This window comes from Bos mutus, chromosome 10 (genome assembly GCF_027580195.1).
Source record: "Bos mutus isolate GX-2022 chromosome 10, NWIPB_WYAK_1.1, whole genome shotgun sequence".
Taxonomy (NCBI): domain Eukaryota; kingdom Metazoa; phylum Chordata; class Mammalia; order Artiodactyla; family Bovidae; genus Bos; species Bos mutus.
Genome location: NC_091626.1, coordinates 1,848,010 through 1,920,098, shown reverse-complemented (window position 1 = coordinate 1,920,098; position 72,089 = coordinate 1,848,010). Strand labels below are relative to the sequence as shown.

General features: G+C 40.8%; 2 long non-coding RNA genes across 2 annotated transcripts; both read right to left on the bottom strand.

Annotated features, from left to right (window-relative positions):
* Positions 1-17,088: 17,088 nt before the first annotated feature.
* On the bottom strand, positions 17,089-25,368 carry LOC138989354 (uncharacterized). Its single transcript, XR_011465536.1, has 3 exons — positions 24,407-25,368; positions 21,804-21,891; positions 17,089-20,725 (listed from the first exon to the last, which is right to left on the bottom strand). It is a non-coding gene; the product is annotated as an uncharacterized lncRNA (long non-coding RNA).
* Positions 25,369-46,278: 20,910 nt separating this feature from the next.
* LOC138989475 (uncharacterized) lies at positions 46,279-57,173 on the bottom strand. The gene is made up of 5 exons (XR_011465773.1): positions 56,993-57,173; positions 55,779-55,840; positions 51,249-51,415; positions 50,395-50,797; positions 46,279-46,480 (listed from the first exon to the last, which is right to left on the bottom strand). It is a non-coding gene; the product is annotated as an uncharacterized lncRNA (long non-coding RNA).
* Positions 57,174-72,089: the final 14,916 nt, after the last annotated feature.

The window sequence follows — 72,089 nt, the reverse complement described above, 5'->3', positions numbered from 1 at the left end:
TTATGCTCAAAGATTTGGGGGAATGACTAAATGTTTTCATTCTGTGCATCTGGGCAACTTAATTCCATTTTGTCCCCTGACATTTGAAGATAGCTGTAGGGATTTCTTTTCACTTTCCTTCTATTCATTCTTCTCCAACTCCCCTCTCTCTCTTCCCCTATCCTATCCACTACCGAATTGTTCATCTTTATTGGCTTGGAAACAGGGCTGCAATGTGATTTTCCACTTGGTTTCTAGTAGAATGGAATTTTTAGAAGTTGTTCTATCTACTGGTTGCATGTGGGTGATGAGGAAAACTGTTTTCATCAAGGCTCAGAAGGTCTAACAATATTTACCTACCAGGAATGGTTGAGGTCTAGAGTCGAGAGTGTCTAAACTAGTCTATAAAACAAGGCCAGCCCTAAAACAACTGAGCAAGTAAGGAACTGATGACAGGTCTTAAGGGTCTGGAGATGCTCTCTTTACTCCTTCCTAGTCTTTCTGTCCTGAGTCATGGAAATGAACCAGCAGTGTTTGGAATTCTGTGCAAGGCTCTGCCAATCCTGTTTTAGCACGTGTGTAGTGATAGCTTAGGTAAGACATAAGATAGTGAACACGATAGCTCTGGGGACAGTGCCAGATATATATTTTTTTCTGAAGTTGATAATTTTGAGAACCACCCAGGTCTACTCCCAGCTTCCGTACTGACTTGCTAAACATCCAGCAAATTGTGTCTTTGCTGACTCTACCTTGAAGTGAGATGAAGCAGCATCCCCATCACCACAGCACCAGGATGCTTTAGGCTGTGAGGGAAGTGGAAGCAGTTCTGTGTGCGAGTTAGCACCTATGATTTCCTGCCACTGCAGAATTTAAGGTCCTAGCAGCCATCTCCTGCCAGGGATCCCTATTGCAGGAGTACAGGGGGTCACTCTTCTCAATAAGTAACTCTCTAGCATTCCCTTTCAGCTAGAGAAGCATGAAGAATTCTGAGACAGCCAGGAACTCCCCTGCAGAGCTGGTAGATTCAAGGTGGCAACAGGGAGAGAAGTAAAACTTTCTGGAGACGAGAGGAGTGTGAGCCAGGGTAGGGGTGTCCAGTAGAAGATGCCAGGCTGCAGGACTTTCACCTTCACTGAATGAGAAGAGGGGAAGGGACCTATGTTTCCTGGGTAACTTGTCCATGACAAGCACAGTGCTAGCCAATTTTATGCAGATAATCTGGCTTGAGGACTGCTCAATAAGACAGATGCTACTATATAACTACTTATGATGAAACTGAGGCTCAGAAAGGTTGGAAGCTTTGCTGATAAACACCTGGTTAGGAAATGACAAGGATGGCATTTGAAACTGAATCTATTTGACTTCAAAGTCCACGTACACTTCCCTGATAGTCCGCTTCTGGCGCCTATTCCCCGTTCTGGCATTACAGGGAAAGGGGGTCATGGAGGGCCCTCCCCTGCTTTCTCCACACACTGGGGACAGAGGAGGCTGACCCTGATCTTCAGAGGTGAGCACACTACCATGGACTGGTGGGGAGACCACAGTCCTTCCTTGGTCATTATGATTACAGCAGCACAGTAAGGGTCAGGCAGGTGACACAAGTAAATCTAATGAGCTTCAACTCCTAGAGCTAGGGACAGGGTTCCTTCTTTCTTTGGGGGTTACTAAGCCTGTGGAACGGAGAAGGCAATGGCATCCCACTCCAGTACCCTTGCCTGGAAAACTCCATGGACGGAGGAGCCTGGTAGGCTGCAGTCCATGGGGTCTCGAAGAGTCGGACACGACTGAGTGACTTCACTTTCACTTTTCACTTTAATGCATTGGAGAAGGAAATGGCAACCCACTCCAGTGTTCTTGCCTGGAGAATCCCAGGGACGGGGGAGCCTGGTGGGCTGTCATCTGTGGGATCGCACAGAGTCAGACACGACTGAAGCAACTTAGCAGCAGCAGCAGCAAGCCTGTGGAAACAGTGTCAGACTTTATTTTTGGGGGCTCCAAAATCACCGCAGATGGTGATTGCAGCCATGAAATTAAAAGATGTTTACTCCTTGGAAGAAAAATTATGACCAACCTAGATAGCATATTGAAAAACAGAGACATTACTTTGCCTACAAAGGTCCATCTAGTCAAGGCTATGGTTTTTCCAGTGGTCATATATGGATGTGAGAGTTGGACTGTGAAGAAAGCTGAGTACCGAAGAATTCATGCTTTTGAGCTGTGGTGTAGGAGAAGACTCTTTAGAGTCCCCTAGACTGCAAGGAGATCCAACCAGTCCATTCTAAAGGAGATCAGCCCTGGGTGTTCATTGGAAGGACTGATGCTAAAGCTGAAATTCCAGTACTTTGGCTACCTCATGTCAAGAGTTGACTCATTGGAAAAGACTCGGATGCTAGGAGGGATTGGGGGCAAGAGGAGAAGGAGATGACAGAGGATGAGATGGCTGGATGGCATCACCAACTCGATGGATGTGAGTTTGAGTGAACTCCAGGAGATGGTGATGGACAGGGAGGCCTGACATGCTGCGATTCATGGGGTCACAAAGAGTCGGACATGACTGAGTGACTGAACTGAAGCCTGTGGAAGGTGAGCCTGGAGCTGCCTGCACTTAAGAACAGCATATCTGAGAAGAAAGAGAACAGAGAGGAAAGCATGGAAGAGAGGTGAATCTCTGACAAAGTCAGAATCATTTGACCATCTCTTCTGCTGTGTCTTAAGCTGGACCTACCCCAGAACTTTTAGTTGATGGACTGTTTTCCACATTAAGCAGATTTTTGCAGTTTTCTCTTACTTACAACCAAAAGAACCCTGGTTAATATAAGGATTAAAAGAGGGAATTTTAAAAGATATTTATACTGCTTCTAACCTTTGGGAATTAACAATTTATATTGGGGAAGAGAACACACATCTGTGAAAGACTTATGTCCCCATCAATTGCTCAGTTAGTTTTCTACAGCTACCATAACAGATTACCACAAACATTTAGGCCTTAAAACAAGACACCTTACAGTTCTGTAGTTCGAAAGTTCAATCAAGGTCTCATGAAGCTAAAATCAAGGTGCCAGCAGGGCTACATTCCTTCCTGGAGACTCTAGCGGAGGATCCATGACCTGGCCTTTTCTAGAAGTCACCTACAGGCTGCAGTCTGTGCCTCCCTTTCTCCACCTTCAAAGCTAACAACATAAGGTTCATCGTCATGTATCTTTCTCTGAGACTTCCCTTCTGTTACCTCGTCCACTTTTAAGTACCCTTGTGATTACACTGGGCTTACCTGGATAACCCAGGAAAACATTCCCATCTTAAGTCAACTGGTAGCAAACTTAATTTCATCTGCAATCTTAACTCCTCTTTTGCCATGCAAACTAGGGTATGGATATCTTGCAGGTTGGGGGGCACCATTACTCTGCCTACCACAACACCTTCTCCTATGATAGCAAGGATATGCTTTTTTTGTAATTTCATGTTAATTGCCTGCTTCTGCAGTAGACTGTGACCATCTCTTACTTCCAATTTTGTCCCAGTGCCTTCCATAGAACCCGTAACATAATGCCAAAATTAAAAATTTTGGATTTGTTTTCTATAGAAAATACAGGAAACAATGAGGCCAGAGATCAGAAAAGGCTTTCTGGAAAGTGTTTTGCTGTTGCTATATCTTCAGCACCTAACTGTAGATTTTCAAAGAATATTTGGGGAGGTGAATGAAAAAATGAAGATGTGATTTGAAATAGACCTCTTCAGGCAGGTATTATTTAAGGCTTAGAACAAAAAATGTGCCAGGTATGCCAGGACTCAGGGAGTAGGAGATGAAGGTAGTAACTATGTAGAGGGTTCACAAAAGGAAAGTCCAAGTTTTTGAACAGCCAGGTCAGGCTGGGCTATAGCCAGCCTTGGGGAGCAGCCAAAGGTGCAAAGGGCTTTCATTCTCTGTAGACAATGAAAAAATCCCCAGAGACACTGCACACCCTACACAATGCTCCCGACACTCACTCCCTTGCTATCTCATCCAGTTTCATCACTACCATCAGTATGATACCTCTCAAATATATGTATCCAGACATAGCCGCTCCTCTGATCTCCACATTCACACATCCAAGTGCTCACTTGACTTTGTCACACAGGTATCTAAAAAGCATTTCACACTTCACATGTCCAAAAACAAACTCCTGGTTTTCACTCATTCCCCAATACCAACTTTCTCTTCCCCCAGTCTTCCACATCTCAATAAATGGATGCTCCAGCCTTCCACTCACTTAGGTAGAGGATTCTGGAGTCTGCTGTCTCACCACACATTCAACATGTCAGCAAATTCTAACCACTCTACCTTCAAGCTATTTCCACAATTCAACTACTTCCTGGCACCCCTGCCACTAAGCCTTGGTTCAAGCCACCATCATTTCTCAACCAGTAAGAATGTAATGGCTTCCTAACTGGGCTTCATCATTTTACCATCTCCCCTTGGTTCTCCATAAAGTAGCCAGAGTATATCTTTTAAAATTCTAATGGGACTGCTGTTCAAACCCTACCCCCAATGGCTCTATGCCTCACTTAGAATAAAAGCTAAAGTCCTTACAATAACCCACAAGTCATTATACCAGCTGGCCTTGCCTCCTGCCCCCTTGCAACCCTCATAACCTACTACTCTTTCACATCGCATTCTGCTCCAGCCAACCTGGCTTCCTTAACTGCTTCTTGAGCACACCGAGCCTGCCTCTGACTCAGGACTTGGGCACTTAAAGCTCTTGCTCCGTTTGTTGTTCACTATCTAAGTCATGTCCAACTCTTTGCGACCCCATGGACTGCAACACGCCAGGCTTCCCTGTCCTTCACCATGGAGTTTGCTCAAACTTATGTCCATTGAGTCCCTGATGCCATCCAACCATCTCATCTTCTGCCTCCTTCTCCTCCTGCCTTCCATTTTTCCCAGCATCAGGGTCTTTTCTAATGAGTCAGCTCTTTGCATCACGTGGCCAAAGTATTGGAGCTTCAGCTTCAGCATCAGTCCTTCCAATGAATATTCAGGATTGATTTCCTTTAGGATTGACTGGCTTGATCTCCTTGCTGTCCAAGGGACTCTCAAGAGTCTTTTCCAACACCACAGTTCAAAGTCATCAATTCTTTGGTGCTCAGCTTTCTTTATGGTCCACCTCCCACATCTGTCATGACTACTGGAAAAACCATAGCTTTGGCTATACAGACCTTTGTTGGCAAAGTGATGTCTCTGCTTTTTAATACGTTGTCTAGATTTGTCATAGTTTTTCTTCCAAGGAGTAAGCATCTTTTAATTTCATGGCTGCTTCATGGATGGCTCTTTTCTCGGGTGTTCAAACAACTCATGCACTCATTTACTCACTTTTTCAGGTCTCTCTAAAATAGCACCTTCCCAAAAGCACCTCCTTCATCATCCTGCATATAACAATTCCCCCTCCCTAGCATTCCCTATGCCTCTTACTAAAGACTTTCCTTTCCCCCTACAGCATTCGCCCCCATCTGATTTACTATCTGTTTATCTTTTGTTTCTCTTCCACTAGAAATATGATCTCCAAAATAATAATGACTGTGCATATGCATATTTTTGCAATGTGTACTCAATGCCTAGAACAGTACCTAGCACATAATAGGAACTTAATATTTGTTGCTTGAATGATTTAACAATGGAAAGTAGATGAAGAGGAATTACTTGGGAGGGGGCTTTGAAGGTATGAGGCAGAGACAGACTGCAGACTACAGAATCATCCAGGAGACTGAGCTAGAAGCCCAGGTTCTTGGACTGGGGACTGTGGGAGAGGAGAGACAGCAGGAAAGCAGTCCATAGTGGGAACCTCTTAGATAAAGTAGAATGAATATTGGAAATGAAGGTAAAGAAGAGTCAGGTGATGTGATCATTTTTAGGGAAATGGGAATGTGAGTGCCACTAAGAGAAAGATGCTGGTGTAGAGGACCCCTCTGGAGGAGAATAAGGGCTCAGGGTTTGGTTAGACTGCATTTGATGTGTCTACAAAACACCCACTTGGAGGCTTCTCTTGGGGAAAGGTGAGAGACAAAGCCTGTAAGATGGGCAGGAGTCTTGCGTGTTCTCTGGGGCCAGTCTAACACTCAGGTGGGCTGAGCATCCAGCTTAGTTTCACGAACAATCAAATGTGGTATCCTGCTTGAAGCTTGGCGCACTGGGAGAGGGCAGATGTGGGTCCTTCTACTAAAATGCTGAGTGGAGCGGGAGGCAGAGACAACCAACCCAGCAAGGGAGGAGCAACAGCCTATGTTTTTTCATGTTGATGATAAAGTTCTGGACTTATCAGGCATTTCTGAAGACAGGAAAATGCCATTTTTATGGACATTCCAGTTCATGAGTGAGTGAGACAATCTGCAGCTTTAAGCTAACCAATAACTGGATGGCAGCAGAAACCTTGACTGCCCAGGAATGTGCTACCTCACAAATCTTGCTTAAATACTTACTGCTCTCATGGTAACTTAGTTAGGATTTCACTTCAGCAGTTTCACCAGTTAAAGATTGGCAGAGTCTTGTTTTCCCACCACTTATTAAAGGAGATTGGCTGCCTTCTCCAGAGGGCTGGTGATGTGAGAAGAACCTCTTTACATTCCTGGGTGAGGCCACGTGGCCCCTACTAGGAAGCCTGCAGTGAGTGAGGAGAAAGAGTTGACTCTCTAAACCAGCCCCTCACATGCCCTGGGAGGACAAACCATTGAATCATATGGAGCTGCGTCAATTGCCCAGTGAACTTCACTAAAAAGAAAACACCCAGGGTGCTGAATTCTCAACAGCTCATTAACTGACTCAGCCAATTCCCTCCAGGTTAACTTGGTAAAGTGGCAAAGATTTATCTTGAGCTGGGCACCTCTGAGGCAACAGCCAAGAAGACCAAATTACCCTCTTACTTAAAAATACACACCCGTCTGTCCTCGCGAGGTGTGCTCTGTAAAAGGCACTGGCTCTGATTTTCCCTGTAGGACGCCTCACTCCTTCTGCTCTCTCTCTCTCCTTCATGCCTGGAGCAGGTGTTTGCTTTGCCCTGAGTGGTTTGAATAGATTCTTAATGGACATGTCAGTTTGGTCAAATATTTACCCAAATGTGTGATCTTTTCTTCAGAGAAATGGATGATTTTCATTTTCACCTGATTTTTGCAACCTCAAGGGGAGATGACAGCATAGTTTACCAAATAAAGCTTTCTTATCCCTACACATCACGGGCACACTGGTATCATCACGACCTAAACCTAGTAAGCTCTTAATATTCAACTTTCTGCCCCTGTAACCTGCCCAGGGAGGTGAAGCTGTGCTGGATCAGGAAAGCCCCGGCCTTCTGAGTCACATTTGGGACCCATCCCTTTGAAGCCTTGATCTCTCCTGTCTTTGCAATACGCTGGACACATTTCTCCATGGCTCCAGGTCTCATCCTCGGTATGCTGGAATTTTCCTTTTCAGATCAGGTCTTGTCAAAGTCATGCCCCTTCTCCCCCACCATGCCAGCCCACCAGCATCAGCTCTTCAACTGGAAGAAATACAGGAAGGATACTCAAACACAGGAAGAGCAGCTGCCTTCAAACAACCCAGCTGCAACCTCTGAGACACGGAGATGCAAAACCTGGCAGAGTGGGAGACAGGAAATACACAGAGAATCACTAATTTGCTCTCCCAATACATTATCCTCACACAGAACAAAATTCACCTCTGCTTGCTAAGCAGTCTCTTATAGTCCACATCTCTACTTTTTCTTTTATAAAATGGGGACCCTCCCATTTATGGAGGTAAATATCATAGCTCCTCCAAATGAAGAAATTGGCAATTCATTTTTTCAGTATATACTATCAAGTGTCTAATACACAATAAGCCCCAAGGATAAATCAGTATCCTGTTACAAGATTGACATGCTAAGGAGAAGTTGAAGTTTGAGGAGAAAGAAGGAAGCCTCCAATTACAGAGAGTCAGGAGGAAGAGCATTCCTGGGAGAGGGCAGAGCTAATCAAAGGTTCTAAGCTGGAAACAAGTTTTGCAACTCAGGAAACCAGAAAATGGCCAGTGCTGCTGGACTTGTGAGTAAAAGAGAGTGGGAGGGAAGCAGAGTCAGCTATCAGGAAACTTGTAGGACAAGGTATTTAGATTTCTCGTTAAATAGGAAGATTTACATTTTAAAAGATCACACAGTCTTCTCTACTGGTGGATTGCAAGAGTGGAAGGAGGAAGAGTAGACTGGAATAAAAGACAGACATTTAGGAAAGAGAGAATCTGACTTGCACTCTGAACATAGGCCTTTGCACTTCCCAACAGTCAAGTTGAATCTTAACTGGTTTCCAGTAGTGTCTAAGTGCAGGCATTCAGAGTAAAGAATCTTTCCTTGTGGTCTACGTGAAGAGATCTTCATGACCCCTTTGAAAAGTCCCATTTCCTTTGGATCATATCTAAGTCTGATACCTCTGTGGGTCAAAGTCAGAGAATAATAATATTTAGAGCTGGTAAGAGGTCCTGTGGTACCTTCTTGGCCTCTACTTGGCTGCATACGGACCCTTTCACTTCAGATGAATGTCTATTCTTTGAAAAACTTTAGTAGCTTTAGTGAGATGAAATTTAAATGCCACACAATTTAACTAAGGTGTAGAAGTCAGTGATTTTTACTATATTCACTGAGTTGTGCAACCATCACCATGATCTATTTTTAAAGTATCTTTCCTCACTCCAGAGAGAAGGCTCATGCCCTTTAGTAGCCACTCTCCATTCCCCACCTCCCCCTGTCAACACCTAGGCAAGCACGAACCTATGTGGCTTTCCTGAATTTGCTTATCCTGTACATTTATGTAGGTGCAATCATAAAATATGTGCCCTTGGATGGCTGGCTTCTTTCATTTTGCATAAGGTTTTCAAGGTTGATTCATCTGTAGCATAGTCAATGCTTTATTTTTTTCCTACTGATGAATAACGTTCTATTGAATGGATATACCACATTTTGTTTATCCATTCATCAGCTGATATATATTTGGGTTATTTCTGTTATTTTTACTCTTAAGTCATTATGAGTAATGCTGCCATGAACATTCATGTATAAGTTTTTTGTGGATGGGTATATCCATTTCTCTTGGAAACATATCTAGGAATGGAATTGATGGATCATACAGTGAGTCTATATTAAATTTTTTGAGAAACTGCTGGACGGTTTTCCACATGAGTTTATACTTTTGAAAAATATTGTATGCATAGTTCAGGGTATTTCACCCTGCTTCCTGATTGCACATTTCTTAACTTACCTCTGTGACCAGAATTTTTTTTACAATGAATTAAAAAAAAACCCTTATTTTCTATATTTCTATATTGGAAAATTTCCTCCAAATAAAGCAACAATGAGTTCTTTAACTTATTTTCTTCCCTTTAGACAATTTCTTATTTCTCATACTCCTTTATACACTCTTTCTTCATTTAAAAATGAAAGGTCTAAAAAGGATCTGACCAATGCCAGCAATTAAAAAGACTGCTTTCACAGTGACAGTACATATTCCTTTCTTAGTTACAGCTACAGTCACTTTGACTATCAGATCTTTTATGTCATATTTGTGTGTAATAAGTGTTAGTTCTTCAGTCACGCCGGACTCTTTGCAACACCATAAACTGCAGCCCACCAGGCTCCTCTGTCCATGAGACTTTCCAGGAAAGTACTGGAGTGGGTTGCCATTTCCTTTTCCAGGGGATCTTTCCAACCCAGGGATTGAACCCGGGTCTCCTGCACTGCAGGCAGATTCTTTACTGACTGAGTAGGTTGGGTTAATCACTCTCCTATTTTTCCATATTTATACTCATCACTCTACATGCCAGTCCTTAAACCTGGTGCTTATCTGGCCCCTGGAATGGAGGCCTTCTTGCTCACCGTGCACCTCTTACTCATTTCTCCATTTTTGTTCCATAGAACTAGTATGTATTTTTCAGAGGTGAAGGGTCTGTTTCTTTGGACTGAGCCTCATCTTAAATTCTCAGCTCCTGTGGGGTTCTTTTCTTTGAGATGAATGAAGCTGACTCTTCCTTGCTCCATGTTCAGTGTAATAATTCTGCCTGAATCACAGTTCTTTATGAACAAATGCCTCCTGTTTATCCATTCGTTCATCCCTCATTCAACAAATTATCATTAATAGAAGTCAGGCCCTCTTCTAGGTTCTAAGGACCCTGTAGTCAACAGAACAGAGACCCTGTGTTCATAGCTTATATTTTAATACAGGTTATGTAATTAAAGCATCAACAAGCAGAAGCTTGGAGATCAGATTATTTGAAAGTCACTTTATATTTTCTGGTGAAGTCTACTCCTTCTCTGTTTTAAAAAATAAAATTTAGAATAGAAGCATCACTTTCCTTGCTCACAATCAGTCCCTGTGCGTGATAAGTCACTTCAGTCATGTCCAACTCTGCAACCCTATGGTCTGTAGCCCTGAAAGGCTCCTCTGTCCATGGGTTTCTCCAGGCAAGAATACTGGAGTGGGTTGCTGTGCCCTCCTGCAGAGGATTTTCCCGACCCGGGGACTGAGCCCGCATCTGTTCTGTCTCCTGCATCAGCAGGTGGGTACTTTACCACCAGCACCACCTGGGAAGCCCAGTGGTCCCTAGGAAAGCTAATACCCCAGGTCTAATACTCTCAACTTCATTTCCACTAAACCACGCTAACGGAAAAGTTTTCAGAAGTCCTTCAAATTGGCAAGCATGACAGGAATTAATGTAGCTTATCATATTTATGGAAACACTTTATGAGACACTGCTATCCATCTTGGAATAACAGAACACAAGGTATTTGTAAGAGAATGAAAAGCAAGAACAAGAAGGGGTATTTGAAACATCTTTTTTAAACCAGATCCTCTAACTTGAGTGAACAATTGAAGTCAGACTCCCAAGTTACAGTAAGCATTGTGAGCAAACATATACGACTTAGTGTATTTTTCACAGATTCCTTTTGTTTTCTACAAGGGAAGATGAAAGCAGCCTTCAGAGGGCAACTCATGTAGCGAATTTTCCTGTTATAATTTCAAAGTTCAGCACATTATCTTGTGTTCCTGATGGCTTCCTGTTTCTCTTTTCCCTCAGAGGTCAAGATTAACAGCAATCTCCATCCTGAAAACAATGCAAACATTTCACCCCTATGGATTACAAACAGGCTAGAGCCCTTGACCGTGGGTGCACATCTGGGCCTTTATGAGGTAACTTGTTTCTTCTCAAAAGCTTCCCTTAGACTGGACAAAGAAATGGATTTTTCTTCACTGGTGTGGGAAATAATTCCAAAATTGTACTTATTAGAAGCCCATGCTCAGAGTCATGCCCTTGAGACTTCTGGTTTTACAGCCTAGAAGATCACTCTTCATTTTTGGGGGGGGGGGTGCCACTGTAATGCAGTTCTGTTTTTTTTCATTTGGATTATAATTTACAATGTTGTGCTAGTTTCGGGTGTACAGCAAAGTGACTCATATAAGGCCCAATATATATACACGTATATTCTTTTCCAGATTATTTTCCCTTATAGGTCATTACAACACATTGAACATAGTTCCTTATACTATGCAGTAGGTCCTTGTTGATTATATACTTTATACATAGTGGTCGTTCAGTCGTGTTCAACTCTTTGCAACCCCGCAGGCTATACCCTACCAGGATCTTCCATCCATGGGATTATTCAGGCAAGAGTACTGGAGTGGCTCGCCATTTCCTTATCCAGGGGATCTTCCCAACCCAGGGATTGAACCCAGGTCTCCTTCATTGCAGGCAGATGCTTTACTGTCTGAGCCACCAGGGAAGCCCATATATAGTAGTGTGTATATGTTAATCCCAAACTCCTAATTTACCCCTTTAGTAGCCATGTTTGTTTTCTGTTTCTGTGGATCTATTTTTGCCTTCTTGAGGTTTGCACTCAGTTTTAATGGCTGAGCATCACAAACTTCCCTCCATCCCCAGCCCAGAGATGTCCATGATGATTCAGTACTATTGAACCTCTGCCTCTATCGCCATATCTTTTCCCTTCTAAAACTTCAGGGAAAGCAATGAGGAGCCAATGGAGACAGTAAAGGAGAATAAATATGTACCAAGATAAAGCAAGAGTTATCCTCTAAGAAAGAAATTAAAGAGGAAGCATCATGGTGGCTTAAAAGCGAAATATTTACAAATTAGAGTCAAATTTGGAACTGTTAAAGACTCTTTAGAAAGAGAGAAGACAAAAATCTGTAGGCAGTCTCTACCCTTCCACCCTTCCCTATAATGCTCTGTTCCTGAATCACCTCCCCTTTCCTTCTCCCCACATACACACACCTCAACTCGCCAACAAATGCAATCTGGTGGCAGCAAAGAATTTAATAATTTCCCAAGTGAAGCAAGGGATGATCTTGTCCTTTGTCTCTAATATTTATGATTCATAAGGTGTCAAACAACCTTACACGCTGTAATGGGAACAATCATGTTTCTTGACAGAAACACCTCTGTCTGCATTTGTTTACTTAGAGATGAGGCTCGTTACATCCATCAGTCCTATGAATCAAAACCTTCTGGTTTGCAGCTGTCACTCTGCCACCCATGGCTTTTAGCTAGTTCTTCAAACCATCTTCATCTTTCTGTGGTCATTGAAATAAAGTGAGATTTCTTGCATTTTCCATTAGTATTTATTAAATACTTACTGTTGTTATTTTTGTTTTGGAAAGTGGCAAGTTGAAAGAAAATGAGTACTCTATTTCCTAGTTTCAAGTCACTCATATTCTTTGGAAAATGAGCAGAAATAGGGTGAGTATCATGACCTTATACTCATGATCTCTACCAAAGCCCACTAACTGGTTAGCACATGGAGTTGTCAAAGAGGAGTTGTGTCTTTCACCTGGGACCAAGGGTCACCTCTGATAACTGCTGGATGCCTACAGACCCGGATGGGTTGACTGGCAAGCCACATACGACTTTGATGTCTTAGGAACTTCTCAGGAAGGATAGTGACTATGTTTTGCTTAGACTTGGAGGAACCAGGTGTGTTAGAGTAACTTTGACTGTTATATCACAGTAACTATATGACCAACACATGGTAAGATAATTAATCTGCAAGAACCAAGTTATATCCATTCTGAATCACCAAAGTCCACAAAACGTGGATGATAATAGTGACGGCTGCCTCAGAGTGCGTGTGCGTGCTAAGTTGCTTCCATCGTGTCCAACTCTTTGTGACCCTATGGATCACAGCCCACCAGGCTCCTTTGTCCATGGGATTCTCTAGGCAAGAACACTGTAGTAGGTTGCCGTTCTCTCCTCCAGGGGATCTTCCCAACCAAGGGATTGAACCCACATCTCTTATGTCTACCTGCAGTGGCAGTTGGGTTCTTTACCCCTAGCACCACCTGGGTAGCCCCACCTCAGAGTGTAATGAGGGTTAAATGAATCAATATTTTGAAGTTTCTTTAATAATGTCAAGGCCATAGTAAGGGCTCGATAAATATTAGATCTTGTTATTATATTAACTACTTTAAACAGTAGGTTAATTCAGAACAAACTCATGTAACGATAGCCATGTTGAGAACTCAGAGCACACACATATTAATGAAATCTGAGCTGGTTTTATGGAGGTGGTGACACTCAGCCCAGTTTTGTACACACGTGAGATATATCGGATATATAAGTTGAGCATTACACTTTAGGAGGAGACTGAGGAATATGTGCTACAAGAGTCAAAGGTACAAGATCCTCAGGTGAAAACTAAAGAGAACAAACACTGTTTAAAATTCCATGCAAACTGAGTGATAGTGAAGCAACGTGATAGAATGAATACATTACACAAGGTGACAGAAAACAATTTTAAAGATCGAACTAATTTACACTCGTACAAGAAAATGAGCACCTTTATTGAACATAAATTGAGAGGCATTATTGTATTGTCAGGAGGACAAAGTATAAATCAGACTTCAAGTTTCCGACAACAGACTTCACTCTATTTTAAGCAGAAAAAATTTCTGAAGGAATATTAACCACAGCCCAGGATAGGGAAGGAAAAGTGAAAGTGAAAGTCATTCAGTCGTGTCTGACTCTTTGTGACCTCATGGACTATATAGTCCATGGGATTCTGCAGGCCAGAATACTGGAGTGGGTAGCCTTTCCCTTCTCCAGGGGATCTTCCCAACCCAGGGATCAAACCCAGGTCTCCCGCATTACAGGTGGATTCTTTACCAGCTGAGCCACCAGGGAAGCCCTTAGTAGAGTCAAATTATAGAGTTGCTTCTGCTGTTAAGTCGCTTCAGTCATGTCCGACTCTGTGCGACCCCATAGATGGCAGCCCACCAGGCTTCCCCGTCCCTGGGATTCTCCAGGCAAGAATACTGGAGTGGGTTGCCATTTCCTTCTCCAATGCATGAAAGTGAAAAGTGAAAGTGAAGTCGCTCAGTCGTGTCCAACCCCTAGCGACCCCATGGACTGCAGCCTACCAGTCTCCTCCGTCCACGGATTTTCCAGGCAAGAGTACTGGAGTGGGGTGCCATTGCCTTCTCTGCAAATTATAGAGTTAGCATTGTTAGCAAACAATGCCCAATTATGTTGGGGCTTCTCTAGCTGAAATTTGCTTTCACCACTGCTCAGCACCTTATCACACTCAGGACTAGTTAACAGAAGAACCACCACTGCCATCTTTGCAGTCACAGTCTAAATCAGGGGCTGTCAAACTTGTAGGCTGGCCCTCAATTTTGTAATGTTTGATTGGAATGCAGTCATGCCCCCTAGTTTACACAGTGTCTGTAGCTGTGTTTGTGCTACAACCACAGAATTTAATTATGGAGACAGAGTCCATGTGGCCCACAAAGCTGAAATATTTATTATCTGTTCTTTTATAGAATTAGCTTGCCAGTCCCTGGACTAAAACTAATTTAGCCCTGAGAAGGGAAAAGAAGCCGGCCCTAGAACCAAAAATGAAACCACAACATCTGCCACCAGTCAGCACATTCTTCTCTCTCACCAGACACGGGTTTCAGGAGCAGATTCCATAGAAACACAAATAAAGGTCTCGAGGGAAAGATGAGGGTGTTACTAATAATCACAAAGCATTGGAAGAAAATGAAGTTCAAAAGATACGTAGCAGATAAAATAACACATTAAATAATTATCAGAGCAAACACATGAATATCTCAAAGTTAACATAACTAACATCTATGGAAGCTTAAGAGAAGAAGGTATTGCATTCAGAAAACAAGAAGAGTTATTACTCTATTAAACCATGGAAATTTTTTAAAATGTGATCTTAAAAAGCAAGAAATGAATATACACTGGTGAAAGAGAGTGAGTAAAAATAAGAAAACACTTCAAAATGCCAAATATTGGGGAAGTATGAAAAAAAATTTAAGTGGTATGAAGGATAGATTAAAAGTTCACATTTCCATCCCAAAAGAGAATATAAAGAATAATACAAAGATGGGAGCCAGGGAAAATCCAAGGGGAAAAGAATTTTTACATTCAATGGTGAGCAGGTTGAGTACTAAGTACGATAAATAGCGAGAGTGTCTTCTTTCTATACATTCTGGTGAAATGCAAGAATGATAGAAATGATACATGATAGAAAATCTTAAAACTCACAGAGGAGAATCTTATAATTTTCTTAGAGTTAGAGCTAGAGTTACCTCAAAGAAATAGGAATCAATTTGGCATAAGATGTTCCACTGACACATTGGATCCTAGAATAACAAAGCAGAAATGAGAAAAAAGATATAATTATAATTGTGGATAAAATTTTTAAATTACAAGAAAATGCTTATGAAAGTTTTATGGGAAAGCATTTTCCAGATTGGCTAAAGAACAGAAAAATACACAAACCTGTGAAAAATAGAAAAGACACTCTAAGATCTATACCATAAAAGGAGACAGTTTCTGCTATCCCATAGATTATAGGTGCCAAATTTCTCAAGAACACATAATTTGTACACTTTTGCAAAGATAGAAAAAATGGAAGGTTTCTTAATTTGGGCTAAAGCTAGCAAAACCCTTATGTCCAAAGCACAAAAAAATGACATGGAGAAAAGAAGAAGTAAGCAAATCTCATCTTGAACAAAGATTCAGAAGTCCTAAATAATATATTAATAAGTCAATTCCAAGCATATGTGAAATGAATAATAACTCATGTTGTTTTATCACTCCATTTCCCCTCCTTCATTAGTTTGGAAGTTCTATTCTCTTCTACTCAACACTTAGCTGTTTGGTGCTTTTAAGACTATAACATTTTACTCTAGCTTTTAGTTATTCTCAGTAGGAAGGTTGGTCAGATTATGTAGTCTAGAAATAGAGACTCTGGAACCTACAGTTTTGGGGAAAAAAAAATTCAGCACCCTCAAATATCATACACAAACATACATTATAAATGAAATATACATTAGAGGGAAATAGGAATAATTTTTATATCATTATCCTGGCCAATGGTACTGGTTAGGATGAAAGGAGGAGAATTTTTCTTTAAGCAAGATACAAAACCCAGATGCTATAAAGAAAAAAGATTAATATACTTGACCACATACCAATTTAAACTTTTAAAATTTAAATTAAACTCATAACAAATTTACGATTGCAAATTTAAATTGACTTGACAAAGAACATCATAAAGAATGTTAAGAAATAGGAGACAACTTGAGAGAAGATATTTAGGGCCCAAACAACAAAAAATAATATCCGTAATATGAAGGGAGGACTTACTAATCAAGAAGAAAATGACAAGGAACTGGACCCCTCTCAACTGAGCCAACCCAAACTTATTAACAAGCAATTCATAGAACAAAATATGCAAGTGATTAATAAAGTTAAGAAGATAATCAACTTCTATAATAATTCAGGAGGCGAAACCAGACTACAGATTAACTAGTACTAGCCTATGCTCTCAGTGAGAGCAAGACACATAAATACTTTCAGCCAGAATTTTACCTGATTCAGTTCAGCTCAGTTGCTCAGTCGTGTCCAACTCCTTGCAACCCCATGAACCGCAGCGCACCAGGCCTCCCTGTCTATCACCAACTCCCAGAGTTCACCCAAACTCATGTCCATTGAGTCGGTGATGCCATACAACCGTTTCACCCTCTGTCATCCCCTTCTCCTCCCACCCTCAATCTTTCCCAGCATCAGGGTTTTTTTCAATGAGTCAGCTCTTCGCATCAGGTGGCCAAAGTATTGGAGTTTCAGCTTTTGCATCAGTCCTTCCAATGAACAGCCGGGACTGAACTCCTTTAGGATGGACTGGTTGGGTCTCCTTGTAGTCCAAGGGACTCTCAAGAGTCTTCTCCAACACCACAATTCAAAAGCATCAATTCTTCAGCACTCAGCTTTCTTTATAGTCCAACTCTTACATCCATATATGACTACTGGAAAAACCATAGCCTCGACTAGACAGACCTTTGTTGACAAAGTAATGTCTCTGCTTTTTAATATGCTATCTAGGTTGGTCATAACTTTCCTTCTAAGGAGTAAGCGTCTTTTAATTTCATGGCTGCAATCACCATCTGCAGTGATTTTGGAGCTCAAAAAAATAAAGTCAGCCACTGTTTCCACTGTTTCCCCATCTATCTGCCATGAAGTGATGGGACTGGATGCCATGATCTTCGTTTTCTGAATGTTGAGCTTGAGGCCAACTTTTTCAATCTCCTCTTTCACTTTCATCAAGAGGCTCTTTAGTTCTTCTTCACTTTCTGCCATAAGGTGGTGTCATCTGCATATCTGAGGTTATTGATATATCTCCAAGCCAGCAATCTTGATTCCAGCTTGTGCTTCTTCCAGCCCAGTGTTTCTCACGACGTACTCTGCATGTAAGTTAAATAAGCAGGGTGACAATATACAGCCTTGACGTACTCCTTTTCCTATTTGGATATCTACCTTAAAAGATTCACATATGTTTATAAAGACACTTATTTGAAAATCCCCAATGTTCCTCAGCGACCAAATAAAGGTTAAACATCCAAACTATGAAATGCCATGTAAGTATTATAAACACTGGGATAAAGTTATACACACTTTAGGAATATATCACCATGAAAGGGTATTAGGTAAAAGAAGTTTGAGAACTTTTTTCATTTATGTAAAAAAAAAAATCCAATTGTGTATTTGTGCATACATATTTATAAACGCTAAAACAAAACTAGAAAGATGAACACCAAATTGTTAGCAATGTTTCCAAGTGGGAGGCATTTGAGATTTCCATGTGGGCGAGTGGGGACTTTCACATGTTTTCCTACAAAATAATATATTTCTTAACTGTTTTATAATGAGCTGTATTCATTCATTACTTATATATTGAAAGAAAGAAGTATGGTACACAGGCTGTGAGATACAATTAAAGGACCCTGAGTTTTGGAATTAAGCAAACTTGGCTTCTATAATCCTGGCTTTTTCTTGCTGGCTCTGTGAATTTAGGCAAGTTGCTGAGGCTCTCAATCTTCATCTGAATGTAGACACCTTTCAAATGAGGGTAATTAAGTAAAAATGTAAATGTCAACCAATCCTTTGCGTGTAGTGGATTTTTAACACAGCTTTTTGTGTTCCTTCTCTCCAGGAGGAGTGAGAAATAAGTAAGGCAGAGACTGGACTGAGACCTCTTCTTCACAACTTTGAAAGTAAGACTCAGAATGACCTAGGTTTCATTTAGTAAGCAGACGAGTCACTGTAAAATCTCGAACTGGAGAGTGACTTGATCCAAAAGATGTTTTAGGAAGATTAGTTTGACAATTCTAGAGAGAAAAACGAGTCCTTTTCTGCATAAATGGTGATACTGTAGAATTAGAAATTTTATGACAAAGCTGAAACTCCCAATACTTTGGCCACCTGATGTGAAGAACGGACTCACTAGAAAAGACCCTGATGCTGGGAAAGATTGAAGACAGGAGGAGAAGGGGACGACAGAGGATGAGACGGTTGGATGGCATCACCTACGCGATGGATATGAGTTTGAGCAGGCTCCGGGAGTTGGTGATGGACAGGGAAGCCTGGCGTGCTGCAGTCCATGGGGTGTCAAAGAGTCGGATATGACTGAGTGACTGAACTGAACTGAATGATGCATCATCTGTCTCTCATTTTCAGACATGACCAAGCTGAGAATCTGGGCAAAAGGAAGGTCCCCAGGGAATCCCTTAACTCCGTAGTTTTATTTGATCCTCTCGAAATCAGCATCATGGCTATGCTCAAACAGAATCACTTTCTCTCACTGCTTTTTGCCAGGAGGGTCTATTTTTCTTTCACCTTTCTAAGCTACCACTGCATAACCAATGGGTTCTTAGTAAGCTAAAGGGTACTTTGAAGACTTGGTTTTCTCACAGTACAAAACTTTGTCATTATAAATAACTCCAAAAAAAGATTTCTCAACGTGAGGATAGATGCTCTGTGTTTCCCTGGGAGGTGATATTCTGGCAGGATATTCTCAGACAGTCTGCCCATACCAGCCTTGCTGAACACCAGGTCTCCCAGCCTGGTCACTCAGGGTAACCCTCATGTCCCAACACATGTCTCCTAGAGGGCAACATTTGTCCGTGGTCCACTTAATGATAATAGTAACAATAATGAATAAATCTGCATAGTAACATGGAGTTTAAAAATCCTACAAATATCTACCAGTGAGTAAAAGATCATGCTTCTTAACAATCTTCTGTCTAGGAATCTCTTGCCCTTTGTTTTTGTCTTCATTTTCTCTATACACCATCCTGGCTGAATCTCTAGATTTTGGTGGTAATAACTGCACTCAATCCTTCTGAAGGTTGGGGATAGATAATAAACTTTTTGATGTTCGGTGTGTTATCAAGTCATGCCACTGCCAATATTAGTTTCCAAAGATTTAGAAATAAAAATATTTGCCATGGATTGGCTGATTTGGATCAAATGTTACAACAGCAACTATTATGCCTCTGGGTGCACTTTGCAAGTCATTCAACAATCTGCTCTGAGAACACCTCTGCGTGTGCCTTTATATACGTTCCATATTGTTGCATGAACACTGAATTTACAGAATGATCACAATGGGATGGCCTTAGGTTCTTACCGAGAAGGCAAAGAAGTCAAGATAAGCTTCCAGAGGCTTTGGAAGGAGAAAAGACAGAGTAGAAAAACAAAATGCATAACCCAAGGTTGAGGTCTCTGCCATTGCTTTCATCTTTCTTTTATCTCCCCTAGGATTCATTCTAACCATTACATCCTTATCTTCCAGTTCTCATTTAATTCTCCTGAAAGACTCAAGTGAAATGTGTGACGCTATTTCCAAGTTCACACTTTGTAGGAGAAAGTACTTGGGGATACTTTTCTGGGTAAGAATCTTGTCTTACAGTTTCCCTCTTTAACTGGCCTGTGTGGTTTGAGGTCTGTTTTTTGCCTTCTCTGTTTCTCAGCAGCTCATCCCATAAAGCTGACTTTAAAAATTTGTATAGAAGTTTAGTTTCTGATCAAGATAGTATAGCAAGGCAGGGATTTATCCTCCTGTTTTGAACAATTCAAAAAATGGGCAGAATATGCGAAAAATGTCTCTTTAGGCATTGAACACAGAGCAACAAAGAACAATGATGCCCAAGGAACAAAATCAAATGAAATGAGCTCCATAGTTGCCCAAATTACTGCCTGGAGAAAGTCTGGGCTGCAGTTCAGCAAGGGCGAACCCGGGCTAGAGGTTAGTGGTCTTAGCTGTGGAGATGGAGTTGGGTGTTTGAAGGAGCCAATGACTCCAAGCTGGAGTTAATTCAGTTCAGTTCAGTTCAGTTGCTCAGTCGTGTCCGACTCTTTGCGAACCCATGAACCGCAGCACGCCAGGCCTCCCTGTCGGTAGGGTACAAAAGCAGAGAGAGATAATCAGAGAGAGAAATGCAAGATCGTGAGAGAGTCCCCTTTGAGGATTCAGTTAAGTACTGATCAAATCATCTAAGGAAGAAACCTACCTGAGCCCAGGGAAAGAAGCACTAACATGATTCAAGGAAACAATGTCTGGAGCTCATAGAGGGCTACAAATAGTGTTGATTCCCATCAGTCAAAATGGAAAACCTCATAATTCATGGGGCACTGGATATATCACTAGTGAAGGTCTTGTCTGAGTAGTGAAACATAACTATACTTTGACTAAGTGTTGCTTGGGTCCCACTAAAAAAGCTTAAAAGCAAGACCTAAATAAACAAAGTGTTTCCAGTTAAAGTAATTGTGTCCTAGAACAAAGCTCATGAATATTTTTAGGAAACTAAAGAAAAATTAACAATGTCTGGCATCCAGTCTAATGTTACCAGGCATCTTTAGAGGCAGGAAAATACAACCCATAAAGAGGGGGAAAAAAAAAATTAGTCCACTGAAACTAACTCAGAAATGATGGAGATGATGGAATTAGTAGTCAAGGACATTAATAGAGCTACTAAAACACTGTTCCACATGGTCAACAGCTAGAGGAACGTTTGAAGATACTGAGAGAGATATAGTATATATAAAAATAAAAATTCTAGAGATGAAAACTTAAAGGATTGAAGCTAAGAATATACTAGATAAAATTGATTACATTTAACATTGCAGAAGAAAAGGGTAATTAAAGAGAGAAATATAAACTTTCTAAAATGAAAAAGGGATGAAAGGATTTACAAAAAAGAGCATCAGTGAACTGAAGGACAACCTGAACTAGCCAAAGATAAGTATAATCAGAGTCTGAAGGAGAAAATGTGGAAGGGGACAGAAAAAATTTGAAGTAATAATGGCTAAGAGTTCATAAATTTGATGAAAACTATAACCCACAGATCTGAGAAGCTCAATAAACTCAAGCACAAGAAACACAAAGAAAACTACAGCATGGCAAATGACAGTCAAATGTCTCAACAGCAGTGATATAAAAGTGTGGTTAGAGGGGGAAATATATACACACCGAGGAACAACGGCAAGGATGATAGCAGATTTCTTCTTTCAAATCTTATTTGACTTTTTGTCTTTAAGGTAGAAATCAATGGAGCAACCTTTACAGTACAGAAAGAAAAACAGTCAGTCTAGAATTCTTTATTCCACTAAAATATCTTGTAAAGGCAAAATAAAAGATTTTCATACATCCAAAAGCTGAAATAATTCATTGCCAATAGATAGTACCTGTAAGAAATGTACAGATAAGTCTTTCAAGCAGAAGTAAAATTATACCACATAAAAGCATAAGCATAAAATAATAAAATGCACTGAATATGTTTACGGGAAATGAAGGGGATACAGGAATAAATTAAACTACACCATGAGAAGCAATCAGTCAAACACAGAACATTTTTCAGATCTCTTCAATTAATTTCTTTAAGAAACAAAACAAATGAAAAAATAATGGCTAGAATGTGAACTGATGATTTGAAAAGTTAGTGATAACCTCTATTCACCCCAGAATGGCTAAAATTTTTAAAAACTGAAAATGCAAAATTGTGACAAGAATGTGATTCAACCAAAACTCTCATGCACTGCTGATGAGAATGTAAAAGGTACAAATCCTTTGGAAAATGCCTTAATAATTTTATATAATGTACATTTTACCATATTATGAACCAGAAATTTCAATGCCAGGTATTTATTTTAGAAAAATGAAAACTTATATCCTTAAAAGGACTTAAAAGAGAATGTTTATAGCACTTTTATTCATATTAATCTCAAACTAGAAACAACCTAATCAATAGGTAAATGGATAAGCAAACCATGATATTCCATGCAGTGCAATAATTTTAAAAAAAAATAGCAATAAAAAGCAATATATAACTAATAGAAGCAAAAATATGGGTGAATCACAAAAATATTAAGCTGAGCCAAAAAAAAAAGCCAGACACAAAGCGGTATATATTCTATAATAACATTCATATGAAATGCTAGTACTCTTGCCTGGAAAATCCCATGGATGGAGGAGCCTAGAAGGCTGCAGTCCATGGGGTCGCTGAGGGTCGGACATGACTGAGCGACCTCACTTTCACTTTTCACTTGCATGCATTGGAGAAGGAAATGGCAACCCACTCCAGTGTTCTTGCCTGGAGAATCCCAGGGACGGGGCATCCTGGTGGGCTGCTGTCTATGGGGTCACACAGAGTTGGATACGACTGAAGTGACTCAGCAGCAGCACAGTTAAAGCCGATTACAAACGGTGAATGCCTCGGGGGTGAAGAAGTGAAGTGAAGTCGCTCAGTCGTGTCCGACTCTTTGCAACCCCATGGACAGTAGCCTACCAGGCTCCGCCATCCATTGGATTTTCCAGGCCAGAATACTGGAATGGGCTGCCATTTCCTTCTCCAGGGGATCTTCCCAACCCAGGGATCAAACCTGTGTCTCCTGCATTACAGACAGACACTTTACCGTCTGAGAAACCTCGGGGGTAGCGGGTAGGAATTGACTGGGAGGGGACTTAAGAAAACTCTTTGAAGTGATGGAAATGTTCTGTATCTTGATCAGGGTATGAGTCACACAAATGTATGCATTTGTCAAAAATTAAACTGTACCCTCAAGATTTGTGCTTTTCATTGTACATAAATTATGCCTCAATTTAAAAGAATGGAGATGAGTGAAATACATTATCATCAAATATGTGGACCCTATTTAGACCCTAATACAAACCAAAATATGGCTGTACAACATTTTTAGACAGAGAAATATAAAAATGGACCGATAGATGATATAAAAAATTATTGATAATTTTGTCTGGGTAACAAACCTGTCCTGGTTATATAAGAAAATATCTTTATTTTTATTCCTACCTGGAAAATATTTGGGCAACCTTGCTCAAACATGATGTTAGGATTTGCTTTAAAATGCTAGCAATCAAAAACTCAAAGAAGAGGGAAAGAAGGGCTAGATGAAGTATAGCAAAATGTTAATATTTGTTGTATCTAGGTAATAGATAAGTAGGAATCCATTAAACTCTCTTTTACATACATGTACATATACAAGAAAATATAATAAATGCAAAATGTGTGCCCCATAAAAACTTCATAAGAATGTTTTCAAAAGTGATTTATATCAAATAGAAACTAAAATTTTCTTCACCAGAGATTTTCATGAATTGATATTTGAGTCTCGGCTGGTGCCTCCACAAACAGAGATTTTCTTTGGCCCTGGTGTTGCTGGCATGAAGGCTCACTTCAGCCTCTAGGGTCCTCATCTGGAGCTCAGGAGGAGAGACCCCCTCCCAGCTCTGGTCTTGTTAATAACATGAGTCACCTTCCCACATATGCTATATTTTAGATAGCGGGTATAACTCAAGCTGATGTGAACTGACCTCAAGGGTAATTTCCATAATACATTAGCTACCTTTACACTGTTTGATTACTCACTCTTAGAGCTAAAACATGAAGGGTGAGCATTTCATATATATAAGTATATATAAACACACACACATATATATACACATATTTATATATTTCACATACCCATGCACACCAGTGTTCTAGTATGTTTTGCACATGATAAAACATTGTAAAATTGAAATAAAAATATGAGATAAAGGTGAAAAAATATTACTTTGAAATTTCTTTCTAATCTTGATAGCTTCCTGATATCATTCATCTTGAAAAGATAGCACGAATCTAGGAAAAAAACAATCAATTAGGGCAAGGGTCTTCCTGAATGATAGTATATATGATTTATCTCAGAGTCAGGAAGTTACCTGAACACTTGCATTTGAGGAAAGCAGGGGCTCTGTGGAGCCACCAGCGGTCAAAAGGAGAGCAGGCTGCCCTCTGACACTGAGTATGATGAGACTCTTTCATCTGTACAGACTCCTTCCGTCTCACTGCCCCAGCTTGATGTGCATTCATACTCTTTGTCTTCAGGTGCCCCAGTCTGCAGTGGAATGGATGGCACAGTGCGCTCCAGTTCTCTCAAGGTTCCGTCTGTTCCTTGACACCTTTGTTGCCTGGTCTTTGCCTGGAATCCTAGCTTGTCTCTCTGTTTCCTCCTTGAATCTTGCTGCCTTGTACTGTCAGATACAACTTTCCAAGATTCCATGTTACCCATAGAAAAAATCTCACATGTTTCTACCTGGCAGGCTACCCTCAGACTCAACTTTATTTCTCATTGCTTCCTTCTACAATCATTACCTTTCCTGGTCCCTTCACTGTTTCCAAATAATCAAGTCGCATCCCTGAATTCTAGTTTTGTTTAGGCTTTTTCCTCTCTCTGAATTGTTCTCTCCCCCCTACCTTCCTTAAGAATCCTGTTTTAAGTACCAGTTTAGGTTTCACCTCTCCACAAAACATTGTTGGGCCATTCTGGTCCCTTTAAAATTCTTTCCTTTTCTAAAAGCCAAACAAAGACCAAAAAAACAAAAAACTCTCATATAGTAGTTACTGATGATCTGTCTCATGTTGTTATTAGATCACAATTTATACTTCTTTTATTTTTGGTCTAATATAGAAACAATGTAGATGCTGAATCAACAAGTGAATGAATGAATGACTTTTTGATCTACTATCCTCTCTGGAATGCCATCTTATTCTGCTGTCTTTCTCTAAAAGGACACTTTGCAACTAAACTGCACACATTAGGAAAATCTGCAAGGGTCATCATATTGCCTGAACTATGAGTATTATAGCCCAGACTTCGTGGCAACTGATTCCCAGCCTCTCCTTGACCTCGTTCCTTCTGCCAGGCTGTCTTGCCCCATCTGACCCTCCTAGCAGCACAGCTGATGATGGCTTTCCTCTCACTCCCCCTGTCTGCTTTCTATGCCAGGGTCAGGAAAGCAGGGCACCTTGGAGGCAGCACTTGCCCACCATTTCAGGGTACATCCCCAGAAGAAGGAGGCAGGACCGGAGTTGGTTGAAAAATCAATTCTAAAAGATCCAGGATTCAGGATATTGAGGGTAGGAGCAGGGTTACAGAAAAAAATCAGACGCTGACATGGGAGGAATTATGTCAGGCAAGGTGTGCTTTGGACATTATGCGGAGGGGAAATCGTGAGAGCCATCATGTCACCTGCTGTCCCTCACCTTCCTTCTAGGCACTGAGAAATGGATCGTTTCCTGCTGGATAGTTTTGCTGCAAACTGGATAGTGATCAATATGGGTGTTGGGGGGCCAAGTAACCGAGTAGGTTTCTTCTAGGTAGGGGAGGAGTAACAACGAGAATAAAAGGTCTATCCAATAACTTGCATTTCCATTAAAAACTAAGCTATTTAAAATAAGAGTATTCATATAAAACACTAAATAATAAATAACCAATAAATGTGTTAGGCAGATTTAGTGCCCAACTTAGTGCCCCTAGATTCCAGTTGGTATTGTCTCTGTTTGGACAATGTATGCTGTGTGCGCTCAGTCATGTCCAACTCTTTGCGACCCCATGAACTGTAGCCCAGCAGGCTCCTCTGTCCACAGAATTTTCCAGGCAAGAATACTGGAGTGGGTTGCCATTTCTTTCTCCAGGGGATCTTCCTGAACCAGGAATCAAACCTGTGTCTCCTGCACTGAAGGTAGATTCCTTACTGCTGAGCCATCAGGGAAACATTAACTTACCTTACATACTTCATCTGATGCTGAATTTCCTAAATACTTATTTTAAATGTTTATTAAGCATAAAACCTTGTGTTTACATTGGTAATATAAAGAATTACTCTTTTGCTAATTATTTTGTTAATTCTTCTTCAATGTTTCTAAATGTAGACCCAAACATGTTCTGGTAAATAGGTAAATATGTATTTGAAATCTGCTATTTTAAAGTGAATAGGCACATGAGGGTAAGATAAGGCTGCAAGATGGGAATATATTCCCTAAATCAATATTTTGGCCTGGTGATCTAGAAAGAGGGACAAATTGGAAGAAAGAAGAGGAAGCATTTGAGTGACTGTATCACGAAGCAGAGTAGCTGGAAATTTATCCACCAACTGGAAAAAATGCAACTTGGCTACAAACTCTTGAAGCAGGAAAGAAGTTGTGACTTGAGGGAAAGAGGCACTGCAAGCAGGAAAGGCCTGAGGACTGTTTATGATAAAGACTTGGGGAGAATGGGCACAAGTAGCTGATGAAACTTTTAAAGAAGAAGAAGAGAGTTACCATCTTGTGGCATGCCTGACTGATATGGAAGCTAGAACGGTGTCAAACAAAGTCACTGTATATTTACAGCCTGCCTATCTGTGCTCCCACATACGTAAAATATTTGTTTTTACTCTGTTTAAGTATTTAATGTATTCAGTTTCTTTTTCCAGTAAAAATAGTGTTTGCCCTCTAAATGTCTTGACCACGGTAATAGGAAACATAGAAACTGCAGAGAATGTGAAAGAAGAGAGAGATTATACACCAAAAAGAGTGCATGAAGCATCTATATGCAGTTTAAAGAATAATTACAAAGTACACAACCACAGAGCCATCTCTCAAGTGAAGAATGTGAACTTTGCTGGGACCCAGAAATTCCCTCAATGTCCTTGCTTCTCATCATACTCACTCCTGCGCTCAAGAAGGTATTATCTTACATTATTCTAAAAGCTTTACAATTTTGCCTTTTACGTTTAGAATTATAATCACTGCTGAACAGAGTTTTGTGTATGAAATGAGGTACACAGCCAACCTTTTTTTTGTTGTTCTCACTTGGATCCTCAATTGCCCCACATTCACAGTCTACTAAAAAGCCTTATCTCCAGTGTGCTGCATAAATCAGTTGTCTGTCCCTAGGTCCTGAATTTATTATATTTATCTGGCTTTCAAAAGACACTTAACGAATTTCTTAACTGAATTCTCTAATTGTTCTACCTCCCCATTCTTGAGCCTTTCCTATGTCTGAGACTCTATTTAACAGCCAATTTTCCTTTAGTCCCCATAATAACCCTATGAGGGTGCTCTCATTGCTATCGAGGCGGTTCAGAGATCAAGTAACTTGCTCAAGGTCACCTAGCTGGTTTGTCACAAAGCCAACATTCCAAAGTCCACCCTGCATTCTCCTCTGGAGCCCAAACACCTTCCAGAGTGATGGCCAGAATCCTGTCTTTGACCATTTTGGCCACAGGCTTAAAGATATCCACCCGAAACCTGCCCTGATGCACCCTGCTCCTAGACATGCAGCTTGCTCTGTCTGTCTGTCTGGAGAGTGTCTGCTGATTGGATTTGAATTCTTTGTCTATTTAAAGAATCAAATATCAGTCAGCCTTCAGGCGGCCCCAGCCTCAGGCTCTCTGCCCTGTGCTCTTGCCAAGGGATCTTGTCCTCGTCTGGGCTTTTCCCAATAGGGCTTGATACTTGATATTCATTCTTCAGCCTAATTTGCAACCTCTGATGCTTTCCTGAGCCAATACAGGTAGTCGATTGCACAGCTTTTCCTTTTGTGTGCAAGGACTGTTTCATCATCAGCCCAGGTTTACTCTTCTCAAAGGTATCAGTGAGAGATGGCAGCCTGTGGGAATGGGAGAGCTGATTGGAGGGTTGGAAATGGGTCCTTGCATTGACGTGAGTTGCTTGAGTTGCCAAGCAGGGCTGCATTTTCAAAAGGGATAATTATCCAAGGTCTGTTTCAGAGTTGAAATCTGGTTTATAAAAAAGAAAGGGCTAAGGGAATGCCACTCAGTGAATTTGCCAAATCCTTGATCATGAAATATTCTCAGAATGTTGGCAATCACTTCTGGGTAACCCCACTTACACAATAGTTCCCAAAGCTGCCAGACACACTGGTATGAAACGCTTAAGTAAGGTCAATAAACAATGTAGGAGTTCATTGCCTTTCTCTGAAATGTCTTACTGACTCTGAATATGAAAAATTTGGATAATCTTTCCTGCTATGGAGACACAGGTCAGAGCATGGATGTTGATACCTTGTCCCTTCCCTGTGACACTGGCGCAGCTTGACACAGCCTGGTGAGGTTGGATACAACGTAAGTCTGTTGTTTAAATGCTTTACACTTCTTTTTCTTAAGGCTCCTCACTTGAGATATGGTGGCTAAGTAGCACTTTGGAAAGAATAGTTCCAGTTTCATTGGAGTCTATTCCATGCCTGATGGGCCTTTACCACACAAACTTAGGTTTCCTGGCCACCCATCAACAATAAGATGACTTCAGCTCTTGGCGCAAGTGGTACCTTCTGTTAAGAAATGAGGTGGATGATTTGAAGCCACTGCTTAGGGGTGTAGTGACTTTTCCTTTTTCTAAGACTCAGAAAGATCCTTGTTTTCTTGAGGCATGGAATGTGCCTATACTTACTGACTTTTTGTATTACCAGATTCTATACTACTGGCCTCTGACATGAGGATGCTTTCGATACATCTCTCACCTTTTCATCCCCACTTTTTAAAAAAAACTTGTTTCATCGGCTGTTGTCACCACCATCTGTATGGGCTCTAAGAATGATCTCAGATGATTGTGCAAGTATTGATTTACTTATAAGAAAGAATGATATAGACTTCCTCATGGCAAAACCCTGAATTGCAGTGATGTCTCCTCTTCAAAATCAGCATCAAGCTAAATGTTTATGTCAGAATCTGCTGGCACTGGAGAAAGCTGGAGAATGGGAAAGATTAGTCAGTCAGTTTAACAGGTCCTTAACTTACTTACAACTAGTTCCATGCAGAGATGTTTCTCAAAGTCTGAATTTTTGCTGAGTACCCAAAACTGCTGACACAAATTGGTTCTACTATAAATTGGGCTGAAGAAAATAAGTGAAAACCTGTAATATTGCATTTTAGAAGTGATCCTTCAACATATAGTGCCTAAATGTATAGAGACCATGTTGGCAGCCAGGAAACTGGTATTGATTAAAAAATCTAGGGGGATGCACATTATAGACAGATAGCTACTAAGTTGTTTTTATCTCGTTTGCTGTTTTGGGAGATGAGAGGCCTGCTTTTATGCTCACACTTCCAAATAAAAATCTTTCAGGGACCATCAGGAATGGAGAGAAAGACTCTCTGAGGTATTCTAAGATAAACCAAAAGGCAGCGTCTGGGAAGCAGATTGCGGTGGTTAGGATGGCTGCTGCTGATTCCCGCACCCCGAGTCTGTGCCAGCTGAGACATGCAGCAAGGTGGGACCCCGAGGACAGCGCACGAGGCCAGGGCCAGGCCGGCCGAGACGCAGAGCCAGACGGCAGCTCCCACCACCTCAGCCCACCCCACACCACGCTCATTTGCAAGCACTCTGGGAAGCCTCTCAGCCTTTTCAGAGTAGACGTGGGGTTGGTACCCTCTGTATACGTTCTCGCCTCTGTTTCTGCATCTTCATTCTTCTGGTCAAACATGTACTGGGGCTCTAAGGTATATCGTGAGTGCTTCAGTCAAGTCTGTCATGGAACCTAAGGTTTTAATCAATAACCCTGATGAGGCAAGGAAATTCTAGGAAGTGAAATTTGTACAGAATAATAATGGCATGCTGCTTTCCAGGTGACAAATGGTTTCCATATCTGAGATGGCAATGACTCGTCTGTTTGGTCACAACTGGTTACGCCCAACTTAGCCACATCTTGACACTGAATAGGTGCCAATATTTGTTTAATGATGAACAAAGAAATCTATGATTTCACTTGACATCATAATCATCCACTGAAGTAGCTAAGGCTGTAATCATTCACTCTCATTCAAAGATGAGGAAACTGAGTCTCAATAAAAATGAACTGTTTCCCCTAGAACTCAGGCTGCTAGATCACTGTACTGGAATGATATGATTTCAAACCCAGTGTTTCTCCTACAATGCCAAGAAAGAGAAACAGAGAAGAAGGAAGCTAATTTGAGCCAGACTTGTAGGGAAATGGATGAAATTCTAATTTGCTATACTGGTCATAACAAACACCCTCTTCCAACCACACAAGAGAAGACTCTATACATGGACATCACCAGATGGTCAACACCGAAATCAGATTGATTATATTCTTTGCAGCCAAAGATGGAGAAGCTCTATACAGTCAGCAAAAACAAGACCAGGAGCTGATTGTGGCTCAGATCATGAACTCCTTATTGCCAAATTCAGACTTAAATTGAAGAAAGTAGGGAAAACCACTAGACCATTCAGGTATGATGCAAATCAAATCCCTTAGGATTATACAGTGGAAGTGAGAAATAGATTTAAGGGCCTAGATCTGATAGATAGAAGTGCCTGATGAACTATGGAATGAGGTTCGTGACATTGTACAGGAGACAGGGATCAAGACCATTCCCATAGAAAAGAAATGCAAAAAAGCAAAATGGCTGTCTGGGGAGGCCTTACAAATAGCTGTGAAAAGAAGAGAAGTGAAAAGCAAAGGAGAAAAGGAAAGATATAAACATCTGAATGCAGAGTTCCAAAGAATAGCAAGAAGAGATAAGAAAGCCTTCTTCAGCGATCAATGCAAAGAAATAGAGTAAAAAAAACAGAATGGGAAAGACTAGGGATCTCTTCAAGAAAGTCAGAGACACCAAAGGAACATTTCATGCAAAGATGAGCTCGATAAAGGACAAATGGTATGGACCTAACAGAAGCAGAAGATATTAAGACGAGATGGCAAGAATACACAGAAGAACTGTACAAAAAAGATCTTCACGACCCAGATAATCACGATGGTGTGATCACGGACCTAGAGCCAGACATCCTGGAATGTGAAGTCAAGTGGGCCTTAGAAAGCATCACTACGAACAAAGCTAGTGGAGGTGATGGAATTCCAGTTGAGCTATTCCAAATCCTGAAAGATGATGCTGTGAAAGTGCTGCACTCAATATGCCAGCAAATTTGGAAAACTCAGCAGTGGCCACAGGACTGGAAAAGGTCAGTTTTCATTCCAATCCCAAAGAAAGGCAAGGCCAAAGAATGCTCAAACGACCGCACAATTGCACTCATCTCACACGCTAGTAAAGTAATGCTCAAAATTCTCCAAGCCAGGCTTCAGCAATATGTGAACCGTGAACTTCCTTATGTTCAAGCTGGTTTTAGAAAAGGCAGAGGAACCAGAGATCAAATTGCCAACATCTGCTGGATCATAGAAAAAGCAAGAGAGTTCCAGAAAAACATCTATTTCTGCTTTATTGACTATGCCAAAGCCTTTGACTGTGTGGATAACAATAAACTGTGGAAAATTCTGAAAGAGATGGGAATACCAGACCACCTGATCTGCCTCTTGAGAAATTTGTATGCAGGTCAGGAAGCAACAGTTAGACTGGACATGGAACAATAGACTGGTTCCAAATAGGAAAAGGAGTTCGTCAAGGCTGTATATTGTCACCCTGTTTATTTAACTTTTATGCAGATTCAATCATGAGAAACGCTGGACTGGAAGAAACACAAGCTGGAATCAAGATTGCCAGGAGAAATATCAATAACCTCAAATATGCAGATGACACCACCCTTATGGCAGAAAGTGAAGAGGAACTCAAAAGCCTCTTGAAGAAAGTGAAAGTGGAGAGTGAAAAGTTGACTTAAAGCTCAACATTCAGAAAACGAAGATCATGGCATCTGGTCCCACCACTTTATGGGAAATAGATGGGGAAACAGTGTCAGACTTTATTTTTCTGAGCTCCAAAATCACTATAGATGGTGACTGCAGGCATGAAATTAAAAGACGCTTACTCCTTGGAAGGAAAGTTATGACCGACCTAGATAGCATATTCAAAAGCAGAGACATTACTTTGCCAGCAAAGGTCTGTCTACTCAAGGCTATGGTTTTTCCAGTGGTCATGTATGGATGTGAGAGTTGGACTGTGAAGAAGGCTGAGCGCCAAAGAATTGATGCTTTTGAACTGTGGTGTTGGAGAAGACTCTTGAGAGTCCCTTGGACTGCAAGGAGATCCAACCAGTCCATTCTGAAGGTGATCAACCCTGGGATTTCTTTGGAAGGAATGATGCTAAAGCTGAAACTCCAGTACTTTGTCCACCTCATGCGAAGAGTTGATTCATTGGAAAAGACCCTGATGCTGGGAGGGATTGGGGGCAGGAGGAGAAGGGGACGACAGAGGATGAGATGGCTGGATGGCATCACTGACTCGATGGACGTGAGTCTGGGTGAACTCCGGGAGTTGGTGATGGACAGGGAGGCCTCGCGTGCTGCAATTCATGGGGTCGCAAAGAGTCGGACACGACTGAGCGACTGATCTGATCTGATTGTTGCATAAGTTGGGGTTTCATTCACAGCAAGAATCCAGTAAGGGTCTAGAGAGGACAGTTGGAGAATGTCAGAGGCTACAAGGACAGGGCCTTCTTTCTTTCTACAGAAAACCAGTTATTGGTTTGGAAGTGATGATGCTAAGAAATAGACTAGCTGTAAAAACTGAAAGCAAATTTGGGAAGAAAGGACTCACAAGGTGAAGGATGGAGGTAGGGCCTGGGGATTAATAATATGCAAGGAGGATGGGCCCTGGGACTGGGGGAATTTTAGGAGTTAGAAGCTTGGATGCTTTGAGAAGAGCTATAGCTAAGCTAGAACAAAAACTGCAAACCAAAAACTAGAACACAATGGGGACTTGCAGAGAAAAGGTAGCATCTTTAATCAATGTGTCTAAGCAGCAGAACCATGATGCACAGTAACATGCTCTGTATTCCCACACATCCCACATTCTCCTGGGAATTCTAGAAAACGTAAAGTAGAAGAGCCTACAGCTGCTCTTGAGAGTAGGTTAGTGAACACTCATCTTAGCTCCTGAAAGTTGAGCTTGAGGCTGAGCCAGAGCATGTGACACTCTCCTAGTCTTCATCTCACCCTACACACCCCTTGAGGATTTCAGACGAGGCCTTTTCTATAAACTAAACTAACCCAGAGAGACAAGGAAATGGAAAGACGATTGGAAGAAAGCTAAGAGGCAGAGTCTGAATCCTAGCTTTGCCAATAACTGCGGAATCTTAGATCACTCATACTTACTGGTTTTTACTATCCTCATTTGGAAACGTAAAGGTTAACATAGATTCTATGTTGTAGAAGGTCTCTGAGTCTTACAATCTATGAAACGAAGGATAGACACAGACGCAGTGTTTATAAGGCATTTTGCTTCTTCATAGGTAGGGTTTTCAGAGGCTGTATTTAACGCATGTCGGTTAAGTCAGGCTGGTTTCCAGGACCGGATTCATTACGCTGGTGACTTACTAAACTTACCTAATTACTATTTTTAAATAAAATCAAATGAACCATTTTTTGGTTAATTTAGCCCTCCTAGGAAAAAAGCTGAGTTTTAATCATTTATAAAGTATCACACAGAGTGGTTCCAAATAGGAAAAGGAGTATGTCAAGGCTATATATTGTCACCCTGCTTATTTAACTTATATGCAGAGTACATCATGAGAAACACTGGACTGGATGAAGCACAAACTGGAATCAAGATTGCCATGAGAAATATCAATAACATCAGATATGCAGATGACACCATGCTTATGGCAGAAAGTGAAGAAGAACTAAAGAGCTTCTTGATAAAAGTGAAAGAGGGGAGTCAAAAAGTTGGCTTAAAGCTCAACATTCAGAAAACAAAGATCATGGCATCTGGTTCCATCACTTATGGCAAATAGAGGAGAAACAGTAGAAACAGTGTCAGACTTTATTTTTCTGGGCTCCAAAATCACTGCACATGGTGACTGCAGCCATGAAATTAAAAGATGCTTACTCCTTGGAAGGAAAGTTATGCCCAACCTAGACAGCATATTCAAAAGCAGAGACATTACTTTGCCAACAAAGGTCCATCTAGTTAAGGCCATGGTTTTTCCAGTAGTCATGTATGGATGTGAGAGTTGGAGTATAAAGAAAGCTCAGCGCTGAAGAATTGATTCTTTTGAACTGTGGCATTGGAGAAGACTCTTGAGAGTCCCTTGGATGGCAAGGAGATCCAACCAGTCCAACCTAAAGGAAATCAGTCCTGAATATTCATTGGAAGGGCTGATGTTGAAGATGAAACTCCAATACTTTGGCCACCTGATGTGAAGAGCTGACTCATCTGAAAAGACCCTGATGCTGGGAAGGATTCAAGGTGGGAGGAGAAGGGGACGACAGAGGATGCAATGGTTGGATGGCATTACTAACTCAACGGACATGCATTTGAGTAAACTCCAGCAATTGGTAATGGACAGGGAGGCCTGGCGTGCTGCAGTCCATGGGGTCACAAAGAGTCGGGCACGACTAAGTGACTAAAAACTGACTGAAACTATCACACTAAGAACAGGAGATTGAAAAAAGCAGAGTCAAAGACATTTTATTTTCCTTTGAGAAAAATGATAGAATATTTCAAGTTATTAGCATACAGTGTATAGGAAATTCATTTAAAGAGCAGATAAATGCATTTGGCATGTTCATGCAGCAATACTTGGAGAGGATGGGAGCATTTTCAGAGAATGATAAACACTAACATTCCTTCAAAGGGCTGAACCTGGAGCAGAGGGGAGGCTGGAGAGAGATACTCATTTGAGGATGACATAATTCTCAATGCATGACTCATACTTGCTTTCACTAAGCAAAGTTCCTAAGTGGAATACATGGCCAAAGGGGTTTGCTAATATTCCCTTTAAGAATTATCACCTAAGAGCAACTGTTAATCAGATACTAACACTTCTGCAACTTGAGAAGAGAGAGGCTCCATGCAGGATGAGGTCAGGTTTTACTAGAATGTTATCCAACATGCTTTCCTTGTTTTATTTGCTTTACCAGAGAGAGTGTATGCAATGGTTAGGACCACAGGATCTGAAGTCAGACTACTGGTGATGTATCATTTAGTAGCTGAGTGACCTTGAGCAAGTTATTTAATCTCTTGCCTCAGTGATGTTATTCTATTCTAGAATAGAATCTCAGAGAGTTATTGTAAAGAATAAATGAGTGAATACAGTGTGTGCATGCTCAGTCACTCAGTCATGTCTGACTCTTTGTAACCCCATGCACTATATAGCCCACCAGGCTCTGCTGTTCATGGAATTTTCCAGGCAAGAATAGTGGAGTGGTTTGCCATTTCCTTCTCCAGGAGATCTGCCTGACCCAGGGATCTTACCCACATCACCTGCATCTCCTGCACTGGCAGGCAGACTCTACCACTGAGCCACCTGGGAAGCTCCAAGTGAATACAGTACATGGCTTTAAAGATGCCTGTTGAGTGCTAGTGAATAGCCTACTATGTTACCTAGGATGATTGCTGCACCCAGGAGGAGGTGAGGAGTGGGTATCTGATCGGGGTGATGACTGGGTACTGACTGAGTAATGATGACTGTTGACATGCCTGGAATGAAAAGATCAAAGCTTAGACATAAAGGCTCTTCTTAACCACAGTTAAGTCATCACACATAATCAATAGTTGACTATACCTTGGCTTTCATTCTAATTGGAAACTATCTTTGTCCCCTTTCTCTCTAATATTATAATGATCAATTAAGTGGCCTGAGTCATAAAGGTTACATGTGTTCTGCCAATTCATTCAGAGATATCAGGAATTGGGCTAGAAGTGAATGATCGTGAAACAAGCAGCTATTATAATTCAGATGCAGTTCACTCTAGAAAAAGGATATTCCAAGCTCTTTCCATACTTACTTAGTTCTTTATAGGCTTTTGACTCTAACAAAATAATCTTTGCCAATAATATGGCACCACCATATTCTTGCAATGAGAGAAACACTATTTGGGGACAAATGGACTCAAGAGAATTAACATATTTCAAAGCCTGTCAATATTACCAAGAGGGAGTCAGACTTTCTTTATATAGTGTCATCGTCTTATACTTTTTAGATAAAATAGATCCACTAATCTACAGAATGCTTCTAATTTCAACTCTATGTAAATAGAAAAGGAGAATTGAGTTGGGCCTCTTAAAGAAACAGAGCGTACTTAAGCGAACATATGACTCTTTCTTTATTCACCTTTTTGAAAAGGTGAAATAGCCTCTGTTCTCTGTCTTTTCCTTTCTGACATACTGTTCAGTTCAGTTCAGTTGCTCAGTCGTGTCTGACTCTTTGCAACCCCATGGACTGCAGCACACCAGGCTTCCCTGTCCATCGCAATCCCCGGAACTTGCTCAAACTCATGTCCATCGAGTCAGTGATGCCACCCAATCATCTCATCTTCTGTTGTTCCCTTCTCCTCCTGCCTTTAGTCTTTCCCAGTATCAGGGTCTTTTCCAATGAGTCAGTTCTTCACATCAGGTGGCCAAAGTTTTGGAGCTTCAGCATCAGTCCTTCTAATGAATATTCAGGATTGATTTCCTTTAGGATGGACTGGTTGGATCTCCTTGAAGTCCAAGGGACTCTCAGGAGTCTTCTTCAACACCATAGTTCAAAAGCATCAGCTTTCTTTATGGTTCAACTCTCACATTCATACGTAACTACTGAAAAAACCATAGCTTTGACTAGACGGACCTTTGTTGGCAAAGTAATGTCCCTGCTTTTTAATACACTGTCTAGGTAGGTCATAGCTTTTCTTCCAAGGAGCAAGTGTCTTTTAATTTCATGGCTGCAGTCACCATCTGCAGTGATTTTGGAGCCCGAGAAAATAAAGTCTGCCACTGTTTCCATTTTTTTCCCCATCTATCTGCCATGAAGTGATGGGACCAGATGCCATGATCTTAGTTTTCTGAATGTTGACATGCTGGTGACTTTAATATTCACAATTCAAACAACCATAACTAAGAACAAAGTTTAAAATTTGTTGTATGTGGTTGAAAAACAAGGAAGGGCTCTGCTGTCATTCTTATAATAAACTTTGAATCTGTTGTAATAAACTTTTGGCATTTTGTTTCATGAATTGATTTCTTATTTGAACAAATATTCCTTTCTAGAACCCATTAATTATGCACAAAATCATTAATTCATTTCTTTAGTCCAAGCCCAGGAAACAAACTTTGCAAAAGTTCTCTAATCTTGACTGAGTAGCAAACCATTTAATTTTGCATGTGCTAATAAGAGAAGTAGGATGGTGTAAGATGGAAATGAGGGATATAAAGCTACAGAGCCTATGTAACCATGGACCTTTCTCTTGGGTTATGACTTGAATAATCTTACACTTGACAGAAAGGGCAAGAAAGAAAATAAGGGTGATGGTTCTGAGGTCTACTTTTTTCTGACTATTAGAAATTACTGTACAACTTAATCTTAAAATTGGAGTCATGACACTCACTTTTGCCATTTTATCCTTAAAGTCATAGACTGAAAATTATTATTAAAATTATTATTATACTTGTCCATGGATCCCTGAATCAATGGTATTAAGTGGATGGGAGATGTTTCTGAGTTAAGATTAGGATCAGCAGTGTATAACAGAAAATCTTAAAATGACAGTGATTTAAACAATATAGATATGTCTTATTTCTCTCACACACAAAAGAAGTACAAAGATCTAGGGCTGACGAGATGACTCTACAGAGTCATCAGGAACCCACAATCTTCCCAGGCCTCTGTGTTGTCATCCCTATGATGTGATCTTTGTTTGTAAAAACCCCTACAATCTTCTAATTACATCTACCAGACAGCAAATAGAGGAGACTCTCTTAAGGGAACTCTATCACCAAACTTGACTTAAGAATTACATTTATATCTCATTGGCTGAAACTTAATGACACAGCCAAAGTCAGTGGCAAAGGAAAGGCTGAGAAATGTGTCTTTAGCTGTGCAGCAACACACCCAACTAAAAATGTGATTTCCTATGGTCAAGAAGCAGAACATATGTAATGGGAAGTGGCTCACAGTTTCGGTGAAAAATATTGCAGTAAGTTAATTCTAGAAGGAAATGTTAGAGAGCTGAAAAGATTCTGTGAAATAATCCCTAACCTTTGAGGAACCTGTGCTTGTGTTCTCTAAGTTTTCTATTTCTACGGGTAATGCATGTAATATACACAGGTTATATTATCAAATCCATGTTTTGATAATGCAGGACTTGCAAAAACTGATCACAGAAGGGGAAGGACATATGAGAATTAAGACAAGATGCCAGACCTACTACTGTTGCCAGACCACTTATCTGCTGACACTCTAGAAGTTACACGTCATTACTGTGGGCATTATGCACATATAATATTTCATATTCCACTACATATTCTACTTTCACATCCCACTACAAACAAAAGACAAGGTTACATGCAAGGGCAAGGTAATTCCAGGTGCAGGGGAGACCCATCCATCTAACACAACCAGAAAGATGGCTCTAGACCTGCAGTTCAGTTCATGGAAAAACCTATTTCCTAGATAGCTTAAGAGAAAACTTATGTTTAGAATAACACATCTGTGAAACACAACTTTGCCAAATACCATGATAAAAGTCAAAGAATGCTGAAGAAGCACTGAGAAAAGTCATAAATGAAGGCAGAACTCAGGAGGAAAGACCTGTGGATTGACAATACTGAGAGTGTGGTTGAGAAAAGTTTCCAGCCCAGATGCCAAGTGGAGGATTCACACTGGCTGAGGGCTCTGCTAGTTCCTTCTCTTCTCACAAGGTTAGTTTTGAACCTGTCTCAAGGTTTAGCAGAAAAGGTATGCAATCTATTCACCTGTTGCTCCAGAAAAAGTTTAAAGCAAGGATCAGATTCATGTCTGTCCATTCATAAAGGCCAAATGATGAAAATTTAAATGGAAACAAAGGGAAGAATCACAGACACCCACTTGTAGATCTCAGAAAGGACAGCTCCTTCATGGTCTTTTGTTCTTTGCTCCAGCTGTAAGGGAATCCCAGGTCAGGTCCGTACCACATGATGCTGACAGTGGTTCAGTGGCCCTGAATTCCCTGAGTCTTCTCAGGGATCGCTGTGAAAACTGCAACCTTTTTGACTTTACAGTTTTATTTAGTCTCACTCCAAGGAGTGGATCCCTTTTTCTCACTGACCTGAAACAACCCCTCTGCAGCTGTGGTCTTGAGAAAAATCCTCCGTAAAGTTTCTGACAAAGACAGAAATGGAATCATGAAAGAATCTGAGACGTTCCCTTGTCTGAGATCCCAAAGTCTCCTCAGATGGTTGAGTGAGAGCCAAGAGTGGAGAATGAGGGGTCAGTGTTTGTTCTCAGATCTGAGCCACCCTGCAGCCCCACCCAATGGCTTTACTCCCAATGTACAAAGAGAAGAGTACAGAGATTCAGACCATGTATATCACTAACACTTTTGTAAGATGCTGGCCCCTCCCCCAACTTTACCTCTGTATCTCAAACCTTTCCCATATGATTTCTAGTTTCCTAGGCTTTGTCCTACTCTAATAACAAATCTAGGCACAATTAAAGAGGACTGATATGTGATAGCTCTTAAACCACCTGCCTGTGGCAGGCCAAAGACAATACTTACCCATCCTCTTATGGATTCCATCAAGCTGTACTGGGAATGCTCACAGGTAGCCACTTACAGCAAGCTGCAGCAGAGACTAGTGAGTGGAGATGGGCTTGGCTGTGAGAGCAAACTAAGAAATCAAGCCAACCTTCTGCTGCTGCTGCTGCTGCTGCTGCTGCTGCTAAGTCACATCAGTCGTGTCCGACTCTGTGCGACCCCATACATGGCAGCCCACCAGGCTCCCCCAGACCTTGGAATTCTCCAGGCAAGAACACTGGAGTGGGTTGCCATTTCCTTCTCCCTTATTTGAATGACTTCAAAGCAAATATGCTCAGAAATACAAAAACTAATATTTTCATCTGATTGAATACATCTATAATTTGGCCTTGGCACTTGAACTCAGTTATCTCTAAAACATGCAGGTATTTCAACCTCCTGTATTATATGAACTCATAGCTTTCTAAGGAAGGCAACAAATACACACCAATTTTGAGTAGTGAAAGGAAAACATGTTTTCCTAAATCCAGAAATATACTTATTAGCCATTAATGGAAAAGTAAAGCATCCTCCTTTGCTATACAATTGGATATCAAGCTTCACCTGTTGGAAGAGATGGAATCCATTTACAGCTATGAGCATAATATAAAAAGAGAATGTACCTAGAGACAAAGACTTTCAGCTATGAATTTATTTAAAAGTTTCTCAATCTGTTCATCAAAATGTAAGCAACTGAGACTTAGAGTTTGTACCTTTTTTTCCAACTTCTATTTATCCAGAATGTTTAGAAGGTAAGGTTACTTAGCTTACGATAACACTATATTATAAGGTTCTTGTATTGCATTATACAATACAATAATCTCCAAACAAAGTTCCTCCTCCTCCTCCTGGTACAATCTGCCTACATTCCCAGCCACTGTGAAGTGAGTTCACCAGAAGTTTAATGGAAGTACTATAGGCTATTTGTAGGTCTGATCCATAAAACTCCAACAGACCATCCTCTGTGCTCTTATCCTTCATCAGCTTAATGAAAATAAATACAGTGACTTTGAAAATTACATGGTAAAGATGGTAGAGCCATAAGACACAGAGAGCCTGGGTCTCTGCATCAAGGCTCTTAGGAAAGCAGTCAATCAGCTATGCACAGGTCTGACGGGGTTCACTCTTCATTCCTGGCATGTGGCAGTTTTCCTTTTCTGGGCTCTGCTGTGATATAAAAGTTCTGAACTCTACTTCATTCAGCATTTCTATATAACTGCATTAAGAGAACATTACACATTAGTTAGCTCAATCTACCATGTCCCTGGAATGAGAACTATATTAATATGTGTGTATTATTAGTGCTCTGGTAAGTATGGAATCAAGATTGCCGGGAGAAATATCAATAACCTCAGATATGCAGATGACACCACCCTTATGGCAGAAAGTGAAGAGGAACTCAAAAGTCTCTTGATGAAGGTGAAAGAGGAGCATGAAAAAGTTGGCTTAAAACTCAACATTCAGAAAACGAAGATCATGGCATCTGGTCCCATCACTTCACGGGAAATAGATGGGGAAACAGTGGAAACAGTGTCAGACTTTATTTTTTGGGCTCCAAAATCACTGCAGATGGTGACTGCAGCCATGAAATTAAAAGACGCTTACTCCTTGGAAGGAAAGTTATGACCAACCTAGACAGCATATTAAAAAGCAAAGACATTACTTTGCCAACAAAAGTTCATCTAGTCAAGGCTATGGTTTTTCCTGTGGTCATGTATGGATGTGAGAGTTGGACTGTGAAGAAGGCTGAGAGCTGAAGAATTGATGCTTTTGAACTGTGGTGTTGGAGAAGACTCTTGAGAGTCCCTTGGACTGCAAGGAGATCCAACCAGTCCATTCTGAAGGAGATCAGCCCTGGGATTTCTTTGGAAGGAATGATGCTAAAGCTGAAACTCCAGTACTTTGGCCACCTCATGCGAAGAGTTGACTCATTGGAAAAGACCCTGATGCTGGGAGGGATTGGGGGCAGGAGGAGAAGGGGACGACAGAGGATGAGATGGCTGGATGGCATCACTGACTAGATGGACGTGGGTTTGGGTGAACTCCGGGAGTTGGTGATGGACAGGGAGGCCTGGCGTGCTGCAATTCATGGGGTCACAATGAATCGGACATGACTGAGTGACTGAACTGAACTGAACTGAATTGAAGTAGCAAGACTGATAATTGAGGTAGTTTGGGATCTTGCAGTGCCTCTTGTCATAATGATAACATATCATATTTCACTGCATCTATTACAATTGACTCTGCTTGATTGTTGGATGACTTGGGTTTCCTACCCTCACAAACATCTGGGGATTGGCCTGATCACAAAAAGAGTTTACACTTTGTGTGCCCCTCTTGGGGGAAGGGGATATCTCTAACTGGAGCACAATATATTCAAGTGATCTGACCAAACTCTCTGAGTAGGATGCAATCTTTAAAAATTGTACTATTACTTGTTAACCTGCAAGAGAGAGGGAAATTGCATAAGAAATAGCGTAGACACATAGAAGAAAGGAGAGAATGCATAGTGGTAGAGCAAAAGAATTGTTCTTAGAGGTAGCTGCAATCATAGTATAGCTGGAAGGTAGACATTGTAGATTCACCATCTACTAGCTGGGTAACCTTCGGCAAGTTACCAAACTTCTCTAAATATCAGTTTTCATATCAGTGAATACAGAATGATAATATTAGCTACCTTGTAAATTGTTATTTGGGTGAGACAACACAGGTAAATTACTTTAAATGCAGCCTGGAAGAAAATAAGTACTAAATATATGCTAAATATTATTATTTAAAATTATGCTAGAAGTGAAGGGGAGCAAAATGGCAAAAGTGGCTGGTTGCTGGAAGCACCTGAAAAGGCATCTTTCCAGCCCTCTTTGGCACTCAAGCCTGTTATTATCTAATCATTCACCAACTCTGACTTAGCTGACTCTGGACTCTCAAGTCCAGTCCTTGCTGTGAAGTTGAGAGCCATGAAAACCCACAGGTCATGGGGCAGACCTGGGCCAACTCTCCCCTCTGAGGTCCTCCATACCACAATGGTCACCAGGGCTCACTATCAACCAGCCGCCACCACCACTTTTTGATAGACTCAAAACCCTTATGATTCCATCTCCAATGCCAGTATCAAGGCTCAGATACACACAAATGTGCTCCTGAGTTCCTTAGATAACTTACAGAAGCCACTTTGAAAAGATCCAGCCGTTGGCTTTGAAGACCATCTTTTTATCTTTTAATAGATGCTGTTCTAAAGGAAATGGCAACCCACTCCAGTATTCTTGCCTGGAGAATCCCAGGGACGGGGGAGCCTGGTGGGCTGCCATCTATGGGGTCACACAGAGTTGGACATGACTGAAGTGACTTAGCAGCAGCAGTTCTAATGAAACTTGGTCACTGGTACCTTTAAGTACATAGTTGGTCCTCAATAAGTGAGAGCTATTACTGGCACCAGTTTCTTTAGTCACTATGCTATTTACTTAAGGTCTTTATCTACATTTTCATATGATTTCAAACATCCTGACATTTTGTGTTTGGCCCAAACTCCATGAGGTTTTAAATTTTTAACACAAATGAGATTTATGAGTCACTTTCCAGCAGAATCTGCAGCCTTTAGCATCTCTAGTGTAAGAGAAATGACCCATAACAAGATACAAAATTGAAAAGGAACAAGCAATCAGTTTCAGAAGAAGCTGCAGAAGTATAATAAATGAAGGAGAAGAGAGTTTCTGGTATTACAAGAAATGGGGTATTTGGAGAAATGAGATCCTGGGAGTAGCATTACTTATGTCTCAGTAGACATTCTCTGCAATATTATCCTGTGGCCTTGGCTGGCTTCTGTCCTTCCGTTAATCCACTGGGTGGTCTTGGCTTGACAGAGATCATGACCATCTCCCATACACACTTCTTTGTTCTCGTCTCTCTTGGGCAGGCCCATTACATTAGAGAACGTAGAAAAGCAGAGTTGGAAACTGATCTCTGGACTGACAAGAGCAATCTGAACCATCTCATCTTTTTCTATTCTTATTAAATCAATCACAAGCACAAACATTCGCCCACATTCTTTGGAGCTCAAAGACAAGGAGCCAGACCAGAAGGAAATGAGGCCAAGGCCATAGGAAGATATTGTCCCATCTTTTCTCAGTTTTCTCTGGTCTTTGAGTTTTGAGTGTGAGCCATAAAGAGAGATGGACTCTATTTACTACCCACGGAAGGGCCGTGGGTAGGAAGGGGCCTTTGTCAACAAAATAAACTAGACAAACTCTTATTCAGTGATCCATCCAAAACTCTGGGATTTGTGACCAGCCTCACCCCATCTCCTTGACTTGATGGTAAGGCAGCTGAGCTCCAGTCAATGACACCCAAATTGCCATTAATGTGAAAGATTCAATTCTAGTGCTTAGAAACTGACAGTACTGAGAAACTATCATCCTAAACATTTCACAGTGACTTCCTGGTATACCACGATTGACATCATGATATGTCTTCACATGACTTAATAGTATGGTATTATCCTTACATCCATATTGATACTCGTGATTCAGTTCTTATTATGAGGTCTTAAGGGATAAAGATATTCTCTTGATTAATAATGCTGGGCTAGAACTGACCTTTTCAAATCCACTTTTATTCTAGTCATTGCTGCCGTGATACAGACAGAGGATACCTGGAATAAAACCCACTCTGGCTGAGTGCACAAAGGTCTTTGAACACATATTTAGTTCTAGTTTGGACAAAGATATGAAGAAGAAAATAGCCCCCTCTTGTTTCCACCAGCAGTCCCCCACATCACTGCCTTCAACACGGTTTCAAACAAGGGCTTTCCTCCCTTATTGAAAAGGCAATTAAGTAGAGCTTCACCAGAGAGGCCCGTACTTTGATTCTGGAACTATTACTTGAGCTTCTTTCTGTAGCATCCATCCTTGGACAATGAATGAACTAAGATTAATTTCTAGCTTACACAATGTCCCTTGCACAAGAATATGTTTGCACTCTAGAATATTGACACTGGCAAATCAAGCCAGACTTTTGGCAGGTTTCTTGGATAAACACTGCCAAGCTGGCTAACTTCCTATTCTAGTCTTTTTTGGAAAATACCTAGAACACTTTCCAAGAAATTAGTTTAGGTCAGTCAGAGTTTATTCTGGATAATACTGTTGGTTGTTGCATAAGAATCTAAGTCAGGATCGACTCCCTTTCAGACCCAAATCAGTTAATACTGATATATCACATGGGCTTTTTTGCTCAGAAGGTAATACAAGTTATATTTCCAAGAGACTCAAATTGGCCATGATCTCACTACTGACGCTGAGGCTTTGAGGGGACACTGATAATAAGAGAAACAGTACTCTCCAAATAATTTGGAAAGCTAAGGATTTCTCTGTGTCCACTCCTTTCCTGTATGGTGGAAGCAAGTATTCTAGTGGGGAAGACCACAAGAGGTCAATGGCTGAGTTTGAACCTGGTTCTCACAGTTACTAGCTGATTATAGGAGCTAGATCAGTGGGATACAGTGTTCTGTGGACCAAAGTTCATGTCCAGTTTCAACAAAGCTAAGGCTACTTGAAACTTCAGTTCATCATAAAATGGATGTTCCTAGTCTAACAACAATTTAATTATTTTGATAATTTTGATATCAAAGTTTTTAGTTGACAAAATTTTTTAAATTGGACATTATGTTCGAGAATCAATAATTTCCCAGTAATGTCAGTTACTGGACTGATTCTATGGTCATTATGCTGTAAATTTGTAATGGAAAGTAGTCACTTTCCACTTAGGTTAACTGAGGAACAATATTTACAGTTCTGCTAGACTCAGAGACTGCTGATAGTGATATTGTCATTGAGGATTTAATTTTATTTTTTCTACTTAGCAGTAATTTACTAAGGTAAAGAATTATCATATACCAGAAGATATAATTTTGATGAAACAATGCCACACACTGAAGCTTTGTGCACTGCTTTAAGAAAGTGCTTTCTATTTTTTAAAAAACAACTTAAAATTATTCTACATAAAATTAATGATTTTCACAGTCATAATGAGCTATCACACAATTTTACAGACTTTTCAAATTTCAACATGTAAACACATAAGTAGATTTTCTCTTTGTGTCTAGGATGCTTCCCTATATTTTGAAAGTGAATATTCAGTTATTGATAATAAACTCAACTAGTGTGTCCTGTTTAACTGTCATTACACAGATTAGATATTATTATACCTTGATGGTTCATATTATTGTTTATCAGAAATATTTCCAGAAATGTTAAAAAGCTTGAAGGTCTTCCAAAGGCTAAGGTTGAAGACCAACTCAAAGAGAAAATTTTGGTCAAATCTTTAGATTGAAATTAAGCTATGTAAGGCTGGGCAGGTTTTTTATCTTTTGAAGCTTTCTCTTCTTCATCTGAGAAAGTGGGACATCACTCCTTCTCTCCACTTCTTGCTTGACTGTTGCAAAGATAAGTAAGTGTTAGTCACTCAGTTGTGTCCAACTCTTCGTGACCCCATGGACTGTAGCCCACCAGGCTTCTCTGTCAATGGAATTCTCCAGGCAGGAATACTGGAGTGGGTTGCCATTTCCTTCTCCACGGGATCTTCCCAACCCAGGGATGGAACCCTGATCACTTGCATTGCAGGCAGATTCTTTACCCTCTGAGCCACCAGGGAAACCCTGGTGCTACACAATAAATGTGTAAGTTCTTATAAATTAAAGGTAAGTGCTAGACAATAAATGTATAAGTCCTTAAATGTTTATGTATACAAAATGTGCTATTCTGATTTATTTCAGAAACGCCAGCACATCTTCTGTCACACAAGCATAAGAACAAGGGCTGCGTGTTGGTGTAATTGATGCTTGTAGATGCTTTTTCCTCAAAATCTCCTTGCCAGGAACCCATCATTAAGCCACTTTTTGTAGTGCCGAGTGTGTTACTTTCTTCCCCAGACACAACCCACTTCCGGCTCTGACTGCTTCATGCTGGGTCTGTATAATTAACCTCAGTAGCGCTCTGTCTCGGGGCCACTCTTTACCATTCTGTCCAGAACACCAGGGCCAGGTTCATCTTCCAACAGATTTTTATCGTATCACCTTCAACTCAAATTCTGCTCCCCCACTGCTTAGATAAAGTCTGAACTGTCTTCAAAGTCCTTCCTAATTTGGTTCCAGCCTGCACATAGAATCTTACTACTTTCTTTCCTGGTCGGTATCAGATATTTTGTTTCCCCTTCACATGATTTTTTGCTTTTCTGAGTCAACATCTCTCTTTATACTGTGTCTTTGACATAAAATGCCCTTTCTCCTTTCCTCTGGACAGAAATCTTGCCGGTCAATTCACCTCATTCTCAGAGCTTGTATTTATATATAACCCATGTGTGTATTCATATGTGCGCAAGTACATATCTATAAATTTCACTTCATTCCAACTACATAAATAATACAGGCTCTTTTAAAAAATTAATATATAAAGCTATGAGGAAGAAAATAAAATTTATTGGACTCAATCTTAAGGCAACCACTATGAATATTCCAGTGACTTTCTTGTACTTCTATTTGTACAAATATATGTATATATTTGAAAAGATAGTGAAGTCGCTCAGTCATGTCCGACTCTTCCCAACACCATGGACTGTAGTCTGTCAGGCTCCTTTGTTCACTGGGATTATCCAGGCAGGAATACTGGAGTGGGTTGCCATTTTCTTCTTCAGGAGATCTTCCCAACCCAGGGATCAAACCCGGGTCTCCCACATTGCAAGCAGACTCTTTACTCTTGAGCCACAAGGGAAGCCTAATGTATATTTAGCTCAGTATATAATAAGATTATACCTGCTTATCATATTCACTTTTAGGTGTAAATAATGATTTGTTTTTGTTTTATTGCACAGCTTCCTCCTTATCCTCTTTTTCCACCATTTCCTCTAACAAACTCAGCTCAGGTAACTGATGTTAAAAACTTGCTGTATATTTTCCTTGATAACAAAACTTGATGTATATGTTATTCATCCTATGTGTACTATATGTTATAAGTCAATGTTTAAAGTAGTCTCATATTATAAATGTATAATGAAAATTCTTCCACTTAACACAGAACTAATGCATTAAAACTTATATCTATTTTCTTTGTTCACAAGCCACAGATAAATATAATCTTATATAAATGCATGCTTATTCTCATAGTTACCCTTTTTTTACCATCTTTATTTGCTTTCTTTTTTTCTCTATCTTCCTTTATTTGAGGTGTGGGCATTCATTCTCTTCCTCTAATTCATCCTTTTTGATGGCTGCATAATATTACATATACACATATCTCTCTCTATTTTACTAGCTACCTGTCGAAGGCTATCCATTTTGTTTCCAGTTTTTTGGTACCAAGATAATACTACAGTGAGCATGTATGTGTATGGTTTGTGTGTAGTGTGTGTGTGTGTGTGTGTGAATTCTTGATTTTAATTTGATATATTAGATTTCCAAGTCAAAAGAAATACATATTTCTGACTTTAATTGATATTAACAAGTTGCTTTCCAAAAGGCTGTAGAATTCATATTTTCATTAGCAATGCATCTTTATACATTTATCTGAGTCTTATCTGAGAATTAATGTGATTCTTTTACTGCCATTTTAATTTGCATTTTCACAACTACTATAGACTTCCTTTTTAGTGAATTGCCTATTTCTATCATTTGCTCACATTTAAATTCCATTGTCTTTTTCTAACTAGTATGTAAAAGCAATTTGTGTATTACTGTAGAAGGCAGCCTTCCAGAAAGGATCCCAGTGACTCTGCATGCTAGTATTCATGCTCTTACGTAATCCCCTCCTCTGAGTGTGGGCTCTGTCTAGTGATTTACTTCTAAAGATTAGTATACAGCAAAAGTGACAGGATGCCACTTCTGTGATTATGTCACAGAGACCATGACTTCCATTTTGCTCATACTCTTTCTGTGGCTCTTTTATGTGCTTTCTCTGATGGAGAGGGCCACCTGGCATGGAACTAAGGTCGCCTCCAGCCAAAGACCCGTGAGAAGCTGAGGCCCTTATTCCAATATTCCTCAAGGAAATAAATGCTGCAAACATTAATATAAGCTTGGCAGCAGATTCTTCCCCATTCAAGCCTTCAAATGAGACTGCAGCCTGGCTAACATCTTGACTGCAATCTTGTGAGGGACCCTAAAGCCGAGGACGCAGTTCATTTGTGCCTGGATTCCTGACCCATGGGCTTCCCTGATAGCTCAGCTGGTAAAAAATCCACCTGCAATGCAGGAGACCATGGTTTGATTCCTGGGTCAAAAAGATCCACTGGAGAAGGGATAGGCTACACACTCCAGTATTCTTGGGCTTCCCTTGTGGCTCAGCTGGTAAAGAATCCCCCTGCAACGCAGGAGACCTGGGTTTGATCCCTGGGTTGGAAAGATCCCCTGGAGAAGGGAATGGCTACCCACTCCAGTATTCTGGCCTGGAGAATTCCAAGGACTATATAGTCTATGGGGTTGCAAAGAGTTGGACATGACAGAGTGAGTTTTACTTTCACTTCTGGATCCACAGAAACTGTGAATAACAAAGGTGTATTGTTTTAAGCTGCTAAGTTTGGGGGTTATTTATTTTGCAGAATTAGATAACTAATACAATTACATATGCTAAATTTGGGGGGGCTATATATTGCAAATATGTTTCCTGATCTTGTGTTTATTGATTTTGTTTATGACATCTTTTTCTTAAACATCTATTTTTTCTTATGACATCTATTAAGTTAATACAGGATTAAACTTTTTACATAATTTATTATGTCTATTCTTTTCTTGGCTTTTAGACTTGACAGAGTATTAGGGTTGGGATAGGATTAGATTTAGGGTTATTAGGTCACTCCAACTCTCTAAGGATGGAAATAAACATGTTAGCTACAGATTTTCTTTTAAACATGTTTTAGAGTTCTTTCTTCTGGATTTTATGTTGGCAAAAAGTTTCCCAGTTTCCTAGTTCTTGCTTTCTTCTTTAATTTTTAAAAAATAAGGTAACATCTTTAGGTACAATTATTAGATAATAAATCACTCTCTCTTGGAAAACAATATTACTTTCTGTGCTGTAGGCAATCACAGCAAATATTGGGGGTTAAGTTGTAAAGTCAAAAAGGAAAGTGATAATCATGTTTTTTTCAAAGTAATTCTAGAGAATTTCTTAAATTGAACATAGACTGCATGTGGTTTGGCATAAAAGTTCCTCTAAGATAAAACACACAATAACGTACAGGATATAACACAGTGTAAACATGCAAAATATAATCCTACAGGGTATTAAATTATGGGATAGTAAGATAAGAAGAAGGATGCATTTAACAAAGCAGGAGGAACAATGATGGTGAATACTCACCATGCATCCTGGGTATTCTTGCCCAGCTCTGATAGTAATAACGTTGATCACCATGATGACTGATGCTGACAACAAAGATGAGTTCACTGTCTGTGAGATGAGATTTGAGATGATAAAGATTGGTGTAGTACACACTCCAGGGATTCATTTTCTTCCTCCTGGACAACACTATTGTAGGTCATGTGAGCAGTGAAGAGACTGGCAGGCAGAATTGCTCTTAAGATTTAAATTGTTATTTTCTCAGCTCTCACTTTTCTTCTTGCTCTCTCTTTAGTAGCTCATCTATAATTAATTTCATGGAAGTCAGACACACATTTATGCTTTTCCCCTGTATGTGGTATAAGCAGTTCAGCTGACTCCAAGCGATAGTCAGTTGACAGATTTCAGTGTCGGTGACAACATCCTGCAAAATGGAAGAAAAAAGTTCATCTGTGGTGTTCACACTTGGAGGAGAATTTGCTTGTTTTATTTTGTTTGGTTTCAATTTCTATTCAGTAGGAGGAAAACCAATTTATACTTTATGGTTATAATACATGGAAATCTGGATTAACTGATATGATATTTCTACAGCAACTTACTCCAGGGTTTTTTTTCACTTCTTACAAATTGACATGCTAGGTTACTGCTCGGGTGAACTGAGGTTGGGGAAATGGTCAGTGTAAGTTCTCTGAGATACTGAGACATGATGTGGAAGATAAAACCAATGGAACATCTCACTTTCATGGGAGGAGGGTCTCATTTTCAAATGCAAGGTGCAAAGTAGGAAAGGGATGCGAATAAGATCATCTGTACCATTTTTCTAGACCACATAAAATGTGTTAATATACAACATTGTTTTTCTCTTTCTGACTTACTTCACTCTATGATGCTGTCTAAGTCCATCCACATCTCTACAAATGATCGTTTCATTCTTTTTATGGCTGAGTAATATTCCATGTGTATATGTCTCACATCTTCTTTATCCATTCCTCTGTTGATGGACGTTTAAGTTGCTTCCATGTCCTGGCTACTGTAAGTAGTGCTGCAGTGAAAGAGAAAACAAATGTATGAACACCAGTGGGGGGAAGGGGCAGGGTGTGATGGACTGGGATGTACTGGGATTGACATATGTACACTGTTGATACTATGGATAAAGCAGATAACTCATGAGAACCTCCTGTCTAGCTCAGGGAACCCTACTCAATGCTCTGTGGAGAACTAAATGGGAAGAAAATCCCCCAAATGGGAAGGAAATCCAAAAAAGAGGGGATCCACACACACATATATATGTATAGCTGATTCACTTTGCCATTCAGCAGAAACACTGTAAAGCAACTACACCCCAATTAAAAAGCAATTTTTTACAAAAAGAAAGGGATGTGAGAGCATCCCAGTGTAGAGATTTGGAGAGCTCCAATTTGATGAGATAGGTAAGGGAGTCAGAAGTGTGGGGGGAGTTTTGAGGGGAAAATTGGAATATGAGTTGACTAGGGAAACAGAGAAGATGGACAGGCTGTTCCACTCCAAGCTCCCAGCTGAAGATGAGGACCATATTTCCATGGAGACTATCATCTGCCCAGTTGGGGGATACTTTCTCTAGTAGTGTAGCAGCCTGGATTTAGGACTGGGAAGGCCTTCATTTCAGGAAAAATATTTAGGAAGGACAAAGCAGAAACCTGAAGAGAGAACAAACTTGCAAATACTAAGGTGTTAATACACAAAGGTAAGATTGACTAAAAAGTGAGAAGTATATGTCCCTAAGGCAGTGGGACCAGGCCCTCATGTTGAGGCCCTGGGGATCCTGACTATGTGGAGCCCAGTGATCATGAAGCTGCAAGTATTCGTGTCATCAACGAAAGCTTAATGTGGAGTCGATCATTCTTACAGTCTATTGTCAACATTCTATTGGAAATGTTAGTTGGGAATTTTTATGACCCCACATAGAAGTTCCTGTTCTACTTTTTGCACACAGGGAAGGCTAAGCCACAAGCTGACTTGATGAGAAAGAGTCCTATTTCCTCGTGGGAATAGAGGGGCCTCTAATAGTGGTCCACTTCCACTTTCCGCAGATTTTTAACAGGTTAAGTCAAGCTTCAAGCAAATTCTCAGGGAACAGAGCCATAGTTGTGTGACTCACCCAAGAAAAAACTTATGCCAGGCATGCTAGAGCAGATGTCTTACCCCAGCCAATGGGCAGTATATTTTCAGTCAAGATTTAGAAAAGACATGCGAAGAAGACCTCTGCTTCTCTGGGTCACACAACACAAAGGTTAATAAACATCTTTGCTTTTAATAGACGGCATGGGAGAACAGGAAACCAAGCACTGGCTTTAGTTTTTGACATTTACTTTCTATGGGATTTCCAGGAAATTCCTGCACTTAGAGGCTGAATGTTGCAACAACTTTCTTAGACTCTAAAGTCTCTCTCCCAGAAATAACCAGTGTCTCCCACTGGTTGTAGACAATGAGATAGTCTTTCCTAAGACACAGTGCTTGTCTTTCCTAAGACACAGTGCTTGGCACATAATAGCATTCAGTAAAAGCTGACTCTTGCATGGGCCTGTTTATCTTCTGTAAAATGCAGTTCTTAGGTTCATATCTTTTCCACCTCTGGAATTCTAAGATTCTGCAATGGAAACAATTTTTGGTTATTGTACCATACCTAGGATAAGCAGTCATTTTCTGGAAAAATATAGGTAGCAATAGTTTTGGCTTTGCATGTCAGACAGCCTTCATCATGACTACCCACTCTGGCACTGCAACATGGAAGCGGCCATAGACAACACTTAAAAGAACAGGCGTGGCTGTCTTCCAGCAAAACATTATTTACAAAACTAGAGCCATGGCCTAGATTCGGCCCACAGGAAATAATGTGTTGACCTCTGTTTCATAGAATAAAAAATGTGGACTAAAGAAGTGAAAAGCAATTTTTGATGGAAAAAAAGTACACAGGAAATCATGTACTGCAAAACTGTATAAGCTTATGGTACATTTAACTCAAAAACTTTTTTTTGTAATGAGCATATGAAAGAAAGCAGATGTTCTACAACAAAGGTGGATAATAGAAATACAATAAACAGAGTCAGACACAACTTAGCAACTAAACCACCAAACAGCTCTCACAAACTTAAACATTTATAAATATTTTACTGGCATAAATATGGAAAATAAGTGAAATGGAAAACAATGGCCCAGAAATTCCCTTTTGCTACAAGTTGAGAGAAGGCAAGAAGATAGCAATCATGCAAATAGCATGAGAGGCCCAGATTGTAGCTAAAAGCTAATGTTGCATTTGATTCCGTAATTAAGGAGACAGTTATGCATTAAACTGGCTCAAACACTTGCAGGGTGATTGCTCAACCTTCTAATCACATTCAATCTGATCTGGTCGTCTGAATATTACAATGACTGGATTGAGGGCTGTTTTCCTTATGAAGTTGGCTCAATGACTAGCAACCAGTCCTTCATGGTATCTGGAAATCTTAACAAGGAATATCAAACTGTATGATAAGCCCAACTTGAAGTTATGTCAAGGAAAGAAAAAGAAGAAAAATACAATGAATAAAGAAAAAGAGATAAGCAAGGCACAAAGGAAGAAATACTAGTGGAGCACCAGCAAAGAGTAGGGTCCAGATGCCTCATAGAGACATTCAGTGCAGGGGTATTGTGAGAAATCGCTGCCTGTAGCAACCACTATGCATCTCCCTGGCCCCGCTACAGATGTCTGCGTGTCACAACCGCCTTTTCCTCCCTGCCAGGTCTCCCCTAGGTGGTTCTCTTAACTAGAGTTTATTCATCTAAAAAAGAGCAAACAGGATAATATTTGAGCAAATAATTGACTCACAGTATTTTTCCATCTTCTCATTTCAAGCCTTCTAACACTTTGCTTGCATCAGGGATTTTGCACACCAGAAAACTTGACATCAAAGGCCTTTTTGGCTTTTTGTGAAAGCTCAACCCCTCTGAAGAAATTGTGCCAGGTGTCCCAGAGAGGAAAGAGAGACAAGATGGTGACTTTCAAGGGGAAGAGAGATTTCCCAAAATGGTACTAGAGGGTCAGCACCTCTCTAATGTGGGGCTCACCCGCTGCTCCTTGACAGAAGCTTGGGGAGAGAACAGGCCCAAGGATGATAGCGGACAGCATCTGGGAAAGGTGGCCCTCAGCCGAAGGGGCTCCTTCCCCAGCTCCAGGGAGAACCAGAGGATGGCCTCAGGGGCCAATGGCCCCAGCTGGGCTGAAACAACACACATCACGGCAGCAGCCAGCAAGGAACCTGTGGCCCATGACCAGAGGGACAAACCTGTGTCCTTGAGCAATATGTTAAGTTCCTTTGCCCAGGTCCTGAAAGTAGGGAGTCCCAATAATGATTGAAATTGTATTTCCCTCCAGCCTTGATGGAGGAGGGCTCAGGGCAGATTTAAGCTGATTTAAAGATATGAAGAAACAATGATTCCTGCAAAATATCATCTGTGGGCTGATATTCATACACCAACAAATGTTTGGGAATGGGGGGAGGCGGGAAAGAAGAGGGGCTTATGTTCCACTTGGCACAGTCTCTGATGCAGAACTAGCAAGCTTCCTGAGGTACTTATTAGGTGTGTGGGGGCAGTGTGACCGCAGTGGCTGGGAAAGAGCAGAGGGGTGCTTTATAAATCCTGCAGCGGGTAAATGAATGCCCAGAAAAACAGAGAGTGGGTGGAGTAACATAATTGAAAACAGCTGAACTGCGAAGTGGGCCTAATTTTTTTCTGAACTAAGAATGAGTAAAATGTCTTTTCAAGAACTGGGTATAAAAATGGAACCAGGAGATAAAGAAAACCCACTATATTTAGTTGTTCACACACACACACACAGTTAATATAGTAGCCCGGCGATGCATTAAGAAAATCTCCTCTGGTACTTGTCATAGCTTGCCTAGTTGTGTGATGATCCAGCCCTTGGAGATGGGGTAACAAAAGGCCTCCTGACCTAAGAGCCTGTGGGCCCGTCTGATGGGAAAGCATAACCCCTCAGAGGGCTCAAAAGGGCTTCTGGCTGCAAAGGCTGTGCCTTTTGGAGAAAAGCACATGGAGTGGAAGGGCGGAGGGCGCCTCTGCCCCAGCAGGCCAGGTTGGCTGGGGCAGCCCTGGGCTAGGCTTGTGCTGTGGGCTAGTCTCACACCTACTTTCTCATCCACCTCTTCTTTCAGGGAGATCAAAGGGATACAGGTAGTGAGTCACCAGGTTAATCAACAATTGGTGTTATCTTCAACATTGTATAAAATACTCCACTCATACTCTGAGTAAGAAGTAATTCCTGCCAAGCAAGTGGTCCAGCAGTCATTCAAATTCTGGATCCAGAACTCACTGACTCCCCTGCTCTTTGTTCCTCGGCTTTCTACAAGCACAGCAGTGATGGCTCTTACCTGCACTCCTTGGGTGTGGCACCAGCTGCGCGCCTCCATCAGTGGCACTGAGCCCTTGTGACCTGTTAATGACATGCAGGGTCAATGATAATTCATTTTTTTTAAAACTTTACAAATTGTATTAGTTTTGCCAAATATCAAAATGAATCCGCCACAGGTATACATGTGTTCCCCATCCTGAACCCTCCACCCTCCTCCCTCCCCATACCATCCCTCTGGGTTGTCCCAGAGCGCCAGCCCCAAGCATCCAGTATCGTGCATCAAACCTGGACTAGCAACTCATTTCATACATGATATTATACATGTTTCAATGCCATCCTCCCAAATCTTCCCACCCTCTCCCTCTCCAACAGAGTCCATAAGACTGTTCTATACATCAGTGTCTCTTTTGCATAATTCATTTTTAAATGTCACATAAAGAAAGGAGGGAATCACATAAAGGCGAAAAATAGTTTCTCTAGAAACAACAATTAAGAAGGTCTAATACTTAGCACCCTAGAAATACAATTTTACTTGTTGTTATGTTGATATACCCATTCTTAAGGCCCAGTTCTGGGATGGGGTGTCCAGTAGGTTGGGCAGGCTTTGAAAAGAGGGATCCAGACAAAGCCACTGATTCACTTTTATAAAATTACATGAATTAAATAATAATAGGAGAAAATAGCCATAAAGATGAGAAAACAACAAAATGCTTTTTTATTCTATTTGAAAAATTACAATTAGTACACAAGAATTAGCCACTATATGCAAATACTGTTATTACATTTTCTCTTTCCTTATGCACACATTCTAATTTTTTTCCCTACAAAAATTGATTGCCATGTTTGTGGTCTTGAAATCACTGTGGTTTCTGAAATCCTGTTCAGAAGAAGCAATACATTTTCCTATTTGTGCAGTCTGAGCCAAGCAAAAACAAAGGAACTAAGTCAAATTATTCCATTTCCTTTTTTATAAAATATACTGGAAAATTAGCAAAATGCCATAGATATGGTCTACCCTTTGTTCACTGGTTTAATCACTCAGTCAATAAGCATTTAATGAGCGTCTAATACATCTTAGGCACTGGGAAAGCAGAAGTCAATCAAACATTGGTTCCTGCCCACATGAAGCTGAATTTAGTAGAGTTGGTGGACAGATCAACAAAGAATTGGAATAATATTTTGAAATACTATGAGAAGTCTTTTTCTTTCTCAGAAAATCTTTTTTTTTTTTACCTTGTGATTCTTTCACCATTTATCCAGACCAAGAGATGAAGGTTGACTGCCCCTAAAGAAAAGACACAAAAGGATCCAGTCAGAACAGAGCCCAATTTCTGGCTGAGAATATAAAAAGCAAGCCTTGAAAGCTTTGAGTTCTAAGAGCCTGGCGCTTAGGGGAGGAGAGAAGCTGGGGGGTAGCTTTTGTTGTATTTATTTATTTATTTTTGAATGCTAAAACCTTGGTTCTGACTCAATAGAGTAAAGCCCGAAAGACTAGCCAGTTTTTTTTACCAAAAGCCAGAGAGTGGGACAAAATGCATGATGACAAGAACAACTTTCCAGCCTCAGAGGAGACAAGGCCTTTTCTAAGAAGGAGCTTTGAAAGGATGGAGAAAAGAGAACTACCCTGTTGAGATGCAAATGCGGGGTCTGCTAAAACCACTGCCGGGGGTGGAGGCTGTGGGAGGGAGCTTCTAGGAGCCCTTAGGGGGCTGCCCCACTTTTTTCCTGCTGGCCTTCTCTTTGATCATTGCTCATGCTCAACTACTTGTTAAGTCTTTTTAATATTGCCCTTACACTATAGAATTTGGGTGGTTTTATCCAGGGGTGTTAGAGAATATGACCCACAGTTTTGAAAGAACTCCAGTGAGGATGAAGAGGAAGGACAGGAGGAGAAAAGACCAGAGACGCGCAGAGACTCTTAGAGGCCGCTGCCAGGGCACCAGGAGGGAGCAGTGGTCCAGAAGGCCAGCAGCACCACCCTGCTTTCCGCTGTCCCCTTCTGAAGGAGGCCAGGGAGGGGAAGGATCAGGACTGTGCCCAGGGTTCCAGCACATGTCTGGGTGGTGCCATCACCAGTAGACTATGAAGGAGTAGGAGTAGGTCAAGGAATTCAGTTTTCATCCAAGCAGGTCATGAAATCTCAAGAAATCCTTGAGAACTCAGAGAAATGTGAACTGGTTGATAGTGTGGGAAGTGAGGAAGACCTGAAGCTAGTGGAACAAATGGACCCACTGTGCTTAGTAATGAATTGTGATGCCCCTCGGGGAGGTGTCTCTGGGGTTCCATTGGAGGCTCTGCCCTTGGCCTATATTTTTCAAGAACTTGGATGTAGACACCAAAGACATACTCATCCAGAGAGTGTAGGATGCAAATTCTGAAGAAATAGCTATTATGATAAATGATAAAATGAAAAATTCAGAAGGCTGAAGCAAGTGTTTGAAAATAACAGGATGACACTGAACAGAATAAATAGAAAGTCCTGTGTTTAGGTTTAAAGTAAAGTGACGAGGCCACTTAGAAAATGTGAAGCCCGGCTTGGCAGCATTTGCTCTGAACAATGACATGAGGGTTTTAGTTGTCCTCAAGATGTTGTGAAAAAACAGCATGATGCTGCCACTTAAAGGCAGCTCCATCTCTATGTGGGATGAGTTGCAGTTGAGAAGATCTACTTCGTAGCAAGATGCCTCAGTTGTCCCAAACTAACATCTTTTTTTGAGAAGTTTAAAAGAGTATCAAATTAAAAACTGAGGTTTTTGGCCACCCATTCCAAAAATGAGAGGCAGGGACCAGCTCTTCACTTGGTAATTTTATGTCCCTGATTGAGTCATCCAGAGACAGCTAGTGGTGGTGGTTTAGTCCCCAAGTTACGTCCGTCTCTTTTGAGACCCCATGGTCTGTAGCTAGTCGGGCTCTTCTGTCCGTGGGATGTTCCACACAAGGATACTGGAGTGGGTTGCCATTTCCATCTCCAGGGGATCTTCCCGACCCTGGGATCGACCCCATCTCCCGCATTGGCAGGTGGGTTTTTTACCGCTGAGGCACCGGGGAAGCCAGAGACAGCGAGTGCTCACTGACTGTCCATGTGCTGACACTTTCCAGAGGACTTTCACGTGAGCCAGAGACTTGTCACTGAGTTCTGGTAGTTAAGAATGAGAGCAGAAGGGATACGGCTCTTCTGACCTAGGATCTGAGCAGTCAGTGTGCGTTCTCCATCCGTCTCCTGCCCTGCAGGATGCCCCTGGAGTCTCATAGTGAGATGTTCGCAGCAAAAGATGGAGAGAGCCTGGACTCTTGAGTCACTGGATGACAGACAGCCGTGCTGACCCACATACTTCACATGACTAAAACATAAACCTTTGCGTTTGTCAAGCTCCTGGATTTAGGAGTGTGTCCGCTGCTGCCGCCGGCATAACCTAATCCTAATAGTGCTTACCCTTGAGCATCCCTGGTCTCTGCCTAAGTGTGTCGGTGGTGCAGAACCATTATGCTCCTCTTCAGCGAACTTTCAGGAACCTCACCCTGGAGTCCAGCTCAGAGCACTTTGATGGATAAATGCTATAGTCACATACAAAAGGAATGGGTAATGTGGCTGGAGGAAACCATTTTTTAATCTATATAATGTATATTTCAAGGAAAGTTTGTTTATTCTAAGACATAAAGACATTCATTCATGAAATTCAATATATCTCTTGACTTTTCCCATCTAACGTTTTTATATAGGGTAAGGGTTTTGACTAGATGCCAGCCTGGGTCCCTTTCAGTTCTATGAAGTAAAGCTGAAATAATGTAAGAACTGGAGGAAATCTAGGAGTGTATCTAACTGTACTAATGCCAGATTTTATAGATAAGGAAACTGAGCCCGACGAAGGTTAAGATATTTGTTCCAGACCCCTTAAATCTCTGGATTTCATTTTCACTTCTCTTTCTAGTACATTGCCTTAAAAGTATGGTACTTTAAAATGAACAAGCCAACAATAACAAAAAGCTCTGATCCTTTTTACCTTAAAGGTGAACTAATTCCTTTATCTGGGATCCCTTTAATCTATATGACTCCATGATGAGGGAAGGAAATGTCTCCTTAGTATCAAAGAGAAGGAATAGAGACTGGCAGATGGAAGAAGGGAATTGTGAACATAATTTCAGGAACTACACATACCTTTCTTGGCCTCAAACTCCTGACCTTTTTTTTTTTTCCTGCAAGCCCTCCTCCTACTACAAGTAGACACATACTGCAAAATCAGCATAGAACAGAGTCCTTACCTTTTTCTCCTTCCACTTTAAATTTATCTAGTGCAGTGATATTTTTTTAGTTCAATTCAATTATAAAAATTATACTTATTATTTCAACCTCAAAATATTCTTATTTCAAGTTTCTTTCCATATTCTCCACCACCTAGTTTTAACCTTCTGGTGAGAAGCTGAAAACAAAGGGAATCTGCCAAATTATTAGAATAATTACTCCTAGCATGAGAGCATCCAGGAGCTGGTATTGACAATTGCCAAACTCTACATCTCTCAGGGTCTCTGGTCAGCTCCATCATGGACAGTTGGGGCCCAGCCTGTCCTTACTATGTTGGGGATTGCATTTCTCAGTGCCATTTTCTTCCTCTAACCTTGTAAATACTTGTCACTTCAATTGGAAATCCCATGGAATGACCAGTGAGTCACTGTGTTCCCTTCTGCAGTTGGCCTAGGTTTAGGAAGGCTAAAGATCTCATGATTCACCTTGGCTTGATTTCATGAGAAATCAGGGGAGTGGTCTTGCGTTTTTGCCATTCCCATCCATTCTCTGATTCTCCCTAAGACCCCTTCCCCACTCCAGTAACACTGCCTGTAACCATCCAGGAGGAAGGAAATTCCAGGCTCCCCTTTAGGTCACTTGCCCACATTTCACCAGAAAAGACATAGAAGACTTGAGTTCAGTTCAATCAGTCACTCAATTGTGTCTGGCTCTTTGCGACCCCATGGACTGCAGCACATCACATCTCTTTGTCCATCACCAATTCCCAGAGTTTACTCAAACTCATGTCCATTGAGTTGGTGGTGCCATCCAACCATCTCATCCGCTGTTGTTCCCTTCTCCTCCCACCTTCAATCTTTCCCAGCATCAGGGTCTTTTCAAATGAGTCAGTTCTTCGCATCAGGTGGCCAAAGTATTGGAGTTTCAGCTTCAGCATCAATTCTTCCAATGAATATTCAGGACTGATTTCCTTTAGGATGAACTGGTTAGAACTCCTTGCAGTCCAAGGGACTCTCAAGAGTCTTCTCCAAAACCACAGTTCAAAAGCATTATTTCTTCAGTGCTCAGATTTCTTTATAGTCCAACTCTCACATCCATACATGACTACTGGAAAAACCATCGCCTTGACTAGATTGGACCTTTGTTGGCAAAGTAATGTTTCTGTTTTTTAATATGCTGGGCTGGATGAAGCACAAGCTGGAATCAAGATTGCCGGGAGAAATATCAATAACCTCAGATATGCAGATGACACCACCCTTATGGAAGAAAGTGAAGAGGAACTAAAAAGCCTCTTGATGAAAGTGAAAGAGGAGAGTGAAAAAGTTGGCTTAAAGCTCAACTTTCAGAAAACTAAGATCATGGCATCTGGTCCCATCACTTCATGGGAAATAGATGGGGAAACAGTGGAAAGAGTGTTAGACTTTATTTTTCTGGGCTCCAAAATCACTGCAGATGGTAACTGCAGCCATGAAATTAAAAGATGCTTACTCCTTGGAAGAAAAGTTATGACCAACCTAGATAACATATTGAAAAGCAGAGATATTACTTTGCCAACAAAGGTCCGTCTAGTCAAGGCTATGGTTTTTCCTGTGGTCATGTATGGATGTGAGAGTTGGACTGTGAAGAAAGCTGAGCACTGAAGAATTGATGCTTTTGAACTGTGGTGTTGGAGAAGACTCTTGAGAGTCCCTTGGACTGCAAGGAGATTCAACCAGTCCATTCTGAAGGAGATCAGCCCTGGGATTTCTTTGGAAGAAATGATGCTAAAGCTGAAACTCCAGTACTTTGGCCACCTCATGAGAAGAGTTGATTCATTGGAAAAGACTCTGATGCTGGGAGGGATTGGGGGCAGGAGGAGAAGGGGACGACAGAGGATGAGATGGCTGGATGGCATCACTGACTCGATGGACGTGAGTTTGAGTGAACTCCAGGAGTTGGTGATGGACAGGGAGGCCTGGTGTGCTGCGATTCATGGGGTCGCAAAGAGTCGGACACGACTGAGCGACTGAACTGAACTGGGGTTAGTCATAACTTTTCTTCCAAGGAGTAAGCATCTTTTAGCTGCAGTCACTATCTGCAGTGATTTTGGAGCCCCCAAAAATAAAGTCAGTAACTGTTTCCCCAGGTATTTGCCATGAAGTGATGGGACCAGATGTCATCATCTTAGTTTTCTGAATGTTGAGCTATAAGCCAACTTTTTCACTCTCCTCTTTCACTTTCATCAAGAGCTTCTTTAGTTCTTCTTCACTTTCTGCCATAAGGGTAGTGTCATCTGCATATCTGAGGTTATTGATATTCTCTCGGCAATCTTGATTCCAGCTTGTGCTTCATCCAGCCCAGCATTTCTCATGATGTACTCTGCATATAAGTTAAATAAACAGAGTGACAATATGCAGCCTTGATGTACTCCTTTTCCTATTTGGAACCAGTCCATTGTTTCATGCCCAGTTCTAACTGTTGCTTCCTGACCTGCATACAGATTTTTCAAGAGGCAGGTCAGGTGGTCTGGTATTCCCATCTCTTTAAGAATTTTCCACAGTTTGTGGTAATCCACACAGTGAAAGGCTTTGCCATAGTCAATAAGGCAGAAATAGAAGACTTCAGCCTTTGGGAAAGCAGATGGGAGCTGAAATCCCCCTCTTTTCACATCAGATTTCTGACCACTTCAGTAATAAGAGTCTACTATCACCTACTGTTTGCCAACCGCTTTTCAAATACTCTACATACTTGACCTCAGAAGGACTCTAATGAGGTAGGAATTCTAAAGAAAGTGACTTCTTGTTTTACAAACTCTGAGATGGCGATGTGGGGAATGCTGCTTGAGGTTCTGCTGAGGCGTGTCATCTTACCATCAGGAGTTGGGGTGAGGGAGGCAGTGTCCAGTTTCTTTGGTTCTCAGTTGAGAACTGTCTCCACAATTGCCCATTACTGCCAGTCAGCAATCTTGAAAAAACAGCAAAGGGTTTTGTTCTATATACCACATTCTTACGCTACAACTAGCATGCTGCTTGCCACAGGGGAGTAATAGGAGTGCACCTGTGCCTGTATGTGAATGCATGTGTTTACAGCACTTCATTGTGCTTTTTAACTAAGACAGTAACAGAGACTATAGCAACAAATTCAAGCAACACAGAAATATAACAATTTTCTTTTAGTTAATTGCCTCATCCCCTGACATCTAATCACTTTCATTAGTTTGCGGTGTGTATGTCTATGTACACAATTTTTTTTTATACTGTGTATACAAACATAAAATATTTGCTTTGATTTTCATAAAATAGGATTATACTATATATGTACATATATACTATGTATTTTATATACATAATAAATATGTAATATATTTCTGAGTCCTTTTTTCAGTTTAACATACTATATGTCTATACATTCAGATCCAACTCATCTTTTTGGTGGTCCTGGAATATTCCTTGGTGTGAATGTTCTATGATTTATTTGTCCACTTCTCTATTTCTAGCATTTAGTTTATCTCCAGTTTTGGGCTGTTACACACACACACACCTCACACACACACCTCTTTCCCTCTAAAGGCAGAGCTTTTCTGAAACAGAATCTTGTATGTGGGACTGCTTGGTTGGAAAATGTGCTTATTTTAAATTTAATAAATTCTACCAAATTCTCTTTTGAAATGGTCACACCTATTAACAAAATGTAAAGGGCTTTATCTTTTTATTCTATATATCATCAAAAACTTACTCAATTTTTGCCAACTTAACCAGAAAAAAAAAAAGAACTATTGTTTTAATTTCAATTACTATCACTGTTAGTGAGTTTGGGCATTTTTCAAATGTTATTGTCTCTGTAATTTCTTCTCTAAAATGCCTCTTATCATTTGTTCATTTTTTCCCCTTTCATCTTTCTATATACTGTTTAGGAGGAGCTTTTTAGCTCTGATGGATGTTAACTCTTTGTCTTTTCTATGTGTTGCAAATATTTTCCCACAGTCTTCATTTGACTTTTAAATTTGTTCATGTGAGCTGATTTTGCCAAGTAGAAGTTTTGACTTTTTAACTATTCCAATCTGTCAACCTTTTCCTTTATGGTTTCCGGGCCTCCTGTGGGCCTCAGAAAGCTCTCCCCACTCCCCATTAGTGAAAATATGGAGAATGTGCTTACTTAGAGCATGAGATGGTCCAACTCAGAGGCAACAGCAACAGAATTGATAGGATGCCAAGGAAAATCACCCTGAACCCTGTGAGGAATCTGCCGAGCCCACATTTCCCCTCCACTGTACTTTTCCAGCCTGTGGTTATTTGTTCTGCCTCTAGGCAGCCCTGACTTTCCACCAAGTTCGCCCCCTTCCTCCCTCATGCAGAGAGCTGTTTGGTTTTCTGTCTTTGCTCTTGTTTTCCAGACTGTTATCTAAAGTAAGCGGGGCTCCATTTACCTGTAGGTCTCCCCACTTGGGATTGGATGCAACATTACCAACAACATTTGCATCTTTCTGCACCCCCTTCTTGCTTACCCCTGCCCCCTTCCTTGAATGAGCGAGGAAAGCAGCCAAAAGCAGATGCTTGACACATCTGCCCTGGGTTGGCTCAGTTCCAGTGGGAAAGTTTGATGTTGCAAGCTTTTAATAGCCACTCCATTTCCCTGACTTACAATCACACAGGCTTCCTTGACTTCCTTCTAATTCATTAAGGACAAAGAAAGCAAGCTGAGTTTGCTCTGCTTGGGTCCTGGGGGAACCAGCCCCAGGCCGGCAGATGACATAAGAGCCTTTGTCCTGGGCCCCTTTCTCTGCCGCAACTGCCTCTTCCTGCCTCCCAGCTACCTTTTCTCTCTTGGCTCACTGGGCACAAGTGCTATTAAGTTTCTCTCCCTTGTGGGGTCAACCACAAGCCAACATCAAGGGTTATCATAAGAGGATTTTTGCCCCATCACAGTCTCTGTCAGAATCCAACATCAGTTATATCCATTTCTTAAATATTCTGAGTAAATGTAGTATGCCTGTGTGCAAATGCAGCTTCTAAGACAAGCTCTCCAGCTGCCCATCACAAATACATCTTAGCCTTCCATACCTGAACTCCTCCTGTGCAGATATCTAGCACCCTGGCCCTCTCCTTAACTTTTCCAGGTTGGGACGTGGGGGTGAGGGGGGGGGGTTGCAGTGAGGATGAGTGTAGGGACGGAGGATTCAGTTCAAGGGCTAGGATTCCAAGTTTCAGTCCTCAAAGCCTGGGAGGCATGCAGCCCACGGGGACCTCTGGACCCACTGCATGGGAGGGCACTTCCTCCTGGCCTCTGCCCCAGAGGAGCACTGCTTCCAGGGACACTGCTGGTGAGCAATGCAGAGCAAGAGATGGAGGGTGCTTTCAGCTTTTTATTTTGTCTTGATTATTCATATTTTCTGACTTTTTCCTCCCGAAATTCTAAATATTGTTTCTAATAAAACACAGTTTTATTCTAAATTCAAAAATATATTATCCTCAGAGAAGCTCTCAAAACTTCCAGGAAGACTTTAAAGGAAGCTACACAGACATTTAAACGAGTTTGCAAGTCCTCCAACACCTGGGAAGCTCTGGCTAAATGTCAGAGCTTGATAACAACTGTTATCATTATCAGTATTATTATTACTACTATTATCCTGGAAAAGCAATATTTTTAGGGTAAGAGTAGGGTTAACATTGACTGATGAGCACAGAACTGATTCTAGGGTTCGGGGTGCTTCTTAGGGACCATGAAATCTGTTCAAGTTTGCACGTTTATGTTTGGGAGCCATATGAGTTTTTCATCTAGTAAGTTTTCCAGCAGCATGGCTTCTGATATTTTGATGTTTTTCCCTGTGGTCTGGGTTATAGACAAATAATTCAGGGGGAGAAAAAAGAATCTTTCTAAACATAAAACACTGGAGAGAGACTAGAAAAATCAAGAGAACTGGGAAGAGACCAGAAGACTGACTTCCTAGCTGATACTGAAGCAAAAAAAAAAAAAAAGATCATTGGTCTATTGACTCCTGAGAGGCATACTTACCATCCATAATTCTGGTTTTAGATATTCTGTCCCTTTACTTCAACAAATACAGTCAAAGGTTCTGATATTTACATTAGAAAACATGACCCTCGCACATCTCCTTAAACACCAGGAAACTTCCAAAGGACGCATGATTTCCTCTGTTCAACAATGCATTGTAAATCTTATACACCCAAATCTTTTGAAGTTTCCTTTCACCAAAAGGAGGAAGGCAGCAGCATTCAGTGGCACACAAGTTGTTGAAAATGCATTTCAACCAGAGGATGCCATTGCGGCTGTGGCTTCATGCCTCAAGCTCACACACAGGGCTTCTGCTGTTTGGGGTGCCAGAAACCCTGCTAGGGATCCAAGTTTTCAAGGCTAATGAAGATGATTTAGATGTGATGTCTGAAAAAACCATGTGGCATAAAGCCTTTCCTGTATGAAATCCTGGCACAGCTGCTCAGTAAAATGTGAGTGGGTGGGAATGAGGGGGTGTGAGAAGGCACGATGCCATCAGGCAGAGCTGGCCATAAAGAAGGAGTCTGAGAGTCCAACTCCATTTTTTGTCTTAACTTTATCAATCTCATCTTTTTTTTTTTAAAGCTCTATTTTTAAAACTTGGTGATTCATACAATAAAGCATGCCTCTATGCCGAAGTAGTAATATTTACTTTTAAAATGTGGAATTTAAGATAACTGTATTAACAAGAGAACATAATTAATGGGACAAATGGCTGTTGATCACCTAGTTAATCAAATAAACTTGAACCTTGGGAGAAAAATTGGGAGATTGTGATGCAATTATTCCAAGAAAAATTAATTATTCATTAATTTTCATGAAGTACCAGGAAAACCTGAATAATTCCTGAAGGAACATTGGAGAACATACATATTCATTGCTCATGAGTTTAATGTAAATATTTATCAGTCATGAAGAACCTAGAATCTACCAAAAGAAAAAGATGTATAGCCTTTTACCTTACAATCTTTGCTCTTAAACCTAACCTTTCAAACCCCCTTGAGACAGGCAAGCCCACTACAATCTCCAATGCCTCACTAAGCCTAGTGGTCTGAGGGCCTGACCTCACAGGTGAGCTCATGCTTAATGATTTCTCTTGGCTTCCTTTTGCAGAGGAAGCATTCCAAGGCTCTGAGGTAACAAGAAGCATGACTGTATCCCCATCAGGTTGATTTCTAAGGTTAAGGCAGCAATTGTAAAACATGCTGTATTTTCCTGATGGTTATATTAATGCTCTTTTCAAAGTTAAAACAGTGATATGGACTGATATAAACTTTTGGAAGCTTGACGCATTTGCAGGAAAGCTTGTAAGGACATGTTCAGAGTAGGAAGAGAGTTGCTACCTTTAGTATTCACTAAGAGGACCAGTAGTGAGAGCCCCATATCTTAGCCCATCCTGTCAACAGCAAGGGCTGAGCACTTGATGGCATGGGAGCAAAACATGCCCTATTCTAAGGAAACTTCAGACACAGGAAAAGTTTATACTTGGAATTGTTGTTGTTCAGTTTCCCAGTCGTGTCCGACTCTTTGCAACCCCATGGACTGCAGCATGCCAGGCCTCCCTATCCCTCACCATCTCCCGAAGTTTGCTCAAGTTCATACCCGTTGCATTGGTGATGCTGTCTAGCCATCTCATCTTCTGACTCCCTCTTCTCCTTCTGCCCTCAATCTTTCCCAGCATCAGGGACTTTTCCAAAGAGTTGGCTGTTCACATGAGAAGACCAAAATACTGGCGCTTCAGCATCAGTCCTTCCAATGAGTACTCAGGTTTGATTTCCCCTGTGGTTGACTGGTTTGATCTCCTTGCTGTCCAAGAGACTTTCAGAAGTCTTCTCCAGCACCACAGTTCGAAGGCATCAGTTCTTTGGCATTCTGCCTTCTTTATGGTCCAGCTCTCACAACCGTACATGACCACTGGGAATATCATCGCCTTGATTATGTGGACCTTCGTCTGTATACTTGGAGTTAGGACCATAATTTCCCTGCGTATTACTGATTTTCTATAAAGGGTCACTTCCTAGGTTTTTTTTTTTTTTTTTTTAATCTAAGGTTTATACGAAGTGCTTTATTATGCACGAAGCATTACATATGTGTTTTATTTTTTCCTCCTCATAAAACTCCTATTGGTCAGTTTTACTATTGTCCTTATATTATAAATGAGAAAATGAGGCATAGAAAAGTTAAGTAGATTTTCCAAAGTCACACAGCAATAAATGGCAACAGTGAGAATGAAAGATAGCGATGTCCATGCTCCTCTGAGACTCTTTTTCAGGGTCTAATTTACAAAGAACTTTCTCACATGTAATCCCAGGTAAACATGGAAACAGTCCTGTACATTAAATATTATTGTCCTCATCTTGAAACTAGTAAGGTTATAACATATTTAGGTCCATTACCTTTTTAAGTAAATCATTTTTAAATGCCAAACAGTTGCATGACCATTAAAAACTCTTAAATATAGTATTTTTCATATAGTATGTTTTAAATATTCATCATCTAAGAAAATGTTAATGTTCAATTTTAACATGAAATTTTGCCAATTGCCTTTCTGAATAAGTTGCCAGATTTAACAAATAAAAATACAGAATGCCTAGTTAAATTTGAATTTTGGATAAACAGCAAACGATTTGCATGGGGCATACTTGTACTAAAAAAGTAGTCATTATTTATTTGAAATTCAAATTTAATTGGGCATCCTGAATTTTATCTGGCAATCCTTTTTCTGTGAAGACATATTTAGTGTGCCATAAATAAGGAAATTTTAAGCCAATTGAAAAAGATTAAAAAACTATTCTTTTGTCATCAGCAATATTTGTATTAAGGATATTATCTGTATTAAGGATATTACCTGCCTACCTACTATACAATTGTGTGGACTGGTTTCTGTCCTCCAGAAGTTTATACTCCAAATAGTCATTACAATGTAAAAATAACAGTGTCAATGACTCTTTCATATGAATTTAGTTCTAGCTACTAAAAATAATAGCAAGTGCCATTTGTATAGTTTTTGATGATTAGTACTAATTTAAGATTCACAAAATCTTATGAGGGCTGTGGGTATTCCCATTTCACAGTTAGATAAAAAGAGACTAAAATGTTATTTGTCTAACAAAGGTAATAAGTCTCTTGATTCCAGACTTGCTCATCTTTCCTCTACATTCTACAGGACCACGCTTCTCAGAGCAGCGGGCCAGCCATGGAGGGGAACACAGGGAGGTGATGCCAGATAACCATGAATGCCTGGTCTTTCTGGGTACTTTGATGATAATGCCAGATCCTGGTGCCCCAGACAGCAGTAGATGATTCTCCAAGAAGAGTCTTCAGGTTGGCCTCAAGCCCTACAGACTCTTTTAAAGGAGACAGCAGGGCCAGTTCTGGTGAACAGCCTGGAAAGCAAATTTGCTGGGGCAAAAAGTAAGTAATTCAGGAAAAGCTCAGGTCCTTTAGAGGTGGTCTGACCTCCATCGAGGTCACAGTTTTCTAAGTGGATATGATGGTTACCTTCATGTGTCAACTTGAGTGGGTCATCAGTTTCATAGATGCTTGGTCAAACATTATTCTGAATGTTTCTGTGACAGTGATTTTGGATGTGTTTAATATTTAAATCAATAAACTTAGTGAAGCAAACTGCCCTTCTTAGTGTGTGGACCTCAAATCACGTGAAGGCCTGAGTAGAAGGAAAGACTGATACTCTCCAAATAGGAAAGGACTCCTCCTTCCTGATTGGCTTCAAGCTGGAAAATGCATTTTTTTCCTGCCTTTGCTGCTGCTGCTGCTGCTAAGTCACATCAGTCATGTCCAACTCTGTGCGACCCCGTAGACGGCAGTCCACCAGGCTCCTGTCCATGGGATTCTCCAGGCAAAAACACTGGAGTGGGTTGCCATTTCCTTCCCCTGCCTTTGCACCTCAAGTGAAACAGTGACTTTCTTGGATGTCAAGCCTGTTGGCCTTTGCATTGGAACCACACCAGTAGCTTTCCTGGAGCTCCAGCCTGCTAACTGCACATCTGGGGACTTGTCAGCCTCCATAATCACATGAGCCAACTTCTTACAACAAATACATACATATGTATATATATAAAGCAAAAGTGAAAGTCACTCAGTTGTGTCCAACTCTTTGCAACCTCATGGACTGTAGCCCACCAGGCTCCTCTGTCCATTGAATTCTCCAGGCAAGAATACTAGAGTGGGTAGCCATTCCTTTCTCTAGGGGACCTTCTCAACCCTGGGATTGAACCCAGATCTCCCGCATTACAGGCAGATTCTTTACCATCTGGGCCACCAGGGAAGCCCATGTATTTTTATGTGTGTGCGTGTGTGTGTTTGTGTGTCTGTGTGTGTGTATATATACTTATAATTCTATTTCTCTGGAGAACCATAACTCAGTGGACGGATGTCCACATAATCTTCCTATGTGAATGTCCACCTTACCATCTCTACATCTGACAAGGAAAGCAAATGGATCTTCCCTTTCTCAAAAATGCAGGATGGCTTTATTCCATAGGAGCTCCCCCTGTCCTGTCCAGACTGCAGTTAAAAAACCTGTTATTTCAGGATCATTCAAGGAGACAGGTCAGAGATTTTTAAACATTAAATTGATATCAAATCTATTTTTAAGCTTGTAAAGAATCTCAGTATAAAAGTGGATAAAAAGGGGATTAACTGGAGTGAGGTTGGCAGCCCAGGGGCAGAGTGGGTTTGCCTGGAGTTCCTCTCCAGTACTGGTAGCTCCTTGCTCAGGGCCTCTGTAGGTTTTATTTCCATCATATGGAGCAGAACTTTATTCTACTTACTTTCTAATGTAACTTTTCTTCTTGAAAAAGAAACTTACTGTACAAGTTACACATGCTTACTGTAGAAGATACAAATGTACCTTCATAAAAAGATACAAATTTTTCCTTCATAAAAGGAAAAATTACCCATTATCTAAAATTCTACCAATCAGAGAAAACTAATATTTTCCTGTTTCTGAATTGTTTGCGCATATACACACATGCATAATCACACTATATTTGCATAATACACATAGATCAAAGCCCTTTTGAAATAATTCATTTCAGAACAACTAATCATATAGAATTATAATGCATCCTTTCATCAAGAAATGGTAAAGTACAATTTATCTTGACTAAAAAACAATTTCATCTATTTCAGCTGACTTTCAATCATACAAACCAGAGCCTTTACATACAGATGAATTCTATCCTCTTCCTAACAGTTAACTAGCAAGACTATAAATTCTGTAATGCTGAAAATATTTTTTTTCAGATTGTCTAGAGTCCTTAGTTCATTTCTCTGAGTATTTCTAATTTCAGTAAACTTTTATTCTTTAGGAGTGAATCAAATGTCTGAAAATAGATATCCAGAGAATAAGAAGAAGGAACAAGTTGGAGAGTGCAGATGGATGGCCCATTTGGGGTTGCAAACCCCAAATGAAGAAGGGTGAATCTGTATTTTTTTTTAACTTTCTTTGAGGTCAGTCACACAGAGAAGGATAAAAAAAATTTCACCTGGCAGCATTTTTATACATATCACCTTCGAGGTACATTTTGGAAGAAGATTGAGGGCCTTCAATTTTCTTCAATTTTCTTCCTGGGCTACCTCGCCAATCTTTCTTCCCACGTGTTTTCAATCCTGATTCCCTAACAGCTCGTCTGAATTTCATGAGTCCATGCTCTTGACATCCACTCATCTTCATCTGTAGAAAACATACTCCTATTTTGAGCCAGGGTCTCTCAAACATCAGTGTGCATCAGAAGCACATGGTGAGTTTGTTACAGCAGTCAGTGGGGTCCAATCCCCCAAATGTTTGACTCAGTGGGTCAGGAATAGGAATGAAAATTTGCATTTTCAACACATTCCTAGTGATACTGATCTGTGGCCCACACTTGGAGGACAACTGCTTTGCAGTGCTTCTTGGACTTTGCTGCATCTACCATCACCCGAGCATCTTGCTAAAAGGAGAGCCTGATCCAGTAGTTCTGGGGTGGATCCCAAGGTTCTATTTTTCTAACAAGCTCCCACTTCGAGCAGTGGGATTGTGTGGCTCAGCTTAGAATACTGTTTTTTGTTTTTTTGGTTTTTTTTAAGAGGAAGCGG